A 65,138-nucleotide genomic window follows, 5' to 3' on the forward strand; every position below is an offset into this window, starting at 1 on the left:
GAATTCTGTGACTATTGATGAAAAGTTGCAGCCGGAAATGGAAGGTGAGAAACACAACTGGTATTTAATATTGCAGTGACTTCTACATGTCATACTATTTCTTGGTGAGAGAAATCTGCTACTTCAAGGGGATGTTGAACACTTGGGGAGACAGATGGAATGGAAACTTCCTAGGAGGGACTGAGTTAAGTATATTCCTGTTTTGGCAGGTCATTCGGATAAAGTGAAGGCAGGTGCAAATGTGCATGATCTTAGTAAAGACAATCAGAATGGGCTTAGTCAACTGTTGGGTCAAAAAATTAAACAAATTCTGATGCAAGTGAAAACTGCAAAATACTGGGCGTTGCTTGACTGTACGCTGGGTTGTTCTCATGTGGAACGACTATCTTTAATTCTTTAGTGTGTAAAAGTGAATGAAGATGAAGCATCTGTTCAAGAGCCTTTTCTTGTAGTTCTGAATGTCAACGGCACAACTGGAGCAGAACTTGCTGAAAATGTTTTAAAGCAACTAGACGACATGGACTGAAAACAACAGACTGCAGAGCTCAGTGTTACGACAATGGCTCACCCCGGAGGGGCAAGCACTAGGTTTTACAGGCATAAATTAGGAAAGTTAACTCCCATGCCATGTGTGTGCTGTGCTGTATTCCCAACTGGAATTTACTGATTTCTGGTGCTGCTGCTCCTTGCCTTGAGCCCAGGAATGTATTTGGTATACCGCAAAGACTGTATATATTGTTTGGGGGATCTCCTAAAAAGGTGGGATATTTTAAAAATGCATGTAGCTATTTCCCTGCAATCCCTCTCTGAAAGAGGATGGGAGGCAAGCAGAGACACTAACAGCTCCCCCAGATTTGTGATGCACTCCTGGAGCTACCTACCTGTACCTCTGACTGTATGGTTCATTCAGAGGCAAAAATCACTGCAAGAGAAACTCCACTTATCTCTTCATGGCAATCCCCACTGGGTGGAACAAGGTGCTGAAAGAAAGCAGCACAACCGACAAGAAGGGAAATTATCTGGATTTTAGTATAGCATGCAGATTCATGGAAACAGCAGCAGCAATCTTCCAGGATTATTGAGAGACAGATTTTTAAATAGCACTTGAGAAAACAAAGAAATGGCTCATGAGTTGGACGTAGAGCCAGTGTTTCCAGTTATTCACTCAAGGATACAGAAAAGGTTACCTAAAACAGCAGCAGATGGGAGAGTCTTCGTCCTTTAGAGAAATCATCACAGCAAAATACTGCCACAGTAGCCAATGGTTTTTAACTCTTAACATCTTACCTCCCCAATAAAAGGACCCTAAAACTGGCTCTGCTGGACAGCATCTTCCTTCACTCTCCCTTTTGCTGAAGTGGCAGCAACATTAGGTTCATATTAGGGTTAGCAACTTTCTACTCGCACAACACCAAACACCCTTGCCCTGCCCCCTGCCCCACCTCTTCTCCGAGGCCCAGCCCCCCTTGCTCTCCCCACCCTCACTCACTCATTTTCATTGGGCTGGGGAAGAGGGTTGAGATGTGGGTGAGGGCTCTGGCTGGGGGTGCAGGAGGGGGCTCCGGGCTGGGGCTGATGGGTTCGAAGGGCGGAAAAGGGATCACAGCTGGGGAAGGGGTTCGGGGGGGGGGGTTCGGGCTCCAGCTGGGGGTGCAGACTCTGGAGTGGGACTGGGGATGAGGGTTTTGGGGTGCAGGAGGGGGCTCCGGGCTGGGGCTGATGGGTTCGGAGGGTGGTAGGGGGAATCAGGGCTGGGGCAGGAGCTTGGGGCACAGGGGGGTGCAGGCTCTGTGTGGCAGTTACTTCAGGTGGCTTCTGGAAGCAGTGGCACGTTCTCCCTCTGGCTCCTACGTGGAGGCATGGCCAGGCAGCTCTGCATGCTGCCCCATCCGCAGGTGCCGCCCCCACAGCTCCCATTGGCCGCTGTTCCTGGTCAATGGGAGCTGCAGAGCTGGTGCTTGGACTGGGGCAGCGTATGGAGCTTCCTGGCTACCCCTACATGTAGGAGCCAGAGGGGGAACATGCTGCTGCTTCTGGGAGCCGTGCAGAGCCAAGGCAGGCAGGGAGCCTGCCTTAGCCCTGCTGTGCTGCTGACTAGACTTTTAACAGTCTGGTCAGTGGTGCTGACCGGAGCAGACAGGGTCCCTTTTCGACTGGGCATTCCGGTCGAAAACCAGATACCTGGCAACCCTAGCCCATATGGACCCATCATAGCTTGTTTTCTGAAGCACGGCCCCTGCAGCTCTATCCTAGGCTAGAAGGGCATACCCATGAAATAAGTTAATCAACAAACCCCCTTACATAAGGTGGGCATCAGCCAACACAGCCTTTGGCAGGCTGGCCAGGGATGGCCACGATACAGTTGTAGACAAATAGTAAAATAATTATACAGAAATTATCCCCGACCAACACCCAACCCTGGAATGGCATGGCTGGAGTCTTCATTCCCCACTCTCCTTGCTCTGTCAGTAACATCCCACTTGTCAAGATTCCTGGCCATGGACCTGTCAGAGAAATAACCTCTTCTGACCTGTTAATCTCTTTTCCTTAATGACAGCTTGGCTAAAATTGATCCTTCCCTGCTGTGAAAGGATCACCCTCTCTTTCTTCTCAGATGAGCCCACCTAACTTAGTCCTCTCTAGGCTTGTCCCTAAAATAACACGGGCCAATCACTATTTGCCTTTCCCCTCTCTGTCCAAGAGTGGGTGCCACACTGGAGCTGTAGCATGCATCTGTTTTGGAGTTACGGCTATGGAAGGGTCCATCTGTCCAGGGACATGACCAAAGAAGCAGAGATAAGGGTCACTGTGACCCTGGTTGCCTGTAAAAGTTGCCTGGCTTCCAAACCTCCAGCAAGTACGTGGCACCTCCCGTATGAGGGACTCCTGGCCAAATTGTTGTCAGAGAAAGATTAGCTGCCAACAGAAAACATTGTTAGCTTATTTTGAATGGTACCCCTGTGGGTTGTTTTTTTTGTTGTAGCTCAGTACCATGGAAGGTAAATCAAACCAGAGACCCCAACTCACTTACAACCTTCACTGCTGGAGGGGTTTAATTATTCACCTCTCAACTCTGAATATCACAAGGGGAAATTATGTAATATGAATTTGTAGTTCCATAGGACACAGGAGCTCCTGCACACTAAAGTCATGCCCACGACTAGGTACTGAACAAAGACAGCCCCTGCTCCAAAGTTGTACATGGCAAGGAAGAGGCTTTTCAAAAAAAGGGCTTTCTGGATCTAACACCACCACCTTCCACTTCCAGAGCACTTTCCAGCAGGAGGTGACGAAGCATTTTACAAAGGAAGCAAGTATCATTAGCTTCACGTTACAGATTTGGAAGCCAAGGCACAGAGAGGTGAAGTGACTTGCCCAAGGTCACCTAGCAGGCCAGTGACAGGGTTGGAAACAGAACCCAGGTCTCCTGCACCTCACTCCAGTGTTCCACCCAATAGACCACACTGCCACACCACATTATGTTATGGATACATTGGCAAACACAGACCTCATATCAGAAAGGTTACATCAGTTAACCTGCAGAGATAGAGCAGAGGAGAGGTTTAGGAATTAATATTCGAAAGTTGTGAATGCTGACTGACTTTAAATTACAAGAGTAAAATATAACCCTACTGCCATAGCTATAAGGTAATGAACTAAAAATAAATAAATGTATCTGCTATTGGGAAGTTCTTCTCACAGGATAAATGGTTCCCAGTACCCATGGCCTGAAATATCTCTATAGGAAGGTGTTAGGGCATAATTCTGTAGTGGTTTTAAATGGAAGTAAGGCTATTTCCATAACAGTATTGACATTACTGTGTCTGGGCGATTTCCTAGGAATTATGTAGTTTTGTTACTCATCAGTACAATGCTTCCACTGTTCCCCCCTCTCTTTATCTAGTTAACACACATATCAAATACCGCTGCCTCTGCTGGTTTTCTTGTTTTTTTAAATGTTGAATAAACTGAATTCATGGACTTGCAGCTGCTTTCTGCCTACCCATTTACAGTTTCCAAAACAGCTCTTTTTTAGCATAGCAATTGAGGTTGGAAAAGGGACTAAAATCTCTTCAACAACTGATCTTGGGTACTTCCCAAGAAACAAATACTCACGCTGGACAAATTCAGTCGCAACAACTGTCTAATCTTAGTTCTTATAGCTGAAGCCAGACAAATTCAGACTGGAAATAAAACGTCATTGTAAGAATGAGGGTAATTAACCATTAGAACAATTTGTCAATGGTGATGGTGGATTCTCCATCACTGGCCATTTTTAAATCAAGACTGGCTGTTTTTTTATAAGCTCTGCTCTAGGAATTATTGTGGGGCAGGTCTCTGGTCTGCGTTATACAGGAGGTCAGACTAGATGATCACTATGGTCCCTTTACCAGTCTTGGAATCTATATTAGCCTCCATTACAATAGTATCCGCCTGCCACCCCATATTCGAATGACAACAATGAAGTCTCTCTGTTTCCTGCTGGCAAGATATTTAGGCTCAGAGTTGTTTTTAAATTATTATGGAATATAGAAGAGTCAGAGGCGGTGTGAGTTAGGGCAGTTTGGCTTGATCCTATCCTAATTGAAATCTATGGCAAAGGGCAGGAGGGACCATTCAATCATCTAATCTGAGCTCTTGCACAATTCTAGTAGTAGAATTTCACTCATGTATTGAGCCCTTGTGTCATTAACATGTGTCTTCTAGACAGTCATTGAGTCTTGAAGACTTCCAGAGATGGAGAATACACTACTTCCCTTGGTAGCCCGTGCCACAGGTGAATCAGCCTCACAGTTAAAAATGCATGCCTTATTTCTACTCTGAATGTCTGGCTTTAGCTTACAACTATTAGCTCTTGTTATGGCTTTCTCTGCTAGATTAAAGAGCCCTTTGTTACCTTGAATTTTCTTCCCAGGAAGGTGCTGACACACCACAATCAATTCACCTCTTAATCTTTTTTAAAAACTAAGATAAACAAATTAAGCTAAGTCTCCAGCTTTTGAATAATTTTTGTGGCTCTTCTCTGCACCATCTCCAATTTCTCAACCTTTCAAAAGTTGACACCAGAACAGGCCAGTATTTCAGTATCAGTCTCACCAATGCCACAGACAGAGGTAAAATCACCTCCATACTTATTACTGCCCTGTTATACATCCAAGGATTGCATTAGCTCTTTCACCACAGCATTGTACAGGAAGTTCATACCGAGTTACTTGTCCACCATGACCCCTAAATCCTTATCAGAACCCATGCTTTCCAGGATACAGTCCCCCATTCTGAGGGTATCGCCTATATTCTTTGTTCTATATCTATGGCCTTGAATTCAACTGTATTAAAACAGGTTTTATTTGAATGGACACAACTCACCAAGAATCTAGATTGTTCTGTATGTCTGCCCTGAATCTGTGTTAAAAGTCATTCCCTTTCCTAGAATTCCTTCATAATGAATATCTTAAGATGCTTTTCTCTTTCTATATTATCTTTCCACATTCTAGTGCGGGAGTTGCCTCAACAGTTAACTGCCAGGGAATCAGGAATCTGAGCTGCAGAGATTATTTTTACTCTTTTTTTAAAGAAAATATTTTATATTTTTTCAAAAAAAATCACAATGGCAGAAAAAGAAACAAAAATATATCAGTATGGAATAGTGATAAGCCATTGCATTGTAGAAAAATATATTTGAGAGAGTAGTGACGAAGGAGCATCTTAGCAGTAAAACAAAATACATTTACATATAAATGCTGAAGAAAAAAAAAAGACGAGTCTTTGATATGTCATTCAATACTGGTTGATAGTTTTAATAACTGAAATGTTCAACAGAAGAACATCCATGCTGGGTCAGACCAAAGATCTATCTGGCCCAGTATCCTGTCTTCCGACAGTGGCCAATGCCAGGTGCCCCAGAGGGAATGAACAGAGACAGACAATCATTGAGTGATCCATCCCCTGTCTCCCATTCCCAGCTTCTGGCAAACAGAGGGTAGGGACACCCAGAGCATGGGGTTGCATCCCTGAGCATCTTGGCTAATAGCCATTGATGGACCTATCCTCCAAGAACTTATCTAATTCTTTTTTGACCCTGTTATAGTTTTGGCCTTCACTTTGGGTTGTGTGCATTGTGTGTAAACCTCATTTTTATTTGGGAGTATTTTATCTGAACATCTGCAAAGTACTCCTAAAGCAACCCAAACGGTCCCCATTGCCTTTAGCAGTGAACTTGCCCTTCTCAAGCATGATGTTTGTATTGCTGTGGTGACTTAGGAAAACACCAATAAAGCACAGGAACAAGTTATTGGATTAAAAGGCCTTGTACCGAGACATCTAGTCCCCGCAGCCCTACACAGCTCAATGGAAGCCCATAAATGCCCCATCCAGGGCCCAAAGAAAAAAAGAGTCCCATCACTGGGATATTTGCAGTCCTTTAACTGCACCCTCCAAACTAAGCCTGACTGCAAGAGGCAGCTTCTATCTCAGCCAGATTCTAAAGCTTCCCCCACCCCCTTCCTATACCTCAGCCCTGCAGATACTCCCAAAATCAGTCCATGTTTTGGGGCAAGTGGGCGATGAAATACCCACTTCAACATAAGGGATTCCTGCCCAAAGCAATAAAGAATCGGATTTCTACTGAAACCAGACACACCTCAGCACAAGTGTCACCACAAACTAAAGCCTTATCCAAGATGACCTCATAGCCATGGCCCCCTAATTAACAGCAATTCACCAATCGTTTCTCGAGTCAATGAAAGAGAGACCTTGCAAGCGTTTACTATACCAAAAACAGGATTCATGCTGCTAAGCTGCCTGACCAGTAACTATCTGGCCATGCCTTCCAGCCTCCCCTGGGGCTGAGGTCTTATAACCAGGCACACCCCAGTGTATACTACTGTGTTTTCACTTTGCACAATCATTTGTACGAATGCTTCTAGCATCAAACAAAAAATGCAGCCGACAGGAGGCCTTTGTTCAGATGTCTATCCATTTACCAGACTCGAGGCTTTCAGAGATATCAGACTGCAGGCAGGCACACAGATTTAACACATAAGATATAAAGCCTGCATCCAGATGCTGCTATCACTGATAAAAAAATCCTTTCCTACTCTTTCCCTGTATAACTCTGGCCTTTGATTATTAATTATTATTATCTGTATCACCACAGCACCTAAGAGTCCTTCTCATGGCCCAGGACCCTGTTGTGCTAGGTGCTATACAAAGAGAATAAAAACAGTTTCTACCCCCAGGGAGCTTATAATCGGAGGGCTTGTCCACACTGGAAGCGCTACATCGGCACAGCTGCATCTGCAGCATGTCTGGTGAAGACGCTCTATGCTCACAGGAGAGAGCTCGCTCATCGGCATACTAAGTGGTGGTAGGTATAGTGGTGGGAGAAGCTGTCCACACCAGCGCTTAGGTTGGTGTAACTTACGTCGCTCGGGGAAGCGGGGGGGGGCTTATTCACACCCCTGAGCAACATAAGTTATTCTGAAGTTAAGTGATAGTGTAGGCCTGGCCTAAGTATAAGACCAAGTGACAAAAGATGGAGACAGATAGATGAGGAAGTCCAAGGAAACCATCTTGGTCAGCATGATAGACAGTATTATCAGCACACCAACAGCCTAATCATTGTCAAGTTTTTTTTTAGTCATCACGGCAAAGGAGAGTTTTGAAGGCGGATAATTTTGCAGATGCTTATGGGGAGCATCTCCAAAGCATGAGGGGCAGTATGTGAGAAAGCCTAAAGGTGGCTGAAAATTTAACAAGTGAGCAATGAAGGCTGACAGCATGGGCTGATTGAGAGATGACAAGCGGGGTGGGGATAGGCCACAAATGGACGTGAAAGTGCAGACAAGCAGCTTTCATTTGATATGATAGAGAAGATCCCAGTGGAAGGATTCAAAGAGGGTGAATTGGAATAGGTTCAGAAAAGGGCAACAAAAATGATTAGGGATATGGAACAGCTTCCATATGAGGAGAGATTAATAAAACTGGCTCTTTTCAGCTTGGAAAAGAGATGACTAAGGGGGGATATGCTAGAGGTCTATAAAGTCATCACTGGTGTGGAGAAAGTAAATAAGGAAGTGTTATTTACTCCTTCTCATAACACAGAAACTAGGGGGTCACTAAATGAAATTAATGGGCAGCAGGTTTCAAACAAACAAAAGGAAGTATTTCTTCACACAATGCAGAGTCAACTTGTGGAACTCTGCCAGAGGAGGTTGTGAAGGCCAAGACTATGACAGGGTTCAAAAAAGAACTAGATAAATTCAGGGAGGATAGGTCCCTCAGTGGCTATTAGCCAGGATGGGCAGGGACGGTGTCCCTAGCCGCTGTTTGCCAGAAGCTGGGAATGGGCAACAGGGGATGGATCACTGGATGATTGCCTGTTGTGTTCATTCCCTCTGGGGCACCTGGCCTGGGCCACCATCGGCAGACAGGATGCTGGGCTGGATGGACCTTGGATCTGACACAGACTGGCTGTTTTGTTTTCATATGACATGGTCACAGTGACAGGCTAGGCAAAGGACCTGCAGCAGCAGCATTCTGAATGGACATGAGCAAGGCTAGAGAAAAGGAGGTTGCATTAATGGAGCCTTGGGATGGGGAGACCCTGGATGAGCCGTGTGGGTGGATAGGAAAGGCTGTGTCTTAGAGCGGTTATGCAGAAAATCAGCAAGACTTAGGCATGGCCTGGATGGGAGGATCTGTACAGAGATGCGAGTTGAAAAGGATGCCCAGGTTAAGGGATGAGTGGCAGGCAGAATGATGGTGACCACAGTGATTGAGAAAGGAGGGAATGGGGAGGATTTGGAAAGGAAAATTCAGAGCTCTGTTTCAGCCAAAGTCAGTTTAAAATGATAGTTATAGATGAATAAACAAACTAGTTTTCTTGGTCCTACTCATTTATCCTTCTGTTCCTGGCCTAGGCCTTCCCCTGTTCTCTCTTTCCCATTTCTTTCTCAAAACTTCCTATCTTCCCAGGGAACTGTAACCCTCCAGGCCTCCCCCTACCCCCCCCCCCGGAGAGAGGCATCACTTTCGCTTCCCCAGCTTTCCTCAGGAGGCAACCACCAAGCCCTGGGAATTCCTCCCAGGGCAGAAAACTCCCTCCTTGAGGCCCTACTGGCAGAGAGGGATTACGTGCTGGCTTCCCAGCCAATCAGCGCCAAGGTTACCGGCGCTCAACAGTCTATGAATGGACAGTTGGCCTCCAGCAGCTATGGATCCTTCCTGAACCTTCTGCTCCCTGGGCTGGTTCTCTCTCCTGTTAAAGCCGTCGCACCTGCAGCTGGTCTTTGTGGCCGTATATTTTACATTCATCTAAAAGGGCAACATATGGTTTCCCTTCAGCAGTATTAGCAACTATATCTATTATCTTAACATTGCCATGTGGTACTTAACCTGAATTGTAATATATGGTGGTCACCTGTAATACCTCTGATATTACCATCAATCCACCCTGCAATGAGCAGCTTTCCTGCTAGGGTTCACACTGACAGACTTTTTGATAAGGATAGAACTGTGAACTGAACACAAGTTTTCCTATCCTGCTGATGGCAGCTGGGATAGATGTGGTCCAGAAGTTGAGCCAAAGCAACAGAAGTCATTCATTCATGGAGAAGCAGCAAAAAGGCACAACAGAAAAGCAGTCAACATGCAGCAAAGATCCTTCCTAAGAGCAACCTCTGGCTACAAGGTCTTTCTGATTGTATAGGATCAGAGGCACAGTTGCTATGTGGTCCAGAGTCAGAATGGGGGCCCTGCAGACCCTCATGCAGAGCCTGGGGTGGGCCAAAGCTTTTTATTCAAACACAGCTACAAAAAATATCTTCTGTTTCTTCATCAGAAGAACTGAATCCCCTTAGTTAATATTATTGCTCCCAGCCCAGGCGCGTACAGGAATATGAGAAGTAGCCTGTATACGCAGAGGGGCCAAAGGAATACAGAACAGCTTCATTATCTGATTTGCTTTCATGTGGATGTCTGAGTTCCAACCCAGATGGGCTTCAGGCCAGCTAGAGGAGTCACTTGGCACTAGCTGTGTTTGCAGTAACTAAACATCACGGACTTTACATTTGTTGTTATACAAAAGTCCCTGTAAACACTCATTCCAGCTCAGGACCATTTCTTGTAAGAGTGCATATAGGTTTCATTCTTCTATGGCATCCAAAGCTATCAGAGAAAACTTAGCTGCAATGCAGCAAAGAGGGTGTTTCACTGTAAACATGGCAGTTTGGGTGGGACACCATGTAAATACCAACAACCAAGCACAAAAAAGAAAAAACCCACAAGATCTTCCCCCTCCTGCTACTTCTGGATATACAAAGGGAAGTGGAGGTTGATAATCACAGATCACATGCAGAACAAAGCTGATTTTCATAGACTTCAATTGTCTTTTGTGCCTAGCAAAGCTGTGTCTTGAAAACGAGTCTGAATCAAGGCTGTGACACATTATTGATCCTGAAAGTCTGCAATGCTGCTCTCTCAGTGCCACTGAATCAATAGTTGTATAATTTCACAGGGACTTTATTGCATTCTTATTCAGTGCAGTGGATTCAGAACAAGTCAGATTTTTTTCATCCATAAATGTCAGTAAACGTCAATTTCACCAACATACAAACCCGTGAAAAATATTTCCATTGGTAATAATCAAAATTTACAGATAGACAAAGTAAGAAAAATGCTACTTGAGAACTTATTAGTTCAACAGAAGGATATTTGCTTTGTATAGTTAGACATGTGATGTGGACAGTGTTTTAATGTTTATTAAAGCTTTTAACTTTTTGAATCTCAACATCTGTTGTTAAATAATTATTGCCTAATCTCCCTTTTGTCTGACTCCACATGATTACCCACTACTGTGAAGTTTTAAAATCAATAAAAATTAAAGCTTAAAAATAAACATTGATATCTGTCAAAATTGAATCATAGAATTAGGTTATATTATTCCATTTCTTAAGTAGGTTTCTCCTCTCTCTCCTTCTCTCTCATGATTTTTTAAAGTCAAATCTCATCCCCTTACCTGCAGATGCATCAGAAATGGTGCAAGACTGAGTCAGACATAGTTCATTCCAATCCCATGGCCTCTATGCAGTCTGAAACCAGACATTATGGCTGTCACATTCTGGAGTGCAATCCAGACCAGTGAGGGGTTCTGTCACTGCCTGCCCCATAGCCCTGGGCACCTCACAATGCTTTCTCATTGTAGCTCCCCACCTGGGCAGCTCTCAAACAACCTAACAGCATGAAGGTCTCACCCTGAGTGTCTTTGTATAGCAATAGCCCTGGCCCAGCAGCAATGACCCCAGAGCCTGTCAGCAACACGCCAGTCACACTCTGGCTTCCACAAGCCTGGGTTACGACTTGCAGGGTGACCCCCAGCACACTCCCAGTCCTGGATTTGCCCCAAAATGTGTGTTTTGGGCTATTTAGGTATTAAAGGTCCATTCTCCCTGCAAGGGGTCAATATTCAACAATCAGCTACTTTCACTAGAGTTACCCAAACAGTTCAGTTTAAACACAACACTGGATTCGTTTTTATTTTAAAAATAAAACCAGGTTATTTAACTACAAAGAGAGAGGTTTTGAATACAAGTATAAGGTATTAAAGTCAGAAATGGTTACAAGAGAAATAAAGATAAAACACTTTCTAGTAACTAAAACTTAACAAGCTAGACTTGGTTCAAGGTAATATCCTTACCAGATGGTCCCAGCAACAGGGCTAGGTTAGGATCTCCTCTCAAAGTCAAAGGGCTGGTTCCTTTGTCTTCTTAGGTGAAGGGGCTGGGGGAAGGTGGAAGATATGCCTTGGGGTGTTTTTGCCCCTCACTTTTGTAGTCCAGTCACTCTTTGAAATGGATTCTTCTGCAGCTTACCCCTCAAAGCAAAGATTATTCAAACAGTAAAGAACGCAACATGTAGTTTGATGATGGAGGTGCCCTATGCTCTTTCTTTTCTCCTTTGCACACTGAAATGCAGATTTGTCTTGTCTCCTGCCATTTCCCACTTTTGCTGCCCGAAGGACCCTGTTTATTACTTATATATACACACTTCACCATGATATTACTGACGACCAATGTATTAGTTTTCAACTGATACCCCACAGGGCATTTTTTTTTACAAATATTATTACAATAGTGAGTAAGGGGTGAGTAGAGGGGTGCTTTCAGTCACAATGACTCAGGGAGAATGAAGATTCTTTTCCTCTGGAGTCTTCTGAAGGTGAAAAACAAACAAATCACTTTGTCTTCATAACCAAGAGCAGTGTTACGGATGCTAGCTGCACTAAAGACGCTAATATTACTTTTGAAAGATTTTTGTATTATTCTCAACTTGTGAGCCATCCTGTGTCCCATTCTGATGGCTGCCTGTGTCAAGTTGCGCTGACTCAGATTGAAGGACATTTTTAAAGATACACTTGCACCTGGTAAGCCTCTTGTTGAGAGAGCAAAATCCTTGTTCCCCAGAGGCAGAGCCTATAAATATCTGAAATTGAAACCAAACGAGGAAGGAGTCTCACCCCTTCCCACCTGACTGATGGGGCAGAGAAATGGGGCATTCAACACAACAATCCCTCATTGTGAGGTCTGTCTTTCAGTTTAGACACATTCTCCTCCACGTAGCAAGATGTCCCATGTAGACTTTCATCCTCTGCAACAACACAGAGGCTGTCAGTCCGGGGGTGGGACCGTTGTACTGTGTATCGGAAAGTCTCAAGTATAGTACTTTCGTCACTGAAGACACCAATCAGTGTTCCGAAGCAAAAAGTCACAGAATTTGTAAAAAGTCTAGTCAACTTCCATTTTGTATTGGTAGACTCTGCTCAACCTCTAAATCTATTTTATGCAGGTCAGTACTGCTTGCTGCTTTTTAACTACAATTATATTTGTAGGCTATCTAAAGAGTCTTTCCTGAAGGTAACTCTTTTCATAGTCTTCACAGGATAGAATGGCTTTTCAGAGTGCAGAGCAGGCTCCTTTACCCAATTCATACAAAACTGGTTGTATTCCAAGTGTAAGTCTGGAAAGCTGTCTGTCCAGAAAAGTGAGGGGAGAGAGGCATGCAAAACTTCTTGGTCTCCTCTTCACTGCATGGTTAACTAGAGTTGCCTGCACTTGAGTTAACTCCTTTCACATAAAAGCAGCCACGCTGCAAAATAATACTTGAGCTGCACAGAGTGGTTGTTCTAGCAGCTGGTGAGTTGTGCTAACTTGATCTTTAGTATCTACCCTCTGATTGGCCAGCCAACTTGAATTAAAACCACCATCATGCTTGATTTCAAGGTTTTTGTGTGTGCATGGAACTTGAGTTAGCTTTGCAGTGAGGATAAGCACTCAAAGGTGCACATCAATGTGGTAAGGCTTGCAACCTCCAATCCCTAGTCTGCATGTAGACCTGAAATGATGGAAAAAGATAGGCTTTTTCCTCTCCACTTTGGGACAGGTGGCACTCAAGCTAAATCCCCAGCTCTGGGAAAGGAAGTATGCTGCCCATACCTAATGACCTCATTGGAGTCTATCTGTCCCCAATAGACACAGAGAGGCTCTCTGCAAAGTTTGTTTTCTGCATAGGAGGAGGGGGTGAAGTTGCAGTAGACAGGGATGGTTGCAGTGTCATTCCTACATATCCACAGAAGATGGTTGCAAAAAGTTCATGCAATGCCAGGCTATATTAGCTTCTCTGCATATACTCCCCACTTTTGCTCCACCTACATCCCACTCTAGAAAGAGGAGAGTACTAGGTAGGATTGAGCCATGCTACTGGGGAAAAGGAGTGAGCTTCCAGAGGGGTGCAGGGTTGTAGTTTCCTGCAGATCACAGGGGTTCTACTGGTGTTGGGGGGAGAGGACTCTGGATAAAGATGAAATGCCATCGTCCTGACAGAATGATGGAAGGTTATCAATTCAAGGAAGTCTTGATGAGATGAGAAGCTGGAAATGAGTCAGCAGTGTGCCCTTGTTGCCAAGAAGGCCAATGGCATTTTGGGATGTATAAGTAGGGGCATAGCGAGCAGATCAAGGGACGTGATCGTTCCCCTCTATTCGACATTGGTGAGGCCTCATCTGGAGTACTGTGTCCAGTTTTGGGCCCCACACTACAAGAAGGATGTGGATAAATTGGAGAGAGTCCAGCGAAGGGCAACAAAAATGATTAGGGGACTGGAACACATGAGTTATGAGGAGAGGCTGAGGGAGCTGGGATTGTTTAGCCTGCAGAAGAGAAGAATGAGGGGGGATTTGATAGCTGCTTCAACTACCTGAAAGGGGGTTCCAAAGAGGATGGCTCTAGACTGTTCTCAATGGTAGCAGATGACAGAACGAGGAGTAATGGTCTCAAGTTGCAGTGGGGGAGGTTTAGATTGGATATTAGGAAAAACTTTCACTAAGAGGGTGGTGAAACACTGGAATGCGTTACCTAGGGAGGTGGTAGAATCTCCTTCCTTAGAGGTTTTTAAGGTCAGGCTTGACAAAGCCCTGGCTGGGATGATTTAACTGGGAATTGGTCCTGCTTTGAGCAGGGGGTTGGACTAGATGACCTTCTGGGGTCCCTTCCAACCCTGATATTCTATTATTTAAAAGGGAAATGCCGGATTCAGTAACCGAGGTTACAGGCAATATGCCTTCTGCAAAAGAAATTTAGCCTGTGGCATTTTAATCTCAATTCCCTCACAGATCACATGATTGTATAAAGAAAAGGAGTACTTGTGGCACCTTAGAGACTAACCAATTTATTTGAGCATAAGCTTTCGTGAGCTACAGCTCACTTCATCGGATGCATACTGTGGAAACTGCAGAAGACATTATATACACAGAGACCATGAAACAATACCTCTTCCCACCCCACCCTCCTGCTGGTAATAGCTTATCTAAAGTGATCACTCTCCTTACAATGTGTATGATAATCAAGTTGGGCCATTTCCAGCACAAATCCAGGTTTTCTCACCCTCCGCCCCCCCACCCCCACAAACTCACTCTCCTGCTGGTAATAGCCCATCCAAAGTGACCACTCTCTTTACAATGTGTATGAAAATCAAGGTGGGCCATTTCCAGCACAAATCCAGGTTTTCTCACCCCCCACCCCCATACACACACAAACTCACTCTCCTGCTGGCAATAGTTCATCCAAACTGACCACTCTCCTTACAATGTGTATGATAATCAAGGTGGGCCATTTCCAGCATAAATCCAAGTTTATCCAGAACGTTGGGGGGGGGGGGGGTAGGAAAAAACAAGGGGAAATAGGCTACCTTGTATAATGACTTAGCCTCTCCCAGTCTCTATTTAAGCCTAAATTAGTAGTATCCAATTTGCAAATGAATTCCAATTCAGCAGTTTCTCGCCGGAGTCTGGATTTGAAGTTTTTTTGTTTTAAGATAGCGACCTTCATGTCTGTAATAGCGTGACCAGAGAGATTGAAGTGTTCTCCGACTGGTTTATGAATGTTCTAATTCTTGACATCTGATTTGTGTCCATTTATTTTTTTACATAGAGACTGTCCAGTTTGACCAATGTACATGGCAGAGGGGCATTGCTGGCACATGATGGCATATATCACATTGGTGGATGTGCAGGTGAACGAGCCTCTGATAGTGTGGCTGATGTGATTAGGCCCTGTGATGGTGTCCCCTGAATAGATCTGTGGGCACAGTTGGCAACGGGCTTCGTTGCAAGGACAGGTTCCTGGGTTAGTGGTTCTGTTGTGTGGTATGTGGTTGTTGGTGAGTATTTGCTTCAGGTTGCGGGGCTGTCTGTAGGCAAGGACTGGCCTGTCTCCCAAGATTTGTGAGAGTGTTGGGTCATCCTTCAGGATAGGTTGTAGATCCCTAATAATGCGTTGGAGGGGTTTTAGTTGGGGGCTGAAGGTGATGGCTAGTGGCGTTCTGTTATTTTCTTTGTTAGGCGTGTCCTGTAGTAGGTGACTTCTGGGAACTCTTCTGGCTCTATCAATCTGTTTCTTCACTTCCGCAGGTGGGTATTGTAGTTGTAAGAATGCTTGATAGAGATCTGTAGGTGTTTGTCTCTGTCTGAGGGGTTGGAGCAAATGCGGTTGTATCGCAGAGCTTGGCTGTAGACAATAGATCGTGTGGTGTGGTCAGGGTGAAAGCTGGAGGCATGTAGGTAGGAATAGCGGTCACTAGGTTTCCGGTATAGGGTGGTGTTTATTTGACCATTGTTTATTAGCACTGTAGTGTCCAGGAAGTGGATCTCTTGTGTGGACTGGACCAGGCTGAGGTTGATGGTGGGATGGAAATTGTTGAAATCATGGTGGAATTCCTCAAGGGCTTCTTTTCCATGGGTCCAGATGATGAAGATGTCATCAATATAGCGCAAGTAGAGTAGGGGCGTTAGGGGATGAGAGCTGATAGATTGATAGAGCCAGAAGAGTTCCCAGAAGTCACCTACTACAGGACACTCCTAACAAAGAAAATAACAGAACGCCACTAGCCGTCACCTTCAGCCCCCAACTAAAACCCCTCCAACGCATTATTAAGGATCTACAACCTATCCTGAAGGATGACCCAACACTCTCACAAATCTTGGGAGACAGGCCAGTCCTTGCCTACAGACAGCCCCCCAACCTGAAGCAAATACTCACCAGCAACCACACACCACACAACAGAACCACTAACCCAGGAACCTATCCTTGCAACGAAGCCCGTTGCCAACTGTGCCCACATATCTATTCAGGGGACACCATCACAGGGCCTAATTACATCAGCCACACGATCAGAGGCTCGTTCACCTGCACATCCACCAATGTGATATATGCCATCATGTGCCAGCAATGCCCCTCTGCCATGTACATTGGTCAAACTGGACAGTCTCTATGTAAAAGAATAAATGGACACAAATCAGATGTCAAGAATTATAACATTCATAAACCAGTCAGAGAACACTTCAATCTCTCTGGTCACGCAATTACAGACATGAAGGTCGCTATCTTAAAACAACAAAACTTCAAATCCAGACTCCAGCGAGAAACTGCTGAATTGGAATTCATTTGCAAAGTGGATACTATTAATTTAGGCTTAAATAGAGACTGGGAGTGGCTAAGTCATTATGCAAGGTAGCCTATTTCCCCTTGTTTTTTCCTATTCCCCCCACCCCCCCGACGTTCTGGTTAAACTTGGATTTATGCTGGAAATGGCCCACCTTGATTATCATACACATTGTAAGGAGAGTGGTCAGTTTGGATGAGCTATTGCCAGCAGGAGAGTGAGTTTGTGTGTGTATGGGGGTGGGGGGGATGTGAGAAAACCTGGATTTGTGCTGGAAATGGCCCACCTTGACTATCATGCACATTGTAGGGAGAGTGATCACTTTGGATAAGCTATTACCAGCAGGAGAGTGAGTTTGTGTGTGTGTGTTTTTTTTGGGGGGGGGGGTGGGTTAAGAAAACCTGGATTTGTGCTGGAAATGGCCCACCTTGATTTTCATACACATTGTAAGGCGAGTGGTCACTTTGGATAAGCTATTCCCAGCTGGAGAGTGAGTTTGTGTGTGTGGTTTTTGGAAAAAAAGGGGAAGGGGGGGTGAGAAAACCTGGATTTGTGCTGGAAATGGCCCACCTTGATTTTCATGCACATTGTAAAGAGAGTGGTCACTTTGGATGGGCTATTATCAGCAGGAGAGTGAGTTTTTTTTGGGGGGGGGCGGGGGCAGAGGGTGAGAAAACTTGGATTTGTGCTGGAAATGGCCCAACTTGATTATCATACACATTGTAAGGAGAGTGATCACTTTGGATAAGCTATTACCAGCAGGAGGGTGGGGTGGGAGGAGGTATTGTTTCATGGTCTCTGTGTATATAATGTCTTCTGCAGTTTCCACAGTAGGCATCCGATGAAGTGAGCTGTAGCTCACGAAAGCTTATGCTCAAATAAATTGGTTAGTCTCTAAGGTGCCACAAGTCCTCCTTTTCTTTTTGCAAATACAGACTAACATGGCTGTTACTCTGAAATCATGATTGTATAAGCATCCCATGGGAATAATTCTCATTTCCCCACATTTGTGTTCTTTTGTGTCCTCCTCAGGCAGGTGTGAAAGGCCCTGACTACTCATGAGGCTGGGGGACCCCCACAGGGTAAGACCCGGGCCTGGGGATATTGCAGGGACCCTACAGATCGAAGGCTCTGCTAGAAGGCCTTGAGGACTAAGCACATTCTGAAGGCCCAGCAAAGTGACAGCCTCAGGCCAGACTGAGAGGCCCTCCCTGTGCAGATAGGGTTGGAGCCGAGATTGCCGTGAGTCTGTTTTAAGGGCAGATAACATTAAATAGAGAAACCAGCTGCACCCACAGGCCTCCCATAAGCCCGATTCACCCGGCAGCATGGCACATAAAGCTCCCCACAGCAGCAGGATTTCAGTCTCTTTCCTTAGGGATTGGTTTATTTTTCAAAACTGTCCAATACAAATCAAGAACATGCAGCAGGGCCTGCTGCCTGCCCCCTCCTCCGGTCTCTTCCTCACAAGGATCCTGCCCCCATTCAGCCAGCAGGTTTTCCCAGCCAGGTACTCCACCTCAACGGGGGGAGCCCCATTCCAGGTTCTCCCCCTCCGGTCTCTTCCTCACAAGGATCCTGTCCCCATTCAGTCAGCAGGTTTTCCCAGCCAGGTACTCCACCTCAACGGGGGGAGCCCCATTCCAGGTTCTCCCCCTCCGGTCTCTTCCTCACAAGGATCCTGTCCCCATTCAGTCAGCAGGTTTTCCCAGCCAGGTACTCCACCTCAACGGGGGGAGCCCCATTCCAGGTTCTCCTCCTCCGGTCTCTTCCTCACAAGGATCCTGCCCCCATTCAGCCAGCAGGTTTTCCCAGCCAGGTACTCCACCTCAACGGGGGGAGCCCCATTCCAGGTTCTCCTCCTCCGGTCTCTTCCTCACAAGGATCCTGCCCCCATTCAGTCAGCAGGTTTTCCCAGCCAGGTACTCCACCTCAATGGGGGGAGCCCCATTCCAGGTTCTCCCCTTCCCTGCAGGAGTCTTCCTTTAACTGCTGCTGCTGCCAGCTGGCCTTTTACTGAGGACAAGGTGCCCTGCAACTATCACCTGATCCCTGGTATCAAACTTATCACATGGGAAGCAGCTAATTAGTCATGGGGGGGAGGGCTAAGCCCCTTTCTTATAGGACCATCCCACCCTGTGACACTCCCCCTGCCCCTCTCAGCCCCAGCTCATTTGCTGCCCCTTTTCTCACGCATTCTCCCAAGCAGCCGTGGAGCACAGGAATAGTGTCCTGCTCCCACAGTCTGTGTCCCTGTTCTTGTGGTCATGATATAACACATAGGAGGGCTGGTAAGAGAGAGACTTCATTTCCCGGCCCCAGCCCCTGCAGCTGGCTCGGGGTCGAAAAGTTCATTCCCCTGTTGCCTAGCGGGAGGTAAGAGGCTCTGGCTCCACTGGTTTCTGTCCCATGACTCACTTCCGTTGTTTTCAGTGTTTGCCGTGCAGTGGCAGGTCCTAATTTCCCCCTTCCTTGTTAACGTGCTCATCTGAGAGATTGGGGCATGTGCACAAACGGGGAAGCTCTTGCCCTCACCTGGTGTCAGAATCTGCCCCTGGGAGCAGAGCCATATATTCAGAAGGAGAAACAGGGGAGGGGCCAGAGAAGGAAAAGTTGGGGGGAAAGAAACAAAAGTACTTCAGGGGCCTCCGTCATGAACGTATGCCAGAGAGACGTCCACTGCCTCTCTGGTTTGCTAGAGGGGAAGGGATGAGAAATGAGAAATGGAGGGAAAAAGGAGTGAGGCAAAGGTGAAACACCATAGCATTTGGTAGAGTTAGACATCACTGTGCAGTTAATTAGATAACTGGGGATAGGAAAAAGTGGGAGGGTTTTTTTCCCTTCTTTTAAAAACCTAACCTCCACTGGCAGAGAGAGAATACTGGACTGGATGGACCTTGAGCAGTTCCTGTGTTCCCCAGAGCTTCATGCCTAATTCCAGAGTGACAATTAAATCTACAGATATTGAAGTGCTTATGTGGCCATATTGGCCTGAGTCTAAAAGAACTTAATCTGAGCTCAGAACCGCATTGTGCCAGCCAGGTTACATGGTCAGAGACCATCCCTGCCCCAAAGAGTTGACAATCTAAACAGATGAGACAAAGGGCAAAAGAAAGTGTTATTTGTCCCCATACTACAGATTTTAATCTATTTTATAATGGTTCTTATCCTCCCCACATTCCTGTAGGATCTGAGCATCTTCCAATAGCACATTAAGTGATGTGACTAACATCTGTCATATGGAATGGGGAAATTGATGATTTGGGGAGAGTATTTTAGTTTGGGTTGCTTTGTATGGGAAGCTTATTGTGCATTTGTTATCCTGGGTTTTGTATTTAAATGTTGTTGGAGTGCCTAGAGCCACTCGGGTGAGATTTTTAAGAGATATCTAAATGCAATATATGAAGCGTGGTGAGTGTGAAGTGGTTTTCATAATGTAGATACCTGTCCAAGGGAAAGTAGCCTCTATTCACCATCTGCTTTCACATAGCCCACTAAACAGTCTTCAGACGGTTTGGGTCATTACTGAATTTAGATTTGAACAAAAAACTTACAGGAAAAAGTGCTTCCTTATTGCTATGAGCTATAAGCTTTCAATTCCTAATTACTTCCTTCTTGCACAGAAAAGGTAGGGAAAATAGAATGTATGGATGGAAAAGAAAATCTGGAGAATCCCTTTTAGATCGTTCTGTTGCAGATGAGACATGGTGTGAGCGTGCAGGTAACAGTCGAATCTCTTGTTTCGGTTCACCATGCAGAGGTTAAACTTCATGCAGTTCCCACATGCAGGGTCTCAGGTTTGGGGAAAGCTAAATCCCTGCAAAACTAAATGAGTCTACACTTTCTTTTAATAGCAGAAGCGATAACTCCGTCTGTTATACCAATGGATCTTCTATGCATCAACTGAATTGTAAAATGTAGCGTCATCTATCTCTCAGACCTCTGGCAGGGATATCTGAGTGCTTTTAGTGAGTGGGTTTTGATAGCTGACAGCATTTGGCAGGAACCCTATGCCACCCAGTTTTCAAGGGTATTTGTATTCACCTACGTACAGGATATAAGTGATGGGAAAAGCAGTCAGCCAGGGGAAAAAAATACTATATATTTTCCTCAGTCATAGCTAATCAATCTCACTATTTTCTCTCTTCCACTGGCCAGGCAAGGCATCAATGTACAAGGTTTAAATTCCTAAACCAGTTTCCTGCTTTGTCCTTCCTTCCTTCTATTATCCCCGTTTCCCCCATGTAGACCTTACTGGTAAGGTAACCCTTCCTCGGAATGGAAGAGGGAAAGGTGGAGGATGCTCTGTAGCAGACGCTTCATGGCACCTTTACAATTAACTCTCATTTCTAGTGCTGGGGGCCCATTAATCCGAGGATTCTGAGCTGGGTTAGATGGCATCGTGGTGTAAGAGCAGAGCACGTCTACACTAGCGCTCCTGCTTCGGCGCTGTGCTGACGACAATGCAATGGTGGGAGATTTTGAGGAAAGCAGTAACGTAGACAAGGCCTTCAGGATCAGGATTAGTTTGGGTCACAACTGCCAGTAAGTTCAATGAAGCAAAATGTACAGAGATCCAAACAAGCCAACCATGCTTGCAAAAGAACCTCTGTCTAGAACATTGCACCTTCTTAAAAATGGCTGAAATGGGAATTGTTTCAACAGGACATGCACAGGAGCAATGCAGGCAACAGACATCCGGTTTCATTCTCTGTTAGTGTGCTGGGCTATAAGTCAGACATACTCTGTGGGACTTCCTTGCTATTGTACTTACGTTGTATGGAAAGGTGGATACACCGCTGGTGTGCCCCTTCCTGGCCAGGCACAGTCTACCAGCTCTTTCCTGTCTAGTGCCCCATCTCAATGGTCACTCCAAACCTGTGGGGGTCCACCTCTGCTGGCCAGGTCAGGGGGTTAGTTCCACATCTACGTCAGGGTAGGCAAGTGCCAAGTCCACATAAAACAATACCCAAAGTTCCAGCCTTTTCAGCCCCTTTTCTGGGGGTTACTCAGACCCATGGGTCCTCCCCTGGAATCTTCAGCGAAGGCCACTCACAGAAAACTCAAGGCCTTCAAGTCTCACTCAGCGCCCCCATACTTTCCATACCCTGGCTCAGGCTCACTACGGTCACAAGCCCGCTCGACTTCTTAGAACCTGACACCAGCAAAGTTCTTTCTTGCTCTTATTTCAGAGCAGTGCTTCTTCCTTGCCCCAGGAGCCTGTCCCTTACTGCAGCTCCTCCCCCCAGACCCGCAAACCTCAGTCCAACCCCCCCATAGGCTTTAGGGTCACTGCCTTTTGGGTGTCACCATCTCCAGCTTCCTCCTGGCACAGGACAACACACTTCTCACCCCAGCCTCCACTGCCCAGAGCCTTTCTCTTGGCTCTGAACCCTCTAGTGCTGGCTCCAAGCTTCAGGCCTCCCATGCATCTCTTCACCTTTAGCACAAAAGAGGAACAAAACTCCCAGCTGAGTCCTCCCTGGCCTTTTCCCCCACTGCCCTACACACCCTCCTTTCTGAAGCCCCAACTCCCTCCCAGTGAGGTTTGATCACCAGTTATGCCTAATACATCTCCAGCTGCCACTCAGAAGCCTAATTGGGCTCAAGCTGCTGTTAACTCAGGATTAACTAGGGTTGGGTTTATATATCCTATCATAGATTGACTATAGGTCATTTTAAAGACCCCCCCCCCCCCCCAAAAAAAAAAAAAAAAAGGTTAGCAGCCACTTCCAGTTCCTCTTATTCTTGTGTGTGATCAGTTATTGCCGTGTCTTAAAAAAGCAAAAACCCCACATACCCCATAAACAAGGCACTGGTAGAACTTTACTACTGCAGCGATAGCTCACAAGCACCAGCTGTAAAGTCTGGGCATTAGGCTTTTAACAGCTCAGATTAGCAGGAGGGGATAGACTGGCTGGGCATGGAGAGGCCTTGAAAGCTGCTTTCCAGGTAGTCAAATTAGCCAGAACCTAGAGGTTTATTTATTTATTATAGAACAGGATCATAGAATATCAGGGCTGGAAGGGACCTCAGGAGGTCATCTAGTCCAACCCGCTGCTCAAAGCAGGACCAATCCCCAATTTTTGCCCCAGATCTCTAAATGGCCCCCTCAAGGATTGAACTCATAACCCTGGGTTTAGCAGGCCAATGCTCAAACCACTGAGCTATTGAGACTCCTAGCAAGATGAAGAGAATTTTAACAGATACTGACCATTTTTAAATAGATATATATGTTCTTCCCATTTACTCTCACTTTCCACCCTGAATTGTTCTTAGCTTCTGTACTTACTGGCAAAGCCTCCCAATAACTTCAACAGGCTTTCGATCAGGACCACATTGAAAACGCCCAGCAGTATTAGTTATATATCCCCATTGTGCAACTAACTGTTCTGCCCCATAAATAACTCTTAAAAATAATGAAAAAAGACAGATTTATTAAGAAGTTCCATCTAGAAGTGTTAGCAGCCTGGTTCAGGCATAGATGGGCCCCAATACTATCCTGCAGAATGAAGATGCTCTGAAGGGTGATTATTTTGGATGTTGACTGTTGGACTGGGCTCATCAGCCTCGTTTGTGGGCAGTATGCAGCCTAAGGCAGTGAGTCCAGGGTGTTCTGGTCTTGAAAGCATATTTGTAAGGGGGAGGTGTTGGTGATACTATGGGGCAATGCTCTGACTTTTTACCTCTGGACAGCTTGAATAAAACATTAGGTTGAATTTCTAGGCCTGCTGCAGCTCCTAGTGCCCTCACTGGGTTCTGGATCAGGCCCCCTATCACTAATGAACGTTTTTCTACATTGCTGCACATTTGGCAATTCCAGCTTGGGTACAGTCCAGCCTGAACAGTAAGGGGGTTGGGGGGGAGGGTGCGGAAATATTGCTTACTGCCAAACTGCTATTCTTGGCCTGGCCAGCACTATTACTTCATCGCTTTCAGGATTACATACCGAATTGCTTTTTAAAGGGACACTATGTTATTTTAAAATCGATGGCCAACATCATCAAGTGACCTCAAGTTTGGGGTGCTCAGGATTACTGGAACAGAAAGGTGGCTTGGAGCCAGTCCCCACCCTCTAGCCCACTTTCTTCAGCACACTCTAAATTCAGTATAGCTGAGGATCCATCCCCAAACGGTTAAAGGAATAGGGAGCAGTACATGAAATTGTGCTATGTCAAATATTTCACTCTTCTGTTTGCACCCCACCCTCTTCTTGATAAAAATACAACGAGGCCTTTTTACAGCAGCCGCAGATGAGAGAGCCAATTTATTTCTTTGTTCTCTATAAGCGTATGCGCACCAGGCTCTGCCTGACAACGGGATAGTAACTGGCAGGTCTACTCTGCTATGGGAGAAAAGAAACAAGAGCAGGAGATCTGTGGGGGGGGGAGGGGTGCCACCAACTTCTAGTTTAATCACAGGGGTTCACTTGCAAACAAAGCTGCACAGAAAAACACCTTCTGCAAGGGCAGAATGCATCCAGCTGCTTCTAACAGCTAATTTCATTGTGTAATCTTCCCCTTTGTAGCTGCTGGGTTGATTCTGAAACATACAAAACCAGAAAAACAAATGTGGAATTCTCAGCTGACTCCCACGTAGACGCCATGGACTATAAGGACCCACAGTAAGCATGCTGATGGGCTGGCCCCTGGGCCTGGGCCTGATCCAAAGCCCATTGAAATCAATGGAAAGACTCACACTCACTTCCTTGCCGGGGACCTGATCCAAAGCCCACAGAACTAAGCAAAAATTATGGGGAAGTGAGGAATAAATGTTTGTTAAATATAAAAGGCCAGTCGATGGGGAAAGAATTACTGTCACATTTCTAAACTGCCGGGGGGTGCTCCCCCTGGCTCCGTCCAGGCCCCACCCCAGCTCCGCCTCCCCACCCCACTCGCCTGCCCCACCTCTTCCCGCCTCCTCACCCCACTCGCCTGCCCACCTCCTGCAGGGCCCCCCAAAGCACGGGGCCCAGGGCGGTCACTCCGATTCGCCATACCCAGGGATGGCTCTGCCTGTGCGTGATGAACAGACAGCTGTGCCCAAACACTTCAAGGTGCGCACACAAAACCAGAGCTAAGGTAAGGGTAGAGCCAGGGCTCAGATCCATCCTGCCCCTCCACCTGGGCCTGCCATTGCGTACAGGCAGGCCATAGAGCTCTCCCTATCCCTCCAGTCGGGGCACAGGACCTGGCCCTACCTTGTCACGGGGGGCAGAAGTGAAGATAAGGCAGTGACTGAGTGTTTTTAATTTTCTGACATTGAAGGGTTAGGAGCTAAAGACCTTGGCACTGGGTATTCTGAGCTGCATGTCTCGGGAGGTGCAGCCTGGTGGCGGGTTGGGGCAAAAGTGGCTTTACATCAGCTTTCAACCTCTTAAATCCTGGGCCCCAGAGGCTGCTCTTCCTTAAAGCTGTTTCCCAGAGCTATTAGCCAGAGCTTACTAGTCACAACCCTCCCCAGCAAGGCCTTACTCTGGGGCTGTGCAGAGGGTAGCACAAGACCATGTTGCTGCTCCCAGGCTAGCCAGGGAACACGCCTATGGCCTGGGTGTGCGCCAGCAGCTGGCACTGTGAACACTTTAAGAAAACAAATATTAATAGACTTGCAATAAACTAGGCAAAGTTGACAACACTGGGACCCTCCTAAATCATTTGAAATCTGGTCGGCGTTGGGTTAGTTTAAATAGACAAAAGCCCTTATATAATGCATTTAAAAACAAACCTATGGTTGTTTAAACCCGAGCAAGTCTCTGGGTAGACAAGGCCTAACACTGCTTTAACCTGCATTTCTACGTCTGGGCCTCATTCTCCGATGCCCTGCTTAGATATTTACACCAATGCAAGAGGAGTGCAAACGCTACCAAATCAGCACTGGCAGAGGCCTGTCCTCACTTTGTGTGGGCGTGAAGGACACAGCAATGGAGACTCAAACCCTGGGTGCTTCTCAGGCTTTCAGAAGACCACGGCGTTGCAGGCTGGCCTGGGGGACTTGTCTGGCGGGGGCAGGCTCCGGGTTGACATGGTGTCCGGACGGGAAGGAAGCCCGGGAGGTGCCAGTGTCTTAGGTCTCATGCTCCCTCTCATGGCTCTGCTGCAGAACGGCACAAAATAATCTAGCAACAAGGAGATCTTACAAGGTCCATTTCCTTCCCCCGAAAAAGAGAATCATCTTTATCTATCGAATCCTTTGCAACTTGTTTATATTAAATTCCCTATCGCACAGAACAGGGCTGGGCTCTGGCGTTTGTAGTACCTTTCAGAGTTCCAATTATTTCAGTGTAACCGCCTAACAGCTGAGCCGGTTGTGAGTTATATGGATTCACATATTCGGGGCAGAAGACAAATGGGAAGAGGATCTAGTTTCTGTCTCTTACTATAGCCATCTTCTGCATCTCTACATAACATAATCACGTTCTAATGCCTTTAGTCAGCAGAATAGTCTTGCATGAATGGAGTTTTACTTTTTTAATCAAGCTCTAAAGTTCAGAATTATCAAAACTAGAAAACAAAAAGTAGTGTTACACAAATACCAGGAGATTTCATTCCACGTAGCAATATTTTGATATTTGGAAGTGAAACTATACTGGTATAGTTAAAGTGGCAGCAGTCCCCTGGTGTGGACACCCACATACCAACACAAAGGTGATGCCAATCGTGTAGCGTATTCCTGTATCGGAAGGGAAGGAAGCTATACCAGTATAAGGCACCTTCCATGCTAGGATTGGACCAGTACAATTAGTGGGAAAAACAACCCTAACCAAAATAGTTATACTGGTACAAAACCTGTGTGTAGAGGGGGCCTCAGATATTTTGCTGTCAGAGCTAGGCGGAGTGCTGGTCTGAGCTGGCATGGCGCTTCCTATATTCCTAAACTGAGCAAAACAAGAACACCTGTTGTCATGGGGGGGGGGGGTGAGGTTCCTCCTACCACATATAAACTTTTATATAAAACGCATTGCAGGCGAAAAGGTTGCACATACCAGATTTTCATTGCCATTGTCACTAACATTTTTACATTTCCAGCACTGATTCAACATCATCTCAGTAAGTTAAATGTGAACAAAAATGTAATGCAACTGTCATAGGCATTGCAAAATATCAGCAGGGCTACATGAAAGTTACACCGCTAAGGTAGCTTTTGCATTACCATTCTTTTAGGTTCCTTCGGACATTTTCCATACCATTTGTCTTGTTCAAGATGCAGTCTGATTTTAACAGTTGTAAATATAGACCTGCCGCAAAACTGCTGTCCCAACACACACACACACACACACACACACAGAGCTCGATGTGGCATTGCAGCAGTTGTGCTTCCTTTTCCCTCTTGTGTTCTTCAGCCTGTGCTGGCCGCAGGGGTGGCCTGACTCTCCGACCATGCCATGTTCAAGAGTCTGACCCCGTCTGGGACCACAGAGTCCTTTAACACGTCCCAGAGAATCATAACTAAATCCTCAGCCCCAGTCAGGCTCGTCTGGCCATCCCATTCCTGCGCAGGCAAGCCTCATTCATCATCAGCATCCTCACTCCATGCCACAGTCAGGGTCCGACAGTTCTCTGCCTTCCCAGGGGTCCAGGGTCCCGCAGCAGCTCCTGATCCTTCTGCTGGCTCACCTCAGGGGCAGCCTGTCTGTTTTTCTCCATGTCTGCTGAAGGTAGGACAAGAAGTAATGGGCTCAATCTCTAGCAAGGGAGATTTAGGTTAGATATTAGGAGATACTTTCTAACTAGAAGGCTAGGTCAGCTCTGGAATGGGCGTCCTATGGAGGCTGTGGAATCTCCATCATTAGAGCTTTTTAAAAACAGGTTGGACAAACATCTGCCAGGGCTGGTCTAGGTTTACTTGGTCCTTAGCAGATCAATCTGGACTTGATGACCACTTGAGGTCCTTTCCAGCCCTACATTTCTATGGTTCTCTAGCCGTCTATCATCCCACTTCCCGGACAGAGGGAGTACACTACATACTCTCCTCTCCCAAATGCCTTCTCTCTCCTCTTTTAAGTCCACCCCCCTCCCCGGACCACACCCTCCCCAGGTGCAATCAGTGAGGTTGAGGTTCCTGACACTCTCAGGCTCCCTTAACCCTTCTGGTGCTTGTACATCACTATATCATAAAATACAGATTTACATAGCTAAGCAAACCCTGCTATAGAAATCTTAGCTTCTGCAGTTCTTCTATCATAAGTGCTTATATAGTCCCCATTAGTGCAATATCCAAGCGCCTCACAAGCTTTAATGTATTTCCCTTCACAACTCCCCGGTGATGTTGGAAAGTGCTGTGATCCCCATTGTACGGATGGGCCCAGAATCCCAGATCCATAAAGGGATTTAGGCTCCTAACACCTTTGTGGAACTGGGCCCAAGTGACTTTCTCAAGTTCATGCAGAAAATTTATGGTGGAGCAAGAACTTGAACCAGTCTCTCTCAAGGGCTAGATTAGGACCCTAACCCCTGAGCCATCTTTCTTCTCTGCATTCATCTGAAACAAGCAGCCTTAGTTTTGCACTAATCTTGCTTTGTATATATAACTAATTTGGGTTTAAGACAAGTATGTTTGCCTGCACTTCATATTAGCATTGACGATTAGACTTTGAACTTCATCCCTCATTAAGATGCGTGATGTAAGAAATACACATTCTAAACCATATTGGACAATTAATTTAATTAACCTATTATCTACTAGACTACACTGCAAAATTAGGTCAATATAACTACACCACTCAGGGGTGTGAAAATTCCACACCCATGAGAGACGCAGTTAAACCGACCTAGCCCCTGGTGTAGACAGCGCTAGGTCGACGGGAGCATTCTCCTGTTGACCTAGCTACTGCCACGTGAGGAGGCGGAGTGCCTACGCTGTCAGAAGAACCCCTCCCATTGGAATAGCTCTTCAGCAGCACACAAGCCCTCAGGTTCTTTCTATATCTGTTCCTCAGCTAAAATACAGACTGGGGAAGTATGGTAAATGTATCCATTTATTAGCCAAAATAGAATTTCAAAAGCAACTAAGAAATTACAGAAGGTCAAATAAAGCTGGTTAGGTGATAGTGTTGACAGTGTTTAAAAGAATGAATTAAACATGGGATGTTACAGTTGACTAAGAAATAAGAACTGAGAGAGGGTTGGGGTTGCACCTTCATGTAGCCAGGGGAGGGGCTATGGCCATGAGGTGCAAGCATGACCCTCTACAGGTACCGGTAGGCAAATTTCTGAGGCTCCAGTCTGCTGGGTCCACACACACCTATGTGGAATACACGGCTGCATCTATCTGAAGAAGAAGATTTAACTATAGTGTTACCAACTCTTAAAAATGTAATGCAGCTCTCATTATATTTGGTGTTTTCCAGCCCCAGCTGCTAGAATCAAGAGACTGAATAAGAAGCTCAACTTTCTTTTCTTTCCTTTTTTTTAAGGGAGATTCTAGCCCTCGTGGTTGCAGGGAAAAGTCTGAAAACGTGAAGCACGTGCACGCTAAAGACTCAGAAACCAGAAGAAATAAAAAACTTCAAATGTATTATTTTTAAAACATCACTGGATTTTTAAGCCAAATTTCATGTTTTGGGGGCTGGACTCATGATTTTTGCACGCTTGGGGTTGGCAAGGCTGCACTGAGGGCTTGTACCCCTTTAACCTAAGGTGGGAACTTAAGCTCTTTCAGTTAAAACTTTGCACATCCCTGTATAGATACGCTTATTTCAATTTAAGAGTGGCTCTTTTTGATTAAGCTTAAAACTGCTCCCAATCAATCTGTTACATGGGTTTTGTTGGCAGAAGTTTTTCTGCTTTTGTTTTATTCTTCTGCCTGAGATTTGTTCCTCCCTGGCACTGGAATGAGGGTGTGACAATTAAAAGAACTAGCTTGAAAACGGAATGAACCGACTGCAGACTCTGCTCAGACAGCATTAGGATGAGACACAGGTCTCCATTTCCTGTCCCCTAACACCCTATTGCTTTCTGCAGGGCTCTCCTCAGCAGCTGGGCTAGCATGTCATCATGAATGGTGTGGGACGCACAGACCAGTCAGGGCAGAATTTCCAGGAGCTTGCCAGGGCGAAAGGCAGAAAATGGGGGTTGGCTCCATTGGCAATTCAAGGCACTTTTAGGAAAGTGATGTAGGTGGCCCCAGATGACCCTGGGCACCCAAGTTGGAGAGAGAAGGCAAGGGGCAGGGAAAGAATAGAGGGTAGATTCTATAATCGGCAGCATACATAGAGACCCCCATAGTTCAGGCTGCCCGACACATCCATTCTGGGCACTGAATGAGGCAGGAGCCCTGCGGGGAAAAATGGTATGTGACAGTGTAAATTAAAATTGTACCACAATGTATTTCCACAAGTGGCCAGGATTAAGGTTGTTTGGGCAAAATCAAGCTCCAGTTCTGGATCAGTTTGAGAGCTCAGCCCAGCCCAGGTCTGGGGGTGGGTGGCGATAGGTGTTCTGAGTTAGTTTAGGGCCTGAGCCACGTAGCTTTCTCCCACCTGAGGAAAAAGGAGCTCCTGGAGGGATTTTCCTCTCTCCTCCCATGTTGACAAGAGACAGAGGGCTTGGCAGCTTTGCAGCTGGGGATGCACCAGTTAAATAAGAGATGATGCGGGCTTCTTCTCCTCTGCCTAGGACTTGCTAGAGGATCACCACCAGTCATCTTAGGGGTGGCTCCCGCAGTCAGTTGACCCAACAGATGTGCAGACAGATGGTGCTGAGAAGCCAAATACCCCCATGTGTTGTGGGAATGGCCATGGATGCCGTTCACTGGGGACAGCCCTGGTCAGGGCATTGTTCCTCCGCCGGGTGGTCTCTCTGATGCACATTCAGGCTGGTTTTCTTGCGGAACCCTTTCCCACACTCCGGACACGTGTAGGGCGTCTCGCCAGTGTGGGTTCTCCGGTGTGCAATAAGTGGGGAGCGCGCATAAAAGCCCTTTCCACACTCAGGACACTTGTAGGGCCTCTCTCCCATGTGGATCCGCTGGTGGGCAAGCAGGGCGGAGCTCTGGCTGAAGCCCTTCCCGCACTGGGAGCACCGGTAGGGCCGCTCCCCCGTGTGCACTCTTTGGTGCGTGGCCAGGTTGGAGCTCTGGCTGAAGCCCTTCCCGCACTGGGGGCATTGGTAGGGCTTCTCTCCCGTGTGGGTTCTCTGGTGGGTGACGAGCTGCAAGCTCCGGATGAAGCTCTTCCCACAGCTGAGGCACTGGTAGGGCTTCTTGCCCAAGTGGATTCTCTGATGTCTAGTAAGACCTAAGCGCCCACGGAAGCTTTTCCCACAGTCTGGACACGTCTTCTTTCCCTCTCCTGGGTGGAGTCTCTGCAGGATTGTGAGGTCGTTGAGGTCACCTCCCCCAAGTGGGATGGATTTCCCCAGTCTCTTTGCCGGAGGGTTTCTTTGCTCCCTTTTGGACCTACCTGGACTCTCAGAAGCTTTGCCCTGCTCAAGAGAGCAGAAATTTCCCTTCTCTTTGGATCTTCCCAGTAACGTCCCATGAAATTCCACTTGCTCAGGATCTCCCTGCTGAGGACTCTCCTTCTTATTCTCACTCACCGTCCCCTGACCTGCTGGGATAGAGAGAGTGAGCCAGAAGTGAGTCGCTCCCAGGATGCCTCAAACAGGGCAGGGAGGGTGCAAACCAAAATAACTGTTTGGGAGATTGAGGAATCTGGAGCAGAATCCCCCCAGCCATTCCTCCGAGGGGGGGGGATTCTACGACCTCGTGCCATCCAAACTCTGTGGAGGACAAGTGGCCATGAGAGGGAATTACCAGAAGGTGGCAGCCAGGATTACTGGAAGATCACAAGGATACGACACCTGCCAATAAACCCTAGCTTTCTACTCCCTCATCTCAGGTTCCTGACATCAGTCTCCCATGTGCCCTACCTGTACAGGTGTTTCTTCGGTTCTCCCTTTCCCGGACCGACGGCTCTTCCCCTCGTTCCATCTGCGAGATCACATCGTAATTAGACACAGTGCTGGGCAGGGGGGAGGGAGAAAACACCTCAGGGTAAATTACATGATTGTGGAATCTCTCACAAAAATCTCCCAAGATATTATACAACTGTAGAACTCCTGAACTTGCTCTCAGTGCTCAGAGCCATAGGGGTCCGCATTAGCCAGCCGCTGAGCCCCTGCTATGTCCAGTGCCTATTCCCCTGAACCCCACCTGGCTCAGCTCTCCGCACACGCAGTATTGCCAGCCTCCAGAAACCAAAGATCATGAGCGGTTATTTATATCAAACCCTGTTTTTCCATCTGTCTTTCGACTTTTAACTCTCCTCTGTTCCTCTGCCACTGGGGGTGTCAGAATTCCACGTGAAAAGGCAACCTTTAATGGACACAACCCATGCAAGCGACTCCATTTACCATCTCCTCAGCCCTATCATAGAGGAACTGTCATCCAATTCGTATTACCCAAGTCCCCCTGCTCCCTCCTCTACCTGGGTCCCAGCAGCACAATCCAACTCGCCATTCCCTGCCTCCCATTCCCCCAGGCCCATAGAGAGAGCTGTTCCAGGGCCATACAGGTCAGATCTGAACCCTCAGCCCTACAGAGCTCGCACAGAACGCTGCCCACATGCCCAGCCCAGAAGATTGTGGGTTTGCAGTGACTTTTTGAATCAGGGTGACAGCTCCTGCAGGGACCAAGATCCTAGACTCTTGATCAGTTTGTGAGAGTTTGAGTTGACAACGCTGCCTTCCCCTGGCTGCAGGAAGGGGACTGTTCTCTGCACCCCCTCAGCCTCCCTCCTGCCCCCACATTCCCTCAACTGCCCTTCTTCCCCTCTCATTTTCCCCATCCCCCTGTCATGGTGTCTCTACTGCTCCTCACAGTTCCTGTGTCTTGTCCAGCCCCTTCAACCTGTGGGCCTGGCTTCAATCCCATGGAAAACAGTGGGAGGTGGAAGTCAATTTTATGAAGGGTAGCCTCACATTAGAAGATGGCAGCCATCTTGCAGGCTCCAGCTGCACCGATAGTAAGGGGAGATGGGCATTTTGAATAAAGGAAAAGTCATGAGTTGGCACCTTTTGTCACGTTTTCATGAGACAGGACCCCCCCCAGTCACCAGAGTTGTGATCAAATCACCAGAGTTGGCAATACTGGGTATGTCTCCACTTCAATCAGATGTGTGACTGCAGATCGGAGAGACATAACTAGCCCACGCCGGCACGGCTAAAAGTAGCGGTGTAGACGTGGTGACATGGGCTACTGTGCTTGTGCAACCCACAGAGAGAGGAGGTAAGTCTATGCTTGTATCGGTTGCAATTTACTTACCGATTCTGTGCTACAGAACTCTCTCTGACTTAATGTATCTGGACAGGCCATGAACTCACATCCTCCCTGCAGACTACAGCTGGGTTTTCTATAGGAACCCTCTAAATACTAAAAAGTGGTAATGATAACAGGATTTGCTTTCTTTTTCTGCTTCTTAAGACTCCAGTACCAGTTTTCAACATAGCACAGTTTCACACACACAAACACACACACATGCAATTAGCAGTTCCAAATTTCTTTTCCCCCCATTTGTTTCTTTTTACTGAATAACACTCCAAAGACAAACCAGTACAGCACAGCAGTGACAATGAACCCTAGCCGGATTAACATCACCAATGAGAGATGCATTACTTTCCTTAAAATGAAGAGTATAGCATAGAGCCTACACCCAAAAATATTTATATTTAAACCTCGCAAAATAAGGGAGACTTTTGGGACTTTTGTCAAACAAAGATCATCTACTTTCATGCAGGCTCGGCCTAGGTATTATACTGACAACTAGATCAAACATTTGGCTGCCTGGAGAATAGGAGTAAGATCCTGACTCAGACACCAAGAAATCCCAGACCGTCCGATTTGTTTGTAGCCAAGAAAACAGAGGGGGCTGGTGCCGATGATGGAAATGGTACCGCCGGCACTGAGTACAGCTCCGTTGTTTGCGGTGCCGGGAGCAGTGTTGACCCCAAAGTTAGCATCGGTACCGAAGTAACTAACAGTGCTGAAGAGGAGGGCGGTGACTGATGGCACAGTAACATTGGCAAAGCCAGCCACAGGATACCGAAGAAGTTCCCGGTGCTGAGGAGGGAGCCCCGTACCAGCCCCATTTCCACTGAATGTGGAAAGGAAACACTGGGGTGTGGCGCTGACAGACTCATAGGTTCAGCAGCATGCCCAGTCAGCAGGGCTGTAAACGATGCAAGTCTGGCAAAGTCCTGGACCAAGTGGAAGGTCAGGACAGAAAGGCAGAGGGGGTCCACTGCTGCCTGATACAGAAACAGCCAGGGCCAGCACTGCCCTCGTCGGCACCGGGGTCAATGGACACCCTGGGGCCAGAACCGGAGTCAATGGTAAGGGATCTCTGACCTCCCTGCGCAGTGCTGGGGAGCTGTTGACAAATCCTGCTCCATCCTGCACACGGCACTCACGCTGTGCCAATCCACACTCCTTCTGGAGGAGGGAGACGAGTCCCCATGGCCTCAGTTGGTCTCATGGGACCTTTTCCATGGCATACTCAATGGGGAAGGACTCTTTGGGGAGGTGCCAGCCCCAGGACATAAAGCAGCAGCTCTTTCCGACCCCAAAGGCCACTTCCGAGCCAACAAGGCCTCGTGCTGAAGCAGGCCGCGTGGCCTGTTCAATGAGTCCATTTGGGGAACGAGCTGCAAACCAAACACTGCTCCTTGCCATGGGCCTCAGCCAGCATCGGTGTGGAGACCGCCCTTCCCCTGCCCCAAACAATGTTTCACCTCTGGGGAGAGCGTCACCCAGGAGCACTTAAACTCCAACACACACACACTATACTAGGAGTACTAATGAACTACACGCAAGTCGAAAAAAGTCACTGAATAGAGGATTACAAGGATGAAAACCACACAGACCTCTGACTCCAGCCATGGGCACTAAGAAGGAACTGTGGGGGGTCAGGCCCCTCATGTAGCTGGGGGATGGGCCGCCCCTCTACAGATACCGCTTGGTAAAATTCTCTGGCTCCAGCGCTCTGGGTGCGCACACAGTTAAGTGGAAGACACGGCTGCATCTACTCAAGGAAGAGAAATTACTTATTTTCGTTCTTGGAATTAAAGATGTTAACATATAAATGCCGCAGACCAATCTGTAAAATTACAGGAAATTCTATTGAGAGCCAACCCACAGATTCAGTCTACATTACCCCTGGTAGCTCCATCTTCTCCTCGCTGGGCTGCGCTGGACCTACCGGTGCTCAAATGGTTGCCAGTTTTCAATCCCTGATAGAACTCACTAGAGATTGGTAAGGAGCTTTGAGCTTCTAACTAAAGACACATGCCGGGGAATGTTTGCCCTTAATGAAAACTTCCACACCAGCTTCCAAACAGCTCCTGAGCTGGTTAACAACTTCCTGCACTCCCTCTAGTGTGCTGAAATAGCAACCCTTTGTTTGCAGTCCCTTGAGCCTCTCTCAAGCCACCTTGTCTGGGAATGTTCCCTGTCAACACAGAGCAAGCAGAAACAGCAGCTGAAACTACAGCAATAAGCCTTCTGCCTGAACCCTGGAAAAGACAGGAACGTTATGGATGTGCAGCCCACACTGTTGCACTTTTTAGCCTGCTGGAAGTGGTAAAGCTAGAGTGGGTGTAACCCAACACCTTCTGAGTGTGGTGTCCTGTCCCATCCAATGGCACTGAGACCCCATAGAGAGCAATTAATGAGTCTGCTCTACAGTCTTAGCCAACAGCCAGCTGGCTTTTAGCTCATGCGGTAGAGGCTCATGCACTAAGCTCCAGAGGTCCCCAGTTCGATCCTGCCCACTGATAACCAGGGTCTCTCAGCGTTAGGTGTGCTCTTACTGCAATCAAATCTCCGCCATCTGCAGATGGTGAATGTGGGAAACCTCTAAGACTGTCTGCCCTCCTGCCCACTGATAACCAGGGTCTCTCTGCGTTAGGTGTGCTCTTACTGCAATCAAATCTCCGCCATTTGCAGATGGTGAATGTGGGAAACCTCTAAGACTGTCTGCCCTCAGTGGAATCTGTCCGTACAGCTTTAAAAACAGCTACTGAACACGTCCACTAGCTCCCACACCCGCCTCTGGGCCCTTCTAACTAAAGCCCTGTCTACACCATAGCACTTTTACGTCAGCAAAACTTTCGTCGTTGGGAGTGTGAAAAAAGCCACCCCCCGAGCCACATAAGTTTTGCCGCCATAAGCACTTGTGTGCACAGCACTATGTCGGCGAGAGAGGCTCTCCTGCCGTCATAGCTACCACCGCTCGCTATGTCGACGGGAGCGCGCTCTCCCTTCAGCACAATGTGGCTACACAAGCGATCTTACAGCAGCACAGCTGTATCGGTGCAGCCGTGCCGCTCGAAGTGTAGACTAAATTGACGTTTTTGGCTCTGCTATCTTAGGCTTTGTCTACACTGGCCCTTTCGTCGTTAAAACTTCTGTTGCTCAGGGGTGTGAAAAAACACACCCCGAATGACAAACGTTTTAACGATGAAAAGCGCCTGTGTGGACAGTGCGTCATTGGTGGGAGCCGCGCTCCTGTCAACGAAGCTACTGCCCTCGTTCGGGGTGGTTTTATTTTGTGGCTGGGAGAGCTCTCCCAGCAGTGTAGACATAGCCTTACCGGGGGTGTCTTTGAAGAGCTAGGGGCTGCTTCTGCTCAGTAAGTTTTCCTGATCCTTTAGGGCTTGTCATCGTTACAAATGTTACTGTAACCTACATGCTTACACTGCAGAGAGGCAGGGACACGGAATTTAGCTGAATTCTTTGTCTCTGTACACTCTCATTATTCCCCTGCATGACGTCCCTGTAGTGAGTCCTCTAATGAGGGGTCAAAAATGTCTGCTGCCTACACGGCCACCACCTTGGAGTCACTGGCCCCTGAGACATCCAGCATCCCCCACTCAGTGGCTGCTCAGCACTGAACTCACCAGCTCAGCCCTGGCCAGGCTGCGAAACACCCACTGGCCCACAAAGACCAGGGAACATTCCAGTATTGCCAACGCTTCTGATTTAATCACGTGTCTCACAATAGATGGTTTCCGAGTAGCAGCCGTGATAGTCTGTATCCACAAAAAGAACAGGAGGACTTGTGGCACCTTAGAGACTAACCAATTTTATTTGAGCATAAGCTTTCATGAGCTACAGCTCACTTCATCGGATGCATTCAGTGGAAAATACAGTGGGGAGATTTTATACACACAGAGACCATGAAACAATGGGTGTTACCATACACACTGTAAGGAGAGTGATCAGGTAAGGTGAGCTATTACCAGCAGAAGAAAAAAAAAACCTGTTGTGATGATCCAGGTGGGCCATTTCCAGCAGTTGACAAGAACGTCTGAGGAACAGTAGGGGGGGAAATAAAACATGGGGAAATAGTTTTACTTTGTGTAATGACACATCCACTCCCAGTCTTTATTCAAGCCTAATTTAATGGTGTTCAGTTTGCAAATTAATTCCAATTCAGCAGTCTCTCATTGGGAGTCTGTTTTTGAAGTTTTTTTGTTGAAGAATTGCCACTTTTAGGTCTGTAATTGAGTGACCAGAGAGATTGAAGTGTTCTCCGACTGGTTTTTGAATGTTATAATTCTTGATGTCTGATTTGTGTCCATTTATTCTTTTGCATAGAGACTGTCCAGTTTGGCCAATGTACATGGCAGAGGGGCATTGCTGGCACATATCACATTGGTAGATGTGCAGGTGAACGAGCCTCTGATAGTGCGGCTGATGTGATTAGGCCCTGTGATGGTGTCCCCTGAATAGAGATATGTGGACACAGTTGGCAACGGGCTTTGTTGCAAGGATAGGTTTCTGGGTTAGTGTTTTTGTTGTGTGGTTGCTGGTGAGTATTTGCTTCAGGTTGGGGGGCTGTCTGTAAGCAAGGACTGGCCTGTCTCCCAAGATCTGTGAGAGTGATGGGTCGTCCTTCAGGATAGGTTGTAGATCCTTGATGATGTGTTGGAGAGGTTTTATTTGGGGGCTGAAGGTGATGGCTAGTGGTGTTCTGTTATTTTCTTTGTTGGGCCTGTCCGGTAGTAGGTAACTTCTGGGTACTCTTCTGGCTCTATCAATCTGTTTCTTCACTTCAGCAGGTGGGTACTGTAGTTGTAAGAATGCTTGATATAGATCTTGTAGATGTTTGTCTCTGTCTGAGGGGTTGGAGCAAATGCGGTTGTATCGTAGAGCTTGGCTGTAGACAATGGATCATGTGGTGTGGTCTGGATGAAAGCTGGAGGCATGTAGGTAAGTATAGGGGTCAGTAGGTTTCTGGTATAGGGTGGTGTTTATGTGACCATTGCTTATTAGCACTGTAGTGTCCAGGAAGTGGATCTCTTGTGTGGACTGGACCAGGCTGAGGTTGATAGTGGGATGGAAATTGTTGAAATCACGGTGGAATTCCTCAAGGGCTTCTTTTCCATGGGTCCAGATGATAAAGATGTCATCAATGTAGCGCAAGTAGAGTAGGGGCGTTAGGGGACGAGAGCTGAGGAAGTGTTGTTCTAAGTCAGCCATAAAAATGTTGGCACACTGTTGGGCCATGCGGGTACCCATAGCAGTGCCGCTGATTTGAAGGTATACATTGTCCCCAAATGTGAAATAGTTATGGATGAGGACAAAGTCACAAAGTTCAGCCACCAAGTTTGCCATGAAATTATCGGAGATACTGTTCCTGATCGCTTGTAGTCCATCTTTGTGTGGAATGTTGGTGTAAAGAGCTTCTACATCCATAGTGGCCAGGATGGTGTTTTCAGGAAGATCACCGATGGATTGTAGTTTCCTCAGGAAGTCAGTAGTGTCTCGAAGATAGCTGGGAGTGCTGGTAGCGTAGGGCCTGAGGAGAGAGTCCACACAGCCGGCAGTCCTGCTGTCAGGGTGCCAATGGCTGAGACGATGGGGTGTCCAGGATTTCCAGGTTTATAGATCTTGGGTAGCAGATAGAATACCCCTGTTCGGAGTTCCAGGGGTGTGTCTGTGCGGATTTGTTCTTGTGCTTTTTCAGGGAGTTTCTTGAGCAAATGCTGTAGTTTCTTTTGGTAACCCTCAGTGGGATCAGAGGGTAATGACTTGTAGAAAGTGGTGTTGGCGAGCTGCCGAGCAGCCTCTTGTTCATATTCCAACCTATTCATGATGACAACAGCACCTCCTTTGTCAGCCTTTTTGATTATGATGTCAGAGTTGTTTCTGAGTCTCTGGATGGCATTGTGTTCTGCACGGCTAAGGTTATGGGGCAAGTGATGCTGCTTTTCCACAATTTCAGCCCTTGCACATTGGCGGAAGCACTCTATGTAGGAGTCCAGTCTGTTGTTTCGACCTTCAGGAGGAGTCCACCCAGAATCCTTCTTTTTGTAGTGTTGGTAGGAAGGTCTCTGTGGGTTAGTCTGCTGTTCAGGTGTGTTGGAAATATTCCTTGAGTCGGAGATGTCGGAAATAGGATTCTAGGTCACCACAGAACTGTATCATGTTCGTGGGGGTAGAGGAGCAGAAGGAGAGGCCCCGAGCAGAAGGAGAGGCCCCCTTCCTCCTCACCGCCCCCACCCCCCCGTTCCTCACATGTTCTTGTCAACTGCTGGAAATGGCCCAGCTTGATTATCACTACAAAAAGTCGTCATCCCCCCCCCGCTCTCCCGCTGGTAATAGCTCACCTTACCTGATCACTCTCCTTACAGTGTGTATGGTAACACCCATTGTTTCATGGTCTCTGTGTGTATAAAACCTCCCCACTGTATTTTCTACTGAAGGCATCCGATGAAGTGAGCTGTAGCTCACGAAAGCTTATGCTCAAATAAATTGGTTAGTCTCTCAGGTGCCACAAGTCCTCCTGTTCTTTTTACAATAGCTGGTGCTTTTTACAGTCCCAAGTGCTCTGCCGGAATCAGATTATTACCTCAAAGAAAAGGAGTACTTGTGGCACCTTAGAGACTAACCAATTTATTTGAGCATGAGCTTTCGTGAGCTACAGCTCACTTCATCGGATGCATACTGTGGAAACTGCAGTAGACATTATATACACACAGAGACCATGAAACAATACCCCCTCCCACCCCACTGTCCTGCGGGCTATGCATACTGTGGAAACTGCAGTAGACATTATATACACACAGACACCATGAAACAATACCCCCTCCCACCCCACTGTCCTGCGGGCTATCCAGCAGGACAGTGGGGTGGGAGGGGGTATTGTTTCATGGTCTCTGTGTGTATATAATGTCTACTGCAGTTTCCACAGTATGCATCCGATGAAGTGAGCTGTAGCTCACGAAAGCTCATGCTCAAATAAATTGGTTAGTCTCTAAGGTGCCACAAGTCCTCCTTTTCTTTTTGCAAAGACAGACTAACACGACTGCTACTCTGAAACCTGTCATTATTACCTCAGAATCACAGCTTTCTCCCCCTGAAGCCTCTCGCTCTCCTGGTTGCAGAAAAAGCATAAAATTATGACCTCGGAACGCACCAAGGCCGGAAGGCGAAGAACAGGACCCGGCATTATTTTTAAAGCTCATGATTTTTAAGCCACTCTCGTGATTTTTTTTGGGGGGGGGTGGGGGTCCTCGTAATTTTTGAACGCTTGGTGGTGTCAACACTGCGGTCAGTGCCGGCGGGAGGGACACTTTGGAAGAGTTTAAGGGTTTGGTTCAGAAAGCCCGTGTTTCCTGTGGGACGGGGCTGGCTGGAGCCTGGGGCCCCGCTGCCGGGGCGGCCCCTCCCCACGTTTCACCCCCGTCCCGTCCCCCGCGGGGTTGGCTTCCAGCTGCAGCGGGTTCCCGCCCCCAGCCAGGCCCCTTCGCCCCTGGCGACCCCCGCCCCAGCCGCCACCGGACACGTCCCCTACCTCGGCCCGCTGCCCCCGGCCGTCGGGGCCCGTGGATCCCGCTCCCGGGCGGGGGTTGTGGCGAGGGAGACAGGAAGGGGCGGCCTGGTCCCGGCGGGGCTCCCGGGGCAGCCCCTGGGGCGCGGCAGGCAGAGGCCGAAGGAGGCAGAGGCCCAGGGCCCCGGCAGCGTCTGTCGCGGGGAGAGGGGCCGAGAGAGGCAACGCCAGGGCCTGCCTCCGCCTCCCGCCGTGCTGGGCCCCGGGGCCCTGTCCCACCCTGGCGGCTCTTTCCCAGCCCGGTTCAGAGCCTCCCCTCGGCGGAGGGCGTCAGCTGACTTGGGCTGGGGCTGCAGGGCCGTGAGGCCAGGGAGAGTCCCCCAGCGACCCGGGGTCAGGGTGCGAAGTGGCCTCAGACCCTGCTGAAAGCGCCTCGCTTGCCCTTTTCGCCAGAGAGGCGGCCAGGTTTGGCCCTGGGGCGCCCCGTCATGGAGCCAGCTCGGATAGGAGACCCGGGGGGAGCGGGTGGTGGATTTGTCCTGGAGGAGCTGTAAATACACCGGGGAGGTGGAAGGGGCGATGGGACGCAGCAGGCGCTGGGAAGAGTTGGCCTGACTTTTGAGGACAAGGCGAGATGGGAGGGGGCAGGCATTCCCCAATGGGACCCAGACATTCAGTCTCCGGGACACGAGGGAGCTTTGGGGAATTGTTTCGGCCCCAGGAAGATGGATGACACCTAAAGATCCCCAGAAGAGTCTCTCTGAATCGTCCAGGCCTGCCAAATCTAAAACGTGGGCCCTGTGGAGCCTGGCAGGGGGAGCAGCAAAGGGATGGGCGAGCAAGGAGCTCCCGGGGACTGGTTCTGTCAGCACAGAGAGCGTTTGCTATGGTCCCAGTTTCCAGAGTCAACATTACTTCTGGTGCTGACGGTAATTTGCACCAATGTCTAGGGGAGAGCAGCGGGGCTGAGGGAGGGGTGGGGGGTGGTCTAGAACTAGGAGCATACTGGAAGCTGGGTCTGAAGCGGGGCTACGGAACTCACCATCACCAAAGGGCGTAACGCGCACACAGCACAAATGTGACAGTCTGGGGTGGTTGTGATGGTCACTGCAGCAGGGGAACTGAGCAGCAGATTCTTGGGTTAGGTGCCAGTGACCTTCGAAAAGGAGGCTGTGTATCCAACCGAGGGCCCTGTCACAGGAGAATGAGGAGATGCTGAGCTCACAGGATGAGGGCTTGTTTTCCCATATTCATTAAAAGCTGTGAGGTCCATGAAGTGCCCAGTCTGGCGTTAGGCCAGGGTTTTTCCTGCTCTATAGGATTTCTGGTGCATTAAGGCCTATCATCCCCAGAACCCACCCGAGAGGGATAGTCACCTCCACACCCAATCACAGAGAGGTTCAGGATCTCCATGGGGTTCTCTGATCTCCCCATCCCCGGAGCTGCTAATAGGGAAATTTACTTTGTCCATGTTCATGCATACACAGATAGAATCCCCTCATTTCTGGCTTCATGCTCTGAGCTATTCAGGTATCTCTGCAGGTTTAGCAATGAGCAAGTGATTGAATGTTTGCACTGTGACTGGGATCCAGGCCCCAGTGTGTGTGGAGGGCCCTGAATCTTTCTCGGGACCACATCTCCCAACAGCTGTCAGACTTTCTCAGAGTTTCCATGAACTCTTTCCCATCGTTTCTGATAAAACAACCCCCAGTAAAGACAGCAGCTGGCTGTATGCTCATAGAACATCTGTATTACAATATCTGATCTCATCTCTTTTAATTAACATGCGTGGGATTTCTGATTCCTAAAGCCGATGTGACCTCCCAAATGGAACAAGGGGAAGAACTCTGTGTCCCAGATCTTGAGGATCCAGAGGACAGTAAGATCCTGAGAAGTGCCAGTACAGGTGAGGAGGAAGTTAGACCAAGCCATCTCTAGAATTCTCACAAACTTCATCTATCCCTATATTATAACCAGCAGTTGTCTCATGCCCATGACAGATTTCCCACAAGGCTTTGCAAGAAGTATGTAGTTCCTTCCCTTACACAATTATCGGAAATGTCATACTGGTTCAGACCCAAGGTCCATTTTGTCCAGTGTCCTGCCTCTGACAGTGGCTAGTGCTGGATGCTTCAGAGGAAGGTGTAAGACCCTACAGTCACAGATGTGGGGTGACCTAACCCCCACATAGGTCTCATCCTGGTCTCTAATACTTAGAGATTGTTTTAAGCCCTGAAACAAAAGGCTTCTCCCTTCGCAAATGTTTGTTAACTTTCATTACAACTCTGGATAGTCCTGTTATCTGTATAAATGTCCACTCTCTTTCTGAATCTTGCTAAGTACTTTGCCTTGATGACTTCCTGTGGCAGAGAGTTCCACCTCTAATTTCTAAGGTAACAAACCCAATCGTTTCAATCTCTCTTTATAAGAGTTTTTCCAGCCTCTTCATATTTCTCATTGCCTATCTATATTCTGCCCTTCAGCAGGGGCAGTGCAGCTGAGAAAGGCAGGAGGAGAGCAGCATCTGCCTCAGGCCTCTCCTGCACTGCTCAGCACAGAGACCACGGAGGTGTTAGGTGGTGAACAGTTTTTGTTTTAAAGAGCCCAGCCTGCTCCTTGGGACTTTGATCAGGACTGCGCCAACCCAGGGCTGGGTTTACAAACCCAAGCAATTTGAGATAGTTGGCAAGTATAAGGACAGGCATGTCTCCGGCTTTGACCAACCTGATGACTGTGAGCAGCATGGGTAATTTTGTCTAATCTCTCTCCATGTTTATAACACACACATCACACAATACCAGGGCGATCAGATCTTTTAGTTCTGCAGCCACCTGACAAACTGCTGTGATTTTGCTCCATGGACCACTTCACCTGCTCTTTGCTCACTCATCCTTCTCTGCCAGGGCTCTTTATAACCATCCTTGCCTCTAAGCAACTTTCTAACAGCTGCTACTTTCAGTGAAAGAGAGGCCATCTCAAAAATATTTCCTTCCATTGCTCCTGAATAAAACATACAGCAGCTCAGGAGAAAAACAAGGATTGGAAACGCCCCTGCTCTGAAGTGCAGTACCAGCAATATTCATGCCTGAACAGGTGACAGGTTCAAAGTCTGATATAGCACATGTGGAGTGTCAACTGCTGCTGGATCCCACTGAGAACCTTGCTGTTTGCGGACCCTTATAGGAACGTAGGGCCTGCCAGACTGGCTCAGACCTGTACCCCATCTATCCCAGCATCTTGGTTCTGACGGTGGCTGGTGCAGATGCTCCAGCAGAAGGTGCAAGAATCTCCGTAGTGGACAATGATGTGATAATCTGCCTGCATGGGAACTTTCTTCTGAAACCCAGTGAGTGGTTGGCATTTGCCGTAAAGACTGAGGGTTTGTACCCCATTTGATAAACCTCCAATAACCTTTAATAAATCTCTTGACTCATGTAACTGGATGGTCTTGATATTAGGATTAATGGCTCCTCTCCCGAATTTGCTTTCTACTCCAAACCCCAGTGAAATTCTTTTGCTGAAGGACCCTAGCTACAACCTTAGCTCCGTTTAGACATTGTCACGAATAGCTACAGAGTGCATTGAGATCCCTGCATGGGAGATGCTAGAGAAGAGCAAAGTGTTGTGCTCCTGTGAAAAGTCCCTTGGATTTTAATAGCCATTCAGGGCCTCACATGGCAACAAGGGAGGAGGGGCACACGTAACTCGGGCCATAAAATCATAACACTCACTGAGGTTCATCTGAGGACAAAGTCTCAGAAGAACCTACTATGAGAAGCCGTTCTGGAACCAAAGCTCTGTGGGTCATATTTTTACCATTGCATGATAAAACTGGTGAAGTCCAGGGACTTCTCCAAAGTCACAACATCCACTCCCAGAGATGGGGGAGAGAGGAACGTTTATGACAGCCCTGAACCAAAAATTACTCATCTGAGAAAAAATAGGTTTGAAGGGAGCAAAGACAGGGATGTTGGGAAGTTGGCATCCTTTGGGTGCCTTAGCTGTGAGTTCCCAACCTTCCTAATGTTTGTTTCTTTTAACTGCAATCTGAAGTCTGAATTTTCTGCCTCTCTAGTGAGTGCTATTTTGATAAGGCTGAGAATTCATACCACTGTGTTATTACATTGCAGTTAACTCCAGCTTAGTTTTTGTCTGTGAATTCTTACTAGTGTTTAATCCTTTCCTTTTATCTAATGGCACATCAGTCTCTCTCTCTCCAGTTGCTTGCACGATTCCTTCACCTTTGATTTTATTGCCTGCTGTGGCAAGATCCACTCACTGCAGTGTTCTTGGTTAGTTCCAAAATGAGATGTGCTGAGCTGGGTTCTGTAAACTAAGCTGTTTCTTGCTCTCCATAAAGAGTAATGTCAGCCAAATGTAGTCTTTATTTTGCAAAAGCACAAGTAAAAATGGGCCTTCCGCGGTGCAGGACGAGCTCTTGGAAAGACACCGATGTTTTATTTCACCAGCCCTGGTAGCCATGGACAGCAGATGTTTTGGCGCATGCGGCTGTTAGTAGCTGCCCTTCTCGATGCAAATAATGGGCCTTCTCCTGCCATTATTGCTGGTTCTACAAGTCCCAATCCTGATTTAGGCCACAGTCCAGCAAAGCACTTAAGTGTGTGGGTGACTAAGTAGAACTTGCATGCATAAAGTTAAGTACGGGCTTTGGTATGTTGCTAGAGCAAGGCTTTCCTCTGCCAGAAGGAATTAGGGCCATGGAGCATGAAGAGTTGGCACTTCTCCTGAAAGCCTGTCTCCAGTGAGTCCAGCAAGACAGGTGTGAGCTGGGAATCGGCTAAAGATTTACAGCAAGGTTGGATCTATCACTGGTTGTTTAGATACATCTATAATGCCCCTTCACCACTTCTGCATAGCCTCAGAGGCCACTGTATATTTCAGGGCCAGATTTGAAATCCCATATGACCCATCCTACTTTAAAAGTGACCTGCAAAAAACCCACTCTACCACCAGCAATACATCTCCCCCTCCCACCCTCAGGCTTGTCCCCTCTTTTGGTCTGTTTTGATGTATAGAGAGGGGTTTATTGGTTTTCTACATTCCCAAGGTCTGGCCCTTCCCTAGTTTTGCTGGGAAACCTGCTGGATGTTTCAGACCCTGGCTCTCATGAGCTCCTTAATTGATGGGGTGTTTAATCTTTAACAAAGATTCCTTTATCCGAAATGTTTATTCATCACTAGAGTTAAATTGTGTGTTAAAAACAAAAAAGGAAGTGTTTAAACAGTTTGACTAAAAAGCCTTTCCCCTCTTAACTGCTCTCCTCTTGGCTTGTGTGTTATCACTGTCGGAAGCATTCTTTAGTCACTGTCTTTCACTTTTTTGCAAAGGGAAGCTACAAGGTGGTCTCATGAGCAATGGTTTGCACACTTCTGCAGACTTGGTTGCTTTGCAGTCAGAAATGAAATTGTTCTCGTAACAGCTCTGTAATGCAGCCACAGGCCTCCCCCACTAGACTTGCACAAGCTATACACTGACACAAAGGAAGGCACTGTTAGTGTCAGCTGTCCAGTCCAGTATATGGAACAAGCGTCAACCACATTGTGAGGTTTAATTATAGCCTGTGTTTAATATTAACTAGTGCCGGGGCACTGCAACCTGCTTCTCCAAACTTTATTACAGCTCAGACCTAATTGGCTCCTTCCAGCAGGACTAAACCCACTGAGGCATTTTGAAACCCTCCCAGTACCAGAATCTCTGAAAGAGCAGAATCAGAAGCTCATTTTGGCGTATCCCTCTGACATGTTCCCTAGGACAGTATATTCGCTTAGTTACTAGGCAGTAGAAAGCAACTGGTTTTTCCTCTCTCTTTCTCACCTTATTTAAAGGAAAGTAAATCTCCCCAGCGATGATGCAGTAAATGGACCTAGACGAGTCTGGGAACTTTAACAAAAGCCGCCACGTAAGCAAAATATAACCCTCTCCCTTTAAGAGCTTTCAGATCCCTACACCACAGGGAAAAGTGGCAGAAACTCCATGAAGTCCACTAGGGCTGTGGTTCGTAACCAGGGGTACGTGGTGTTGAAATGGATCTTTTAACAACCCACAGCTGAGCAGGTGTTTACCGATACCAGTGTGAATTCGGAAACCAATATGCTTAATGCACAGTCATTTATTTGAGAGAGAATCACACAAGCAGTTAAGGTTACATGGTATACATTCTTTTCCATAAGCCTCAGTTCCCCAAGCATAAACCCTCAGTAACTATATTGGCCTTACACAGTATCCTGATTGGCCAACAAAGCAGGTATAACTACCAGCTCTAGATGGAGACTTCTTTTCTTCTCTTCTTTCCCCTCTCAGGCACTTGGTCTGTCCCTCGAAGCAGGGCCTTGGTTACCCTGATGACTTTTGGTTCTAAGGTCTTGAAAAGGTCCCTCAAGGCGGGGTTTTGGTTACCCCGATGACTTCTGACTCACAGTCTCGAACCTCTTTGGATATTAATTGGGGACTTAATCTGACTCATTTACTTTGCTTAGCACTTATATACCTTTTTGTTCTCAAAGCAGCCACATGTTCCAGAATTGTGCCTCATAGGTGTTTTATTATTGGTTTACTTCATAATTTTGGAAGGGATTGCAAAGCAGACACACAGACCAAAGCTCAGCCATAGTTTACTCTCTCATAAATCATTCACTTTAGCTCTTAGAATGACCCTTTTTGGATAACCTCACACGGACCCATGTCAGCCATGTCACCAGGCTCACTGATCGCATGATCTCACGTGTTCTTTACTTTCTGAGTGGGTTCGCTGCTGAAATATTCCCAAATTCGGGGTTAAAACACACATGCCCATTGAGCCGTTGTTAACCACTCCAGTGCAGTTTCAGCACTTCCAGTAGTATTCCACTCCATTTATCAAATGCTAAGAGAGTCCTGCTCCCAGAATCCTCTAGCCACACCGAACTTATGCTTGCCACATTCATATACATCAGTCACAGCAATTCATAATAATTTGGCACAGTCTCAACATGTGTGCCCATGGGGGTATGCAGAGGTTTCTCAGGGGTACCTCAACTCAGCTAGATATTTGCCTAGTTTTACAACAGGCTACAGAAAAAGCACTAACACAGTTAGTACAAACGAAAAGGTCAGACAATGACTTGTTTATACTGTTCTGTATACTGTACACTGAAATGTAAGTAAAATATTTATATTCCAATGGATTTATTTTATAATTACATGAGAAAGGAAGCCATTGGTCAGTAACAGTGTGCTGTGACACTTTTGTATTGTTATGTCTGATTTTGTAAGCAAGCAGTTTTAAAATGAGGTGAAACTTGGGGGTACAAAAGACAAAGCAGACTCCTGAAAGGAGTACAGTCATCTGGAAAGGCTGAGAGCCACTACATGCAGCAGATGCTCTGACCTACAGTGATGGGGAGCAGTGTAAAACTCAGATAGATGGATATTTAGTTACCTAGACAGCTTTCATTGCGCCTTCCTTCTTCTTCTGCCCCTTTAAGGCTCTCTGGCTGGGACACTTGGTCACTGTCCCATTCCTGGGAGCAGTCTCTTTCCCTGAGCTAGATCAGCTCCTGCAAGTGCTATGGGGAGAAAGAGCCTGTGTCAGTAACAGCAGCAGCTCTGGGACTTGGTAAGGAGGGGGCTTGTGCAGTCACTTCCTTTCCCTCTCTCAATTACCTGCGGTCTGTGGCTCCGGTGAATGTCTGCAGAGCCCCTGGGGCTTCTCTAGGGGCTAGATCAGGCCAGAAGACGGTGAGTGTTGCAGCCCGAGCTGGTATGGGGGACACAGGAAGGGGATGGAGTAGCTGATGGTGTCTGTAGCTCTGCACTGGGAGAAGGGGAGGGGAGGCAGGAAGTGGATGATCAGAAACAGAAGGGTCAGGGACTGGACAGCTCCTGGGTGTAATTTCCAGGCTGCAGCACAGCCACAGCGGAGACAATAACCTGCTCTCCCAGGGGAAGGGAAGACACAGGAATACGAGGGACGGAAAGGGGCAGGCGTGAATGTCCAGGTGCTCATCTTGCCCTGATAGGCTGCAGAATAGCGTCCACGTTTCACTCCCCATTGCCCTCCTCTGATGAAGATGGGAAATGGCCACAGGGGAGACGCTCAGGTAGGGGATTTCTGGGGACTGGGTGTGTCCTGCAGAGGGGAGGGGATGTAAATACACTGTGGGGCTGAAGCTGTCTGTTAAACCTGCTGGGAGGAGAGACTTGTCAAGTCACTCACTTGGTGGGACAGCCACATGCTGGCCCCACCCATCACTCCTCCCTGCTCAAATGCCATTCAGACAGTGGTGACCAAGGCCATCCTGAAACTCCTGCTTTCCGCTTCTAGGGGTACTAAGCAAGCAGCCGAGCCCCACTTCTACCCTGGCCCCACTCTGCCTCTCCTGACAGCATGGCAGGGCAAGCATTAGGGAGGTTAGTCAGACTGTGGGGAGAAGGCCGTCAGCACCCCTGCACATTCACACTGAGCTTCAGCAGCAGCTCATCCCATTCTAGGAGGGGACTGCCAAGGCGGGGGGGGTTCCAGAAAAGAGGGGGCCTGGTGGGTGGGATACAACATATGAGCTGAACAAATTGGGAGAGGGGTCATGGCGGTACAGGGAGAGTACCCCAAGGACAGGGACAGGTGAGGTGTTAAGAGAAAGGAGGAAAATGGAGATGGAAGAGACTGGCACGGAGAGAGAAAACAGATGGTGAAACAGAGGGAGATGGAGGAATGGGGACTGGGAGGCAAGGCTCCCAGCAACTGTCCTGCAGCTTTCTGTCTGTAAAAATGAGTTGATACTGACCTCAGCTCCTGGGCAGGACGGTGCTGGAGAGAGAAGCTGAATCCGAATGGGTTTTCCTTGCTCATGCACCTGAACAATATGCCTGGATGAGCTGTGGGACCCGGAGCAGCTCTGGGGGTGGCTTATTGGAACCTGACCTTTTAGGATCAGACGCCTCGGGTGGGGAAATCCACAAAACTGAAGAATCTAATGCCCTGAAATGCCCGAGGTTTCTAGCCTGGGATTTAGCACCGCTGTGACTGACAGGGACTTCTGGGAATTGTTTCCCACCCCCAGATGTATATAATAGTCTGTGTAATCCCAAGAAGTGAGAACGCGAACCTCTCAGCCCTGCTGAGGCCCAAGCCTGGGCCCTTCAACTCCTGCAAGAAGTGAGGCAAAGAAAGGAAAACAGAGGGAGCTCAGGACAAAGACAGATCTCTTCCTCTAGTGGTTAGCTGCAGCTGCAGCTTCCCAGTACTGGCAGCATTTACAGCTATAAGAGGGAGAGGGCAGCAGATCTCTGAAGCCTGTGAAATATGGGAGAATGGAGAGGAAGTGCTGGCCTGGGGCTTCTCAGGATCAATAGTGGGATTGTTTCAAGGGCAAAGAGTACTGAGCGGGAGATGCTTCTTTTTTCAGGTACCAGTGACCATAAAGGAAGTGGAGGACTTGTGGCACCTTAGAGACTAACCAATTTATTTGAACATAAGCTTTCGTGGGCTACAGCTCACTTCATCGGATGTGACAATCTATTGCACCAAAGGGCAGTAGGTGCTTTTGGACCCTCATCAGAGGGTCTTCTACAGGGATATCATGCAGGAGAATTACAAGACTCTGATCTCCCTGGGTAAGGGCTTGTTCTCCTTCACTTATGAGAAGGCTGCACTCTCTATGAAGGACATAGGTCAGTTTCTGGACAGGGATCTTCCCAAGTCCCTTAGAATTCTGGGCAATCAGCACAAAACTGTGCGAGAGAGAGAATGCCACAGTCCCATCTCTTCCTAGGGAAAAGAAGTTGCAGAAACACAATGGCAGTGCTAAATTCCCCAGAGCCAGAGCTTGCACTGAGGGAGGAGATATTATATTTATTTGTCCAGGGTCATTTATGTACATGTAATCACTGTATTTCTCCACTTCATCCTCTGAGTGTGTTCTGGACACTCTGAAGGTTTAGTAATGGACAAGTGGCTTAATGTTTGCAGCTCAGCTGAATCACTGAGTCCTGCAACGGGTAGACACTCAGTCTGAATCTCTCTCGGTCACATCTCACACCAGAACACTGCCTTTCCCAAAGAGACTCAGCAAACTCTTTCCCATCCATTTTGATAATACAAGCACCAGTAAAGAAAGACACTGGGTTTAAAATCACAGAACAGTTTTTGTAACCAACCTGGATCTCCCATTTTGCTTTCCGTGACCAGGATTTCTGACACCTAAACCTGGCAGGATCTCCTGCACAGAACAAGGGGAATAGCCATGGGGGTCCCTGGAATCAGGGGAAAGTAAGATACCAGTGATACCTGTACAGGTGAGGAGGAAAATTAAGTCAGAAACCATTACTAAGTGAAAAAAAGAGCTGAAGTCCCAACCAAGCCATTGTGAGCCCTCACGTTTGTGTTTCATCAAATTCAATATTATAAACAGCTGTTCTCTCACATCCCTCATAGATCTCCCAGAGGTCTTTCTAGAAGCCAGTAAGCCCTCCCTTCACTCGGCCTTTGTAGAGCTGAGGATATGGGATGTTGGCACTGCAATGCTCTCTCCTCTGGAGAAGGGATTTAAAAGAAATTGGTTCCTGAATTTCAATCTGAATTAAAACAGACAAAAATCATGATGAACCCTCTGCAGTTTCCTTTCTCCTTCACACAGAGAATGAGCGGTGTCTGAGTTTTTGTTTTTTCCAGCAGATGTTTGGATCGTGAATGAGAGTGCAGAGAACCTTCAGCAGAAAGGACTTGAGCGAGGGGAACCAGATGGAACAATTTCAGGGAGATCCGAAGAGAATGTTTTCCAGAATCCTGATCAAGAAAGAGCCCATGAGAGTTGTAACTGCCCAGAAAGACAGAGGGTAAACTCTCCAAAAGAGAGAGAAAATCCACTCACCGTGGATGAGACCTCACAAACATCAAAGGCACCACTGTCCATCAGAGAGCTGTCGCCACAGGCAGTCAGTGAACACTAAGTGTTGTGAGAAAAGGTACAGCAGGGGCTCAGGCCTCAATGGCTGCCGAAGAGCCCCGATGGGAAAGAAATCCTATCCATGTGCAGACTGTGAGAAGGTCTTCAGCTGGAGCTCAGCCCTGATCACCCACCAGAGAACCCACACGGGTGAGAGGCCCTACAAGTGCCCTGCCTGTGGGAGAGGCTTCAGCCAGAGCTCCAACCTTGTCAGACACCACCGCACCCACACCGGGGAGCGGCCCTACGAGTGCGGTGAGTGCGGGAAGAGCTTTGGCCTCAACTCCCACTTCCTCAAGCATCAGCGCACCCACGCCAAGCCCTACCCTTGTGGGGTCTGCCAGAGAGGCTTCTACAGCTCCTTGGCCTTGGGCAGGCACCAGAGAGCCCACGCACAGGAGCAGCGCTACACCTGTACAGACTGTGGGAAGAGATTTCGGGTGCGCTCGGCACTAGCCCAGCACCGCAGGACGCACACAGGTGAGAGGCCCTTCCAGTGCTCCAACTGTGGGAAGGGTTTCAGCCAGAGCTCCAACCTGCTCACGCATCAACGCGTCCACACTGGGGAGCGGCCCTTCCACTGCACTGAGTGTGGGAAACGCTTTGCTGTCAGCTCCCACCTCAGCACTCACCAGAGGAACCATCGCGCGGAGCGGCCCTGCCAGTGCACTGCCTGCGGAAAAGGCTTCGCCAACCCTGCCAAGCTACTCGCCCACCAGAGACGCCACACGGGGGAGCGGCCCTTCCAGTGCCCCGAGTGCAGAAAGTGCTTCAGTGACAGCTCCCTCCTGGTGAAACACCAGCGTATCCACACTGGGGAGCGGCCCTTCCAGTGCCCCGAGTGCAGGAAGAGCTTCAACCGGAACCTGACCCTACTCAGACACCGGAGAATGCACACCGGGGAGAGGCCCTATATCTGCCCTGCCTGCGGGAAGGGCTTCAGCCAGAGCTCCCACCTCATCACTCACCAGAGAGTGCACACAGGGGAGCGGCCCTACAAATGCCCCACCTGCGGGAAGGCCTTCAGCCAGAACTCCAACCTGATCCGGCACCAGAGGAACCACAAGCACCAGGGCACACTGTAACCAGCTCATCAGCACTTGCCTCACACAAGCGAAATCTGCACAGGCACACTTTGTGGCAAAAGCTTCAAACAGAGCTCAGACCTTACAAGGAAACAGGGAAGCCACATGGGGAAGGAAGCGACGGCTGTCAAACAAATCGAGTCCTACCGTTTGAATAGTGCCGAGGAAGTGCTGAAAGCAGGAAGCGGTGCACTGTAGGGAAGTGATTGCTTGGTGATGTTTTTGGATGGAGTAGAAGGAGAAACAAGGTGACAAAAAGAGGGGGATAAATCTGATAATCTACAGGCATTTGAAAGGGATACATACCAAGGGCAAGGAGAACTTATTTAGGGTTGCACAACAGATGCAGCTAACAGCAGCAGAATGAAATTAAAAGGGGAAGCATTTTTTAAAAAAGTTCTTGACAGGACTATGTATTATTGAGCAGTTGGATATTATCCCCAGAAAGCAATGGTAGCTTCCTCATTTGGGACTTTTTGAAATGTGTTTTTTAGGTTAATATACTATAGGGAGACAGGGAGATGGATCAGATGAATTAATGAGTCCTTTCTACCTCTCATGTCTCTGATTCTCTCAAAGGAGGGAACAAAGGCAAAGTTGCTAAAAACTATGGTGGTAAAGGAAGGTGAATTTGTTTTAATCTCAAGTCTATTGAATGACCCAACCTGTCCTTAAAATATGTTATTTACTGATACTGGATACATGATTCCTGCCATCCTTCTCTCCAGAACAATAGGGTAAGCCATCTTGTTTAGACAGTTTTACTAACCTATTTAATGCTGGTATTTTTATTGTAAAGCTAAGTGATATCAGAGACCAGAAAAGAATGCAAATAAGTTTCTCTACCTCTCTAAGAGGAGTAAGAATTTAAGGCTTCCCAATTTTAAGCCCAGATATGCAAATTAGACGGAACTTGTTGCAGAAAGGAAGGTATCTGAGGACTAAAGCCACAGACATTACAGTCCTTACCTTGCCGAGAGGAGCATTATCTATCAACAAAATCATATGTTAACTGGAAAGGAGAAATAATTGGACAAAATTACAGCAAGGATATGTGGATTGTGAGTGGTATAAAAAGGACTTTCCATACAAATTGCAGAGATTGAAAAAGAAACATTCACATAGGAGCAGTTTGGTTCACTGATACTTTTGTAATTCTCTTCAGTTAGTTCTGTCTTTTCAAACGTTTCCACTACTTTCTGCACTGTGATTTTACTATCTGAATTGTCGCTGTACATCTTAGCTCTTCCCCCGACTCCTCAAAGACAGACCAAGTATTCTTAGGACTAAGAACCCTCCCCTTTTACTAAAGCAGCCTAGACATGAAATTATCAGCACCCGTAGATGGTTTCTTATTTATGCACATTAATATCCGATGAAGTGAGCTGTAGCTCACGAAAGCTTATGCTCAAATAAATTTGTTAGTCTCTAAGGGGCCACAAGTCCTCCATTTCTTTTTGTCTTGTATTGGTATCCTGATAGCATACTTACAAAAATGCATTGTTTTGTTCACCGTTAATGGTATGTGCACTCAGGAGAGAGCCAAAGGAAAGCTATGAATTTGTATGTTGACAGCAACAAAATGAATCTGGAAAGGATTAAATCCATACATCTGTTGGTCCCTCATTCTTCTAGGCTGGTATTTGCTGTTTGCTCCAATTTAAGTGTTCATTCCAGCAGCACAGTATCCCCCACTGTAAAGAGCCACTGAGACTGCTAGAGATGTATGTCACTGGGCTTTCAGTTTGCAAACCATTCCAATCTCAGGCATGTTACTAGAATGTTTTAAGGCAGTGGTTCCCAAACTTTAACAGCCTGCGAACCCCTTTCACTAAATTGTGAAATCTTGTGAACCCCCTCCTAAAAATGAATATTTCCAGGGATTTAAGTTAAAATTTCCTCTGTACTCCATGGGGCTTTTGCTGTTGAACCCCGTTTACCGCCCCGGTCAACTGAGCTCCACTGAGCTCGGGCTGCAGGTCCCGCTGACGGCAGGGGCTCGGGGTGCCAGCCCCAACTGCTTGGCCCCGCTCTCCCTGGGGCTTGGGCTGCCAGCCCTGCGTGGACCACTGGGGTTCGGGTGGCCGGCTCCCCTGCTGATGGGGTCAGGGCTCGGGCTGCCAGCCCCAACTGCCTGGCCCGCTCTCCCTGGGGCTCGGGCTGCCAGCCCTGCAACTGGGTCCCACCTTCTGCCTCTAATGCCCAAGGTCCTCTGGCCGCCATTAGTGAAATTTTTCTGGTGAACCCCCTGTAACGTTCTGCGAACCACTGTTTTAAGGGAAACAAGGTCTTTTATTAATATTATTTAGCCAAGTTCCTTTACAATGAAACACAAACCACAATTTTTTTAGGGCCTGATGAGTGAATTAGAGGAGCATTGTGATGAATGAGACTGACCAAGCATGTGGCACTTTGGACATCTGAATCCTACTTTGGTGGGAAACTACTCTACTGTAAATAACCCCATTACTATTTTCTCAGCAAACAGCTAAGATAAGGGGCTAGGATAAGGGCCATGTGTTAGGGCTGACCCAATCTCTTCTAAACACACAAATGATTACAGAAAGCAGGTGAATCTGTTCCATGGGGAAGGTGGCACTTCATCAAAAAAGCTTTCCCAGCTCCAACAGGGAAGCATTACCCTCCTAAAAAAACCACCAAATCATTGCACCATTGGATGGATCTTGAAATTCATGAGTAATTAGAATCAGGTACTACAAGTTACTTCAGTATGGAAAGTTACTTTCATTTTTGGGAGGGAGGTGACACAAAAACAATTTTTTCTGCTTCCTCTCTGTGCATTAGGCTGAAAAATACAGGGATTGGCATTATTTCCATTAATCACACTTTTGAACTTGTTCTCTCCTAAGAGTTATATTTCAATCTACATGATTTGCCCAGCCTTACTTACATTAGTGTAACATTCAGGGCATAATAGAGCATACTTTCATTTTTCCACTCTGAAATACTCCTGGAACTTGTTTTTTTAATTTACAATTTCTGGGTCGATCCTGCTTCCTGGGCTTCCGGTCACTGGGAGAAGACAGCTGACAGAGCAGGAAACTGAAAAAGCAAAAGGGGAAGATTAAAAAAGAAAAGGGGGGGTGGAGATGTAAAATGGAAATAAATAAGCACAAAGGAGCAACATGGAGGGAATAAGATAGCCCTTAAAAAGTTTCTTTTGTCATCATCTTTGAATTCTGAATGGAAGTACACTACGTTGCAAGAAAGAACACAGCGTGCCAATGACTTCTACATTTTGTAAGGGGAATACCACAACTAGCAGAGAAACATTATATAGCTAGCTAAAACAATTTAAAAGTTTTAAAGGAAGCTAAACTACTAGTGATTTCCATTTTACTTTGGGCAGCAAATAGTTTAGGGTAAAATCAGAAATGTCAGGATGGAAAAATAGACAGCCAGTTATAGTGGTTATTTTAATAGGCATATTGAAGTACAAAAAGATAAACTCTACTTGTATGGCACTGCTCCATCACACGACTGCAGATATATCCCAGTGAGTCTGGTCCCTCTCAAAGAATATTACAGTTCACAACAGAATGAATCTAAAGTCTGTAGCAAAAGTTTGCATTATAAGTTACGATGACAATAAACTCTGACTTATATCAGAAGTTCTATTTGTCTGTTTGAATACTGCAAGTGTACAATTCAGCTATATAAAAATATCAGGTCTGCGAAAGACTTTTTGTACCTCAGGTCATCCACTGTACAGTAAATTCTGAAGACAAGTCAAAGGATTCTTTCATCAGTTTTGTTATCTGTGAACGTGCTGTTAAATTGAATTCAATTCCCCCACAGTGTAATTCATCTGACTCAATTCTTTGATATATTTACAATGCATAAGTTTTCATTCCAACTGCAACAGTACATTTTTGGCCTAAAAACATGGAGCTGTGAGTATGCAACAGAGAACCAAAGACACATGCCTTTCTAAATATATCCTTAAAGTGCAAAATGTGTGTTTCCACACAACGGCATGAAAATATAGTTAGTCTGAGAAAGTCAATGCACTCAATATAGAAAATAGGAACATGCATTTAAACATGCTCAAATTATGGAAACGATTTCTTCCTTTTTTTCCTGGCATAAGTGACTTTTTGTGTAATAATAAGTGATAAGCAAACATTTAAAGTAGGTTCTATAAGTGTTGCTAAAATGATTTAAAGCTTACAGGAACTTAGGATGAAGCCCTGGTTTAAGAAGAGCTATGCTGTCATAAAGGCACCACATTTTCCCCTGCTGTTTTTGTTTACTTTAAAAATATGTTTAGCGCTCCTCAGAATCTGTAGAGTGTCATCTCAGTTCTGTTAAAGATGATCTCTCGGCCATATTTAACATGAAATCCCATAATGACCGCAGTCAAATCAAGTTATTTCCAAGTTTTCCCAATGTAATAGGTTCAGTAACCAAAGACAGCAATACGTTAACAGTATACTTGATTTGGCCAAACAACGTCAGAGATTAGAATCTCTCTCTACCAACAAATTTTCTGTTCTGAAAAGCTTAAAATTAAAAAAAAAAAATAATTTACTCTTTCAGCTTTGATACAAAATGATGTTCTGGAAGTTCAAAATTGTTCAAAGTAACCTGAATTACAGATTCGCCCCACTTGCCTTATTTATTTTCTGAAATGAAAAAAGGCTGATCTCCAACATCACACAGTAAGACCTGCCACTCTTCAAACCTATCTCACTCAGGGCACCAAGCCGTGCTCGGATGCTGAGCAGAACTTTCCTTTCCCTTGGGAAAGTAAGAAAAAAAGGCTCAGACACTATTTTTCTAGATATTTACAGTGCTTTAGAAACAAATTGCACTTCACAGGTTAAAATTCCATTAATCTTTCCCTACCCAATTTCTGGTACCAGCGTAAGCAAAAAGTTGGACTCCAATTTGGGCAGGAATGTCACTTTCTTTAATCTTCACCCAAGGGATCTCAATTTACATCTTGCAGCCAAAGACTCACCCCTCCCCCCCTTTTTTTTTTTAAAACAATCCCTATAAAATTGAACATTTTGGCTGAATGATAATCCTTACGACTCTAGCTTAGAAGAGGCATCCTACCTATTTAAAACAAAATAGCGAAGGATGAACTCTGTGAAACTCTGTTGTAACCGTGTAACATTTTGAACACAACACTGATTGTATGGAGCACTGGGAGACTTCTTGGAGAGATGTCTGGTGTGACAAAGAAAAGTGTTTGCCTTGCACCTTTAGAATGCAGAATTCCACGTCAGAATGTTTTCTTGAACAACACTGGTGTGACTCGGGGTTTTCATTTGATAGAAATTAACTCAGCCACTCCCTCCCCCATTTGGGGTGGGGACGCAGGGAACCACACCCAATTTTGGTTTTAGTGATTATTTACTGCTCTCCATCTTGTTGCTGCTCTCTGTCATGTTGATGATGTTGTTCTGGGTGGTCATCTTGGTGCAGCTGTTTCTGTTCCTGCCTTTTCTTTTCAGCTAGTGCTTTTGCCCTTGTAGTCATTGCTCTGGGCCTGATGTCGCACCCCTCTTCATCCTGCTGATGCTTTTTACAATGTTTCTCAAATGTAGACATTTTGGCATAAGTCCGGTTGCAAACCATGCAATGATAGGGCCTCTCCCCACTGTGCGTTCTCATATGAAGCTGGAGATAAGAGGACCTAGAAAAAATTCGGCTACAAACAGAACAGCGGTGAGGCTCACGGGCTTCATGTGTTTTTAGGTGCTGTTTGAGAGATGAGGCCTGCTTAAAGGCCTTACTGCATGTGGTACATTTGAAATTCCTCTCCCCAGACTCAAGGAGCTGATGCGACATGAGGTGAGCAGAGGAACGGAAGTTTTTCCCACACTTCTCACATTTGTAGGGCCTCTCACCAGTGTGAAGGCGGATGTGCAGGATTAGTCCTGCCTTCTGTGTGAAGGCCTTCTCGCACTGGGTGCATTTGAAAGGCCTCTCCCCTGTGTGGACACGTCGGTGAGTCTTCAGGTGTGAGGCACGCCCAAAGTTCTTCCCACAGTCCTCACATTTGAAGGGCTTTTCCCCTGTGTGGATTGCTTTGTGCCTCACAAGGTGCGAGGACTGTAGGAAGAGCTTCCCACACACATTGCACTTGTACTTCCTCTCGCCCGTGTGCGAGCGCAGATGCAGGGCCAAGTGGGAGGAGGAGATGAATTTCTTGCCACAGAGCGGGCAGGTGTGGGGTCGCTCGCCAGTGTGAATGCGTTTGTGCAGTACCAGGCCAGAGGACAGAGCAAAGGTCTTCCCACACATGGGACACTTGTAAGGCTTCTCTCCTGTGTGAACGCGCTGGTGCTTCACCAGAGCTGATGTCTGCGCAAAGGTCTTTCCACAGAGCTCGCAGCGATACGGTCGCTCCGCAGCGTGAGACATCTCATGAAGCTCCAGCTCTGTCAGCTGGGCAAAAGATCTGCCACATTCAGAGCATTTAAACGGTTTGCTAATGAGAACTGATTTGCTGGGTGGATTGTTTGTTGATAAGTTACTAGTCATGGAATTATTAATAACAGAACTACTGGGTACCATGGTTGGTAACGAGAAACTTTGAGAATTCATCATTGTATCAGCTTGGCATATAACGTAACGTAATGTAATGTAACGTAACGATGGGGGGAATGGTATTTAGTCACGGAGAATCATAACAATGGTCTCCTCAATTTAAAGAGGAACAAATTTCAGCATCAGGTACACAGATGAATAGTTAATACCTGAAAGGGGAAAAAAGACGACAGAATGACATTCACCCTCACAATGCAATTCCACAAAACAATTTGATGTAAAGTGAGCCAATGCTAAGCGCTGTCATTGTCTCATGGTGTTTCTCTGCTTTCTGCTTGTGACCTACTGCGCCATGGTGTCTCAGTCTTGTGCGTTTGGGTTTGGTCCTTGTTTTAAATTAAGATGTCTCTGCGGCTACCAAATCAAGAATGGGTCTGTGTAAAATTTTCAAAAATACCGACGTGATTCAAACAGCCTAAGCCTCACCCTGAACAGTGACGCGGGCCCTTTGGGGCTTTCCTCACCCCCTTGTTGTTACACGTTTCAGCAGCTGCCCAGTGACCACGGGCAGGAACGGAGGCTGCCTGCTCGGACACGCAGAGTTGATGATTAAGGCTAAGAGCAGGTCGCAGAATCGATGACGTTTCCCGCTCCGGCCCCAGGGCAGCGGGGCCGGGGCCGGGGCTGTCCGCCAGCCGGACCCCTCCCGCCCCCCGCCGCCGCCGCCGCCGCGGGCGCCAAAGCGGGACCCTGGAGCTCCCAGCCGGAGTGGCGGTGGGTGCCGGACCCCCGCTCCCTCCCCAGGGCTCGGGCGCAGCCCCCTTGCGTCGCGGTTGTTTTCGGTGAAAGGCAGGGGCGGGTCAGGGCAATAAACACAAAGTCGGGGAAGCCCCTGACCCGCCCCTGCCTTTCACCGAAAACAACCGCGAGAAACTCTTAGCCTGACTGGTGACACGGAGCGGCCGGGCCGGGCCGGGCCGGGCCGGGGCCGCCCCCCACCGCAGGACGCGGGCGCGGGCCCTGAGGGCGGAGCAGGAGCCCCGGGGGCTGCCCGCGCCCCGCGCCCGGCCCACACTCGCCCCCCGCCCCGCCCCGCGCGGCCCGGCCCGGCGGCAGGAAAGGGCCGCCCCGCCCCGCGCCCCAGAACCGCTATTACCCGGCAGCGGCAGCTTCCCAGACTGGCTTCCACGCCCCGGAAGCGATCCCTGCGACCCGGAAACACAGCGCCGCCGCCCCACACTGCGCATGCGCTCCGGACGCGCACGGCACGGGTGGGAGGTGGGAGGCCCCAGCCACCCCCCCGCCCCGGAAGTCCCGTGCCCACCGTTGCCTGCCCGGACTGGAATTTGCGACACACGGGGGGGGGGAGGGGGCGAAGCTTCAGGCTGTGCCCCGCCCCCTCCGAACCCGGCTGGGCACGTCCACCAATGGGCCCGGCGCACGGGAGGGCGGGGTTTCAGGCGCACGCCGCTGTTAGTCACCGTGCTTCCCACGGTAGCTCGTAGGGGCCAAGACAGAGCGCGCGCTGCGCACTTAAGAATCCGCGAGACCAGACGCTCTGAGCCTGCGCGCGACGCTGCCGCCATCACCTAGGAAACCCCTCGCTACCGCACGCGCCGGCCCAGCTGCGGCCGTCGACTTGTTCCGGCCCCTCACTTCGCGCAGCCTCGCCACGTCGCCCCGGCCCCGCCCCCTCACCCCCCGGCGCCCCGTAACCCCCCAGCCCCCGCCCCCCTATAATCCGCCCGGCCCCCGCCCCCTCACCGCCCCATAACCCGCCCCCTCAGCCCCCAGCCCCCGCCCCCTCAGCCCCCAGCCCCCGCCGCCCCGTAACCCGCCCAGCCCCCGCCCCCTCACCACCCCATAACCCACCCCCTCAGCCCCCAGCCCCCGCCGCCCCGTAACCCGCCCAGCCCCCGCCCCCTCACCACCCCATAACCCACCCCCTCAGCCCCCAACCCCCGCCCCCTCAGCCCCCAGCCCCCGCCGCCCCGTAACCCGCCCAGCCCCCGCCCCCTCACCACCCCATAACCCACCCCCTCAGCCCCCAGCCCCCGCCGCCCCGTAACCCGCCCGGCCCCCGCCCCCTCACCCCCCGGCGCCCCGTAACCCCCCAGCCCCCGCCCCCCTATAATCCGCCCGGCCCCCGCCCCTTCACCGCCCCATAACCCGCCCCATAATCCGCCCGGCCCCCGCCCCCTCACCGCCCCATAACCCGCCCCCTCAGCCCCCAGCCCCCGCCGCCCCGTAACCCGCCCAGCCCCCGCCCCCTCACCACCCCATAACCCGCCCCCTCAGCCCCCAGCCCCCGCCGCCCCGTAACCCGCCCGGCCCCCGCCCCCTCAGCCCCCCTCAGCCCCCGCCGCCTCACCACCCCATAACCCGCCCCCTCAGCCCCCGCCGCCCCGTAACCCGCCCCATAATCCGCCCGGCCCCCGCCCCCTCACCGCCCCATAACCCGCCCCCTCAGCCCCCAGCCCCCGCCGCCCCGTAACCCGCCCAGCCCCCGCCCCCTCACCACCCCATAACCCGCCCCCTCAGCCCCCAGCCCCCGCCGCCCCGTAACCCGCCCGGCCCCCGCCCCCTCACCCCCCGGCGCCCCGTAACCCCCCAGCCCCCGCCCCCCTATAATCCGCCCGGCCCCCGCCCCTTCACCGCCCCATAACCCGCCCCTCAGCCCTCAGCCCCCGCCGCCCTGTAATCCGCCCGGCCCCCGCCCCCTCACCACCCCATAACCCACCCCCTCAGCCCTCAGCCCCCGCCGCCCCATAATCCGCCCGGCCCCCGCCCCCTCACCGCCCCATAACCCGCCCCATAATCCGCCCGGCCCCCGCCCCCTCACCGCCCCATAACCCGCCCCCTCAGCCCCCAGCCCCCGCCACCCCATAATCCGCCCAGCCCCCGCCCCCTCAGCCCCCACCGCCCCGTAACCTGCCCAGCCCCCACCCCCTCACCCCGCCCCAGAACCTGCCCAGCCCTCACTCCATAACCCCCATCCCCTCCCAGAACCTGCCCGACCACCTCACCCTGCCCCCCAACCTGCCCTATAACCCCCACCCCCCTCACCCCACCCCGCCTCCCCATAACCTGCCCAACCACTTCACCCCACCCCATAACGTGCCCAGCCCCTCACCCCACTTCACCACCCCATAACCTGCCCGACCACCTCACCCCACCACAGCCTGCTGTAACCCTGCCACGCTGGCCCCTGCCATACCACCCCGTAACCTGCCCTAACCCTGCCACGCCGCCCCGGAGCCTGCTGTAACCCCACCAAGTCACCCTGCCACCCCGCCCCCTGCCATACCACCCCATAACCTGCCCTAACCCTGCCACACCACCCCGGAGCCTGCTGTAACCCCACCAAGTCACCCTGCCACGCTGCCCCCTGCCATACCACCCCATAATCTGCCCTAACCCTGCCACGCCACCCCGGAGCCTGCTGTAACCCCACCAAGTCACCCTGCCACGCTGCCCCCTACCATACCACCCCGCCCCCTGCCATACCACCCCGTAACCTGCCCTAACCCTGCCACGCCGCCCCGGAGCCTGCTATAAAAGTACTACATAACACCCTGCCACGCAACTGGCCATAACCGTGCCATGCAACCCATAAGATAGAATCAAAGAAGATTAGGGTTGGAAGAGACCTTGGGAGGTCATCTAGTTCAACCGCCTGCTCAAAGCAGCAGCAAACATAACCCCCTGCAGGCAAGCTGCCGTAACCCTGGCACAGAGTCTGCCATAATCCCACCATATCACCTTCTGCGATGCAGCCTACCGTAACCCCACCATCTCACCCACTGCCACGCAGTCTGCTGTAACCCCATCAGGTAAGCCCCTCCCATAACCCTGGTATGCCACCTCATAGCCTGCTACAGCCCTGCCACATAATCCCCTGCCATGTAACCTGCTGCAATCCCACTGCATCACCCTGCCACGCAGCCGCATGGCCTGCCAGAATCCCACCATGTCACCTGGCCGCACAACCTGCCCTAACCCACCATGTAATCTGCTGTAATCCCACCACGTAAACTCTTGTAATCCCTGCCTTGTCACCCTACCCCACAGCCTGCCCTAACCTACCATGTAACCCTGCCATGCTGTATCACCCGCTCGCCTGCTGTGTCCGTACAATGTAACCCCCTACCATGTAACCTGCCGTTACACTGCCACCGCACCTAGCCACACCCCCTGCCATAAACCTGCCCCGCAGCCTGACGTAACCCAGGCACATCACCCCAGCATGCCACCACATAGCCTACCATAAACCCACCACGTAACCTGCCACACACCTTGCTCTAATCCTGCCTTGGTGCTCTGTAGCCTGCGATAACCCTGTCATGCTACCTGCTGTAACCCCACCAAATCACTTGGTCACCCACCTTTCCCCATTGTAACCCTGCCATGGTGCCCCATAGCCTGCAATCTGCCGTGCAGCCACATCCTACAGCAAAGAGAGGGGGGCTTTTGTGTGACTGCAGCTGATCCACTCCCCAGCTATGGACATGTTCTCCCATTGTCCCAGCCGTACCCACTCCGGTGCTGTGTGCGTGTGTGGGGTAGCTGTGGCGCTCAGGAGGCTGCGTTTGTCACAGCCATGACCCACATAGTAGAAAGGTCAAGCTAGCATTTAAGTGTGGACCAGGCCAGAATCCTGCTGCTAAGGAGACCCAGACTGATCGTTGCTGTGTGGAGACCGAACAGAGCCACCAGTGCTGACAACACTGTAATTTGCATTGCACGACAGGTGAGCACTTGAAGCAAATTGCATTTCGTCGCAAAAGGGATGGTCTAGGTCGGGGTGGGCAAACTTTTTGGCCTGAAGGCCATGCCTCCCCAAACAGCCTGGGCCCTGCCCCCTCCCACTTCCCGCCCTGACTGCCCCCCTCAGAATCCCCACCCCATCCAACCCTCCCTGCTCCTTGTCCCCTGACCACCCCTCCTGGGACCCCCCCACCCCTAACTGCCCCCCAGGACCGCCCCCATCCAATCCCCCCCACTCCCTGCCCCCTTACCATGCCGCTCAGCGCACCAGGACTGGTAGCCGCGCCGCCTGGCCAGAGTCAGCCACGCTGCCGTGCAGTCTAGATTCCAGAGTGTTGGCAGCACGGTGAGCTGAAGCTGCGGGGGATGGGGGGACATCAGGGGAGGGACCAGAGGCTAGCCTCCCCAGCCAGGAGCTCAAGGGCCAGGCAGGACCATAGGTTGCCTAACTCTGGTCGAGGTTGACAGTCATGCCTCAGTACAGGGGGATGGACTATATGACATCTCAAGGTCCCTTCCAGTCCTGCTTAAATCTGTGATGTACAAATGAAAACATTTACTTTGGATCAAGCCAGTTTCAAATGTGGCAGGATAAACTGTAGCTTGCATAATATTTATACTCTTAATTCTGCATTTTAATTACTAAAAAGGGATGCTGTTCCTAATTTACAAACATATATAAATATATATTATAAATATTAAAGTATATATACACACACACACACTCACTCAGATGGAAAGTTCCCATAATTTCAAAGAAAGTGGAATGTAGAAACATTAGAAACCAGTGTGCCATTGGAGTCTTTATACATTACTAGTCATATGGGATAAATCCTCTGATTTACTGTAAACTAATATAGTCTTTGCTGTGCCTAAATCTGGAGGAAATCCACATCCTCATAGCTGAATGCAGCAAGCATGGAAAAGCTGTAGAACATTCTTTGTTTCTGAGTACAGCTCACAATGGTCTGTTAAAGAGAAATGGCAACATGCAGCATGACCATTTAAAAAAGTTTATTATATTTTTAAACTTACAGACCACTTCATGTTTAAAACAAA

At 48.5% G+C, this 65,138-nt stretch overlaps 2 protein-coding genes across 2 annotated transcripts; one reads left to right on the forward strand and one right to left on the reverse strand.

Annotated features, from left to right (window-relative positions):
• Positions 1-30,691: 30,691 nt before the first annotated feature.
• Positions 30,692-60,024, reverse strand: LOC140895273 (uncharacterized). The gene is made up of 4 exons (XM_078854716.1): positions 58,177-60,024; positions 40,787-41,377; positions 31,860-32,005; positions 30,692-31,540 (listed from the first exon to the last, which is right to left on the reverse strand). The coding sequence occupies exons 1-4, from the start codon at positions 59,370-59,372 to the stop codon at positions 30,738-30,740; spliced, it is 2,736 nt and encodes a 911-aa protein (XP_078710842.1). The 5' UTR covers positions 59,373-60,024; the 3' UTR covers positions 30,692-30,737.
• LOC140895962 (uncharacterized) lies at positions 48,507-56,422 on the forward strand. The gene is made up of 2 exons (XM_073306950.1): positions 48,507-48,861; positions 51,435-56,422. The coding sequence occupies exon 2, from the start codon at positions 51,636-51,638 to the stop codon at positions 52,788-52,790; it is 1,155 nt and encodes a 384-aa protein (XP_073163051.1). The 5' UTR covers positions 48,507-48,861; positions 51,435-51,635; the 3' UTR covers positions 52,791-56,422.
• Positions 60,025-65,138: the final 5,114 nt, after the last annotated feature.

Source organism: Lepidochelys kempii, chromosome 11, assembly GCF_965140285.1.
Source record: "Lepidochelys kempii isolate rLepKem1 chromosome 11, rLepKem1.hap1, whole genome shotgun sequence".
Taxonomy (NCBI): domain Eukaryota; kingdom Metazoa; phylum Chordata; order Testudines; family Cheloniidae; genus Lepidochelys; species Lepidochelys kempii.

Bases quoted from the DNA above. Each gene is read 5' to 3' on its own strand.
- LOC140895962 (XM_073306950.1), top strand. From the start codon at position 51,636: ATGAGACCTCACAAACATCAAAGGCACCACTGTCCATCAGAGAGCTGT.
- LOC140895273 (XM_078854716.1), bottom strand. From the start codon at position 59,372: ATGATGAATTCTCAAAGTTTCTCGTTACCAACCATGGTACCCAGTAGT. The intron at 32,006-40,786 runs GTAGGGGACGTG...TTTTTGTGAGAG, and splicing joins GCCGGGGGCAGCGGGCCGAG to ATTCCACAATCATGTAATTT. The intron at 31,541-31,859 runs GTAGGGCACATG...TCTCTATCCCAG, and splicing joins CCGAAGAAACACCTGTACAG to CAGGTCAGGGGACGGTGAGT.